Source organism: Podarcis filfolensis, assembly GCF_964270895.1.
Source record: "Podarcis filfolensis genome assembly, chromosome: 17".
Taxonomy (NCBI): domain Eukaryota; kingdom Metazoa; phylum Chordata; class Lepidosauria; order Squamata; family Lacertidae; genus Podarcis; species Podarcis filfolensis.
The window spans coordinates 18462197-18533619 of NC_139621.1; the positions used below are offsets into that span (position 1 = coordinate 18462197).

At 43.8% G+C, this 71423-nt stretch overlaps 2 protein-coding genes across 4 annotated transcripts; both read right to left on the bottom strand.

Annotated features, from left to right (window-relative positions):
- Window positions 1–6247: 6247 nt before the first annotated feature.
- SMC2 (structural maintenance of chromosomes 2) lies at window positions 6248–30097 on the bottom strand. Of its 3 annotated transcripts, none has more exons than XM_083592907.1 (25): window positions 29953–30097; window positions 27918–28130; window positions 26861–27010; window positions 26570–26692; window positions 25888–25926; window positions 25679–25789; window positions 25363–25407; window positions 23649–23882; window positions 21832–21981; window positions 21028–21261; window positions 19428–19587; window positions 18776–18893; window positions 17525–17663; window positions 16985–17104; window positions 15781–15985; window positions 15129–15264; window positions 14119–14243; window positions 13262–13455; window positions 12753–12896; window positions 12167–12361; window positions 11494–11694; window positions 10465–10581; window positions 10034–10194; window positions 7684–7831; window positions 6248–7126 (listed from the first exon to the last, which is right to left on the bottom strand). In XM_083592907.1, exons 2-25 carry the CDS (start codon window positions 28083–28085, stop codon window positions 6932–6934), a joined length of 3612 nt encoding a protein of 1203 aa, XP_083449033.1. In that variant the 5' UTR covers window positions 28086–28130; window positions 29953–30097; the 3' UTR covers window positions 6248–6931. The 3 variants fall into 3 exon arrangements, with proteins under 3 accessions (XP_083449033.1, XP_083449034.1, XP_083449035.1); XM_083592908.1 differs by having other exon boundaries at window positions 29715–29999; XM_083592909.1 differs by lacking the exons at window positions 26570–26692; window positions 26861–27010 and having other exon boundaries at window positions 28084–28130; window positions 29953–30055.
- Window positions 30098–49798: 19701 nt separating this feature from the next.
- Window positions 49799–50983, bottom strand: TUSC1 (tumor suppressor candidate 1). The gene has a single exon (XM_083594111.1). It carries the CDS (start codon window positions 50910–50912, stop codon window positions 50385–50387), a length of 528 nt encoding a protein of 175 aa, XP_083450237.1. The 5' UTR covers window positions 50913–50983; the 3' UTR covers window positions 49799–50384.
- Between the last annotated feature and the right edge of the window lie 20440 nt (window positions 50984–71423).

Consider the following 71423-nt stretch of genomic DNA (forward strand, 5'->3'; position numbering starts at 1 on the left):
ATGTCCCACAGAGGAATTTACGGTCTTCAAATAAAAACATCCTGAAGGTCCCAGGCCACAGAGAGGTTAGGCTGGCCTCAACTAGAGCCAGGGCTTTTTCGGCCGCGGCTCCAATCTGGTAGAACGCTCTATCACAAGAGACTAGGGCCCTGCGGGACTTGACATCTTTCCGCAGGGCCTGCAAGATGGAGCTGTTCTGCCAGGCCTTTGGTCGGGGTTCAATCTGACTCCCTCTCCCCCTTCATAAGAACTTACATGAAAGCGGCCTCCCAATTTTTCTCACAGGCCCATATAAGTTCAGCACAAACAGTTGGGCCTGGTGAGCATTTAAGGTCCCCAACCCTAATCTGCAGGTTGCCATCTGATTGGGTTTTATTCTGATCCTGATCTGATTTGAGGATGTATTTTAACTGATTGTCTATTTTTATGTTAATGTGTTATACATTTGATGTTAGCCGCTCTGAGCCCGGCTTCGGCTGGGGAGGGCGGGATATAAATAAAATGTATTATTATTATTATTATTATTATTATTATTATTACATACAGTGTCCTTTGGGGTATATGCCTGTGTTACCAGTCTAAGCCATGCACTACTCTGTAGAGTCTGGCTAGCTCTCTGTCCCCCAGAACATCAATGCCTTTCCTCCAAGATTTGGAGAGAGGAACATCTAAACCTCAAATCGCTGTGGGAAACTTAGAAAACTGGCAAACATACTGACTCAACACCACACAGACTTCCCTTCTGCCTCATACAAACCCAGTTGGAGGGGGAAGTGTCCAAACTATTTTTTAAAACATACACACACCCCTGGTGTTTTTAATAATGGTTTCATTTTTCTCTATGTGGGAGCTTTAAAATTTGAAAGCACTCAGTAATCCTTAGTCCCCGCTCATAAATTTATGAGATGGTCACAACCTCCTCAGCTTGTTTGCATTACAATATATTTTCTAATGAAAACCAACTTCCCATAAGAAGGGAAAACACAACCATATATATGATTCCAGTGGGAAAATCCTTTAAACCTGAACAGGAAGGAAACTGCCTGGGCTCCAAAGGCATTTCATACCATTCTAAGACAATTGCCTCTAAAGCCAATAAGCTTTCGTAGGGGTAATAAGCTGAAGAAAGGGTTATTTAAGGCATCCTGTAGATTTAGAAAGCAGGGATATTTACCTTTTGTATACTGCAAAGGAAATCTTAAAAACAACATTGTGGAAGAATTAACGAGTGAAGCAAGCTCTGCACTCGAACAGCGGGTTGGCTGCTTTCAGTCACTTTTTAAAGGCATGCATGGGTCAAGATCTCTTAGGTATAATTCATCTTTGTTAAGCACTATGGAGTATGGCTGCTTGCCCAAGAACATAAGGCCCTTGCTGGATCAGAGGAAGGTCTGAGTGGTCTAGCATTCTTTGCAAGATTCCTTCTTCTTTGGCAATCACTCGTAACCGAGTAAGATTTGTCTTCCATGAACACAGTTTTAACAGTGAGTCCATAAGTGACTGTGGAGGCCAATTCTGGAGCCACACGTCCTTCCACAGTGGGAACATTGGTTTCCGGGTGGAAGTGGATCCCGGTGAGGGTTTGCCAAGCATGCCTTCCTCTTAGCTCGTTTCTCCCTTTTTGTCCTGAATTTGAGCGTCTTCAAAGCCCATGACACCTTTAATAAAGGCTGTTCTCCAACTGGAGCGCTCGCAGACCAGTGTTTCCCAGTTGTCGGTGTTTATACAACATTTTTAAAGATTTGCCTTGAGTCTTTAAACCTCTTTTGTTGACCACCAGCATTATGCTTTCCATTTTAAGTTCAGAATGGAGTACAGTGGTATCTCGGGTTACAGACGTTTCAGGTTACAGACTCCGCTAACCCAGAAATAGTACCTTGGGTTAAGAACTTTGCTTCAGGATGAGAACAGAAATCACGCAGTGGCGGCGGGAGGCCCCATTAGCTAAAGTGTTACCTCTGGTTAAGAACAGTTTCAGGTTAAGAACGGACCTCCAGAACGAATTAAATTCTTAACCCGAGATACCACTCTAATTGCTTTGGAAGACAATAATCAGGCATCCGAGCAAGATTCCAGGGAGTTACTAACTAGCTGTTTGAAAATGGTCATTGATCTATTGCTCACTCACAATATACCTTCTGCCTGCCCTTTATTCTTCATTCCAAATCGGAAACATTGAATAATCTCAAGACTTCTTCACCCCAAGATCCAGCAGTCTAAGCCATCCTCTTCAAACATACTAAGCAACAAGTGCCAGCCACGAAACACATACACAAAAGATTAAAAAAGGCTGCCTCTGTGCTAAATACGGAAGCTCAAATATTTGTTTCTGAGAACAAAATTGAAGCTTGACTGCAACATCTCCTGCCTACTGTTGAAGTTTTCAGAGACAGGCCTTGACACGAGATCCAAAGCCCCTTTCCCAATTTCCCCCCTAATGTAGGGTTGCTATATTTCAAAAAGTGAAAATCTGGACACATAAGTTCTTGAGGTTTTTTTGAGGGATGGGGAGGGGGTTGTTGAGGTCCGCCCCCCCCGCTAAATCTTCCAGATGCTTTTACCAATTTTCATAAATTCCCTCATATAACAGGGCTTTCTTTTATTATCATGAGCAAATAAAGAGATTCTCCTGGAAAACACCCTTTGCTTTATTATGTTATTGTGAGTTTTGTTTTGGTGGTGGTTGTTTTCTCAGCTGACTCTTTCACAAAACGTCACGAGAATAATGTGGTTCAACCCCATTAGTCATTTCATAGTTATTACAGTAACACACAGCCACACTAACTTGAAGTGCAGAAAAACATTATTTCCATTTGCCCCATCCATATGAGCATACCAGAAGAGAACAGGCATTGGATAACACAGACTGGTATTCAAAGCTCGGCTGAGAGAAATTCCAGTACCCACTCTTCTGCAGAGGCAAAAAGAAATATTTTTCACTCAATGACAGAATGGTCACTTTTGTTCTGCATTCTGAATCAGGGCCCTGCCCCTCCACCACCACTGTTTCAAAACAATTAGGGCACCCATAGTTTGCTTTACAGAGAGCAGCACAAGATGGCGACAGCTGCAGTTCCCTGGACTGTGGACCTGCTTTGTGTCAAATGCCTAAAACAGCATATAAAGAATTCCAGAAAGCTGGAACCTTAACTGAGGGACGCAGGTGGCGCTGTCGGTTAAACCACTGAGCCTCTTGGGCTTGCTGATCAGAAGGTTGCCGGTTCGAATCCCCGCGACGGGGTGAGCTCCTGTTGCTCGGGCCCAGCTCCTGCCAACTTAGCAGTTTGAAAGCACGAAGTGCAAGTAGATAAATAGGTACTGCTCTGGCGGGAAGGTAAACGGCGTTTCCGTGCGCTGCTCTGGTTCGCCAGAAGCGGCTTAGTCATGCTGGCCACATGACCCGGAAGCTGTACGCCGGCTCCCTTGGACAATAAAGTGAGATGAGCGCTGCAACCCGAGTCGTCCGCAACTGGACCTAATGGTCAGGGGTCCCTTTACCTAGAACCTTAACTAGCCCTTGCCTTGTAATTCCTGTGAGTACAAAGAAAGGCAGTAGGCCCACTGATTCCTAAATGTAGGCGCATGCAGATGCAGCTGCCAAAATACCACCCTTCCCTTCCTCTTAAAGGATAACACTTGCACATTCATAGATCAGCTGTCTCCAATGCCTACTCTATTCTTTTAAAACTATGTTTGTATTGTGCTTCTGCACTCTGGCCCGGAGTGGCTGGGAGGGGAAGCAGCAAGCAGAGGGAAGGAGGAAAGCCGATGGATGGACCAAGAGAGGAGGAGGGGAGGCAGGGCAGAGCCAACCCCAATGGCAGAGGAAGTCACTGGCAGAGCGCTAAAGGCAACAAAAAGCAAACTTTTCGAGTTTCTGGTCCATGGTGTCTTGCTGCTTCAGGGCTGACAATGCACCTCCTTGCCAAAGACTGGGTTCACCTCTGAAAAAAAGAATCGGCCTTATACTGAGTGAAAACCATTGGTCCACCAAGGACAAGTATTGTCTCTGTACTGGCTGGCACTGCTCTTTGGAGTTTGAAGCCGGAGTCTTTTCTCAGTCCTAGCTGGAGACAGCAGGGGCTGGAGCTGGAACCATGTGCATGGAAGCTGTTGTTTCTCTCTGGACAGCCTGCGAGAGGAAGCCAATGGGAGGACTTGAGCAAGCACGCTGCCATCTCAATCATGTCTACTCCAGAATATGACCTACTGAGTTGAATAGGGCTTACTCCCAGCAGGACTGCAGCCTTTGGAAAATTGGGTTCAGAGGGCGTGCATGTTGCTTTTTTTATTTATTTTTATTCAAAATTATAACAACACGTATTATCCAAAAACATCATCCTTGTTTCCACCCCCATTTTTCCTCCCTCCCCCCCCCCCACCCCCTGACTTCCCTCAGTTCCAGTCCTTGGTTTCTCTAAGAATGCTGTTTTCTGCATGTTACAAAGTTGTAGAGATCCTCAAACTATTTAGCTGATTATCATCAATAAAAAGTTTGTGAATGTTTATTCAAAACCTGCCAAGGAGTCCAGTTTGCTTGTTGCGTCTTCAGATACTTTGTAAAGGGTTCCAATCATCCTTAAAGTCACAGTTATCCTTGTGCCGTAGCTTGTATGTCAGTTTTGCCAGTTCTGCATAGTCCATCAATTTTTCTTGCCATGATTCTTTAGTTGGGGTTTCTTCAGTCTTCCATCCTTGTGCTACCAGAACTCTCGCGGCCGTGTTGCTTTTAAACTAACACCCGTCACAAAACATATATCAGAAAAGCACACAATTGTTCTCAAAAATCTGGTAGCACCTCCTGCTATTTGTCAAAAATGCAAGTCTTTCTACAGCCTGTAGCGCATGGGTAGGGAACCCTCAGGTTCAGGGACTGCGTGTGGCCCTCCAGGTCTCTCTAACCGGCCCTCAGCACTCTCCCCAGGCCAGACCCTTCACTGGTCATGATTTCCACCAAAAATGTTTCCACCTGGCTGGGATGCAACCTTGAACTTTGATAGTGCCTTTTGAACAATGGCAACTTGTGCATTCATTGCCCTGTCCCCTTTTGCCTCTAGCTTTGCCCCCCGCCCCCCGTTGGAAATGTGGCCCCCTGCTCCTGCTGCAGCATAACCCCATGGCGTGGTTGCATTTCGATGCATTGGAAAGCAGCACAATGCCTGTGAAGATGCACATCATATTCCCCTTTACTGGTACATTTAAAAAGCACTATGGCACTGTACCAACCCACATTTTTAAGACGCTTCAAAGTGCCATCATGTTCCTGCACGCGAGTATAGAAAGGCCAGCCAAAAAGAAGTGCTCTTTTCAGCTACAGCCACTGCTATGTTAAGATCGCCCTCTGCTGCTCAGCCCAGGTCTATATTCACATTACAAAGTGATTTAAAAGATCCCGCCCCCTTCCTCTTGGCCAGCAGGAAGACAGAAAAGGACAAACTGAGTTTTGCCAAACAAAAACATCTAACAGTGCCACATAACCTGAGGATCATGTCAAAAAGAGTGGTTTAACAGACTATTTTAATTTCAAACTATGCCAAGATACCTAACCCAGAGTCATCCTCTCACCTTTATAGTTAGAAACTGAATTGTCAAGTTTGAAGGGACCTCAAGGGTCATCTAGCCCAATTCCCAAACGTACATACTGTACCGTCTTCTACGTATTTGAGGTGAGCTAAGGCTTTTCTGTGAAGGACTATGACCTGTGCAAGGAACACCTTCCTCGGAGGCAGACAATGATTCAAATGAAAGACTGTTAGGATTTGCACACATTACCCAACACTGAGCACCTCATTTTCTGGATGGATCATTTTATCAACTGCCTTCAGTTATATGCTAGCGAAATGCCCGTTTTGGTGCCAGGTCAGTGTGCTGTGGGAGAGCATGTTTCTACAGGGATCCCTGTGGGTGCAGTGCACCTCTGAGTGCCTGGTACACAGAGACGCATAATGCACGTTTGCAAAAAACATTAGTAAGGCCAGGCCAGAGAGAATAGAAAGGCAGTTCATCCTCCCTGTACAACTAGGATTAGAGAAGGAATCAGTTTTAAATGGATCTAACACCAGAATTTGGCAGCTCCAGCCCAACTGAACTTTACTGTCTTCCGATTGCCTGCTTATGTCTAAGACACCTGCCCATTATGGTAAATTTTTATTTAAAACAACCTTGTTAATCATATGCAAAATAATATGCTAAGTCTGTTTTACCAATTTCTGTGGTAAACTCAGAAGCAATGAGCAGAAAGAGACCATTGTGTTCCAAATGGTTTATTAAATCAAAGACGAACATTTCATTAACTATACAAAAAGAAAGTGGGATAGCAAGAGTTAAGCATTGTTTGACAGTAAGTGTTACAGACGATCTTTTATGTCATTCTTACCCTCCCTCTTTCCCACTCTTGGTCAAAGTTAAGCTCTGTTGTAGGGGTAGTCAACCTGGTGCCCTCCAGAGCTTATCGGACTCCCATCAGTTCCCAGTCTGCATGACTAATGGTCAGGAATTACAGGAGTCCTTTAACCTCTGAAGTGACCCATGTTGGCTCCCCCTGCTCTGTTGAATAATTTGATCATCAAACAGAGACAGGTAAGTTCAGTTTCAATGCACAGAGTTTACTGTATTGGAAATGCAAACAAATTACTTACTCAGTGCTTAAAAGGTATATATACTAGCCCTCAACAGGAGAATAGAAGTAATAAATATTTACAAATTTTTGAATTTAAATGAAAAATAATGATGCACCACTAGATTTTACTACCATTTAAAGCTGCCTCAAATTGATGAACTGCCATGATAGGAGTTCAGAAATATAAACATAAAACCGAGCCAAAGCCAGCAGTTTAGCAGCTGAAAAAAGTAGCTTGAATTCCAACAAAAAAATATGAAATATCATCACTACTAGGCACAAGACAGGTTTGTATAATATAATCATATAGTTTCAAACGGGAATAGATGTTGTCAGACAGCTGCCTCTGCTCTTTGACGCTTCGTTTTTGTCTTTTCCCCTCTTGGCTGTGCCGCTATTTGGAGCCTGAGTATACCGTGCCACAGTGGAAATGCCGTCCACAAACTTCGTCTTGTAGAGCACATTTGCATTGTTGAACATACCATCCTTCAGCGATACCACAATGAACTAGGAACCGAAAAAGCATATTGTTAAGCATACGTTTGAAACAGTTAACTTCCTTTTGTAATATGAAATGAAGTTATCGGTGGAATGCAACAGTGTCTAACTGCAGTCCTCTCATTAACAACAGCTAAAATCTGCCCAAGCGCTATTGTTCAGCCTGGACACTGAAGCCAAGCTCCGAGGACCTCCTGGCAGTTCCCTCACTGCGAGAAGTGAAGCTACAGGGAACCAGGCAGAGGGCCTTCTCGGTGGTGGCACCTGCCCTGTGGAACACCCCAGATTTCAAGGAGATAAATAACTATACAACTTTTAGAAGACATCTGAAGGCAGCCCTGTTTAGGGAAGTTTTTAAAGTTTGATGATTTATAGTGCTTTTCATATTCTGTGAGAATCTCCATTTATTCCTCTTACTTTTATAGAAAGAACGAGCAACTGGGACAGAGATGAACAAATGTACAGTACACCTGATAAGAGAGAGAACTGGAACCCTTCCAAGACCCAGAAGCATTTGTTCAGAAGATACTCTGTGAAAATTACACTCATTGTTACTAGCTTCTTACTTGGGAATGCCTGAAGTGGGTTCGAAGCATCTGTCCAATATTCTGGGTGTGTGACAGATCAAGGGCTGCATCTACCTCATCCAAGATGTAAATTGGAGCTGGCTTGAAGAGAAGCATGGCTAATATCAAAGATAAAGCCACAAGAGACCTGAAACGCAAAACAAAAATAGAGAACCAGACACACCCAGGTTTTATATGTGAATACCTGTATCCCTATTTTCAATAACGGACACTTTTTTTTAGGTTTCTGGAATAGAAGTACTTAATGAATACTTCACAATACTTCTGTCTTTGAGAGTAATGCAAAGTGACACAGCTAGGTCTTGAAAATTTTGAGTTAAACAACAACATTATGTAAACCTCAAGTGCATAAACAGTTTAGACGCACCAAAGATTTCAGTTTAAATCTTGCTACATTTGTTTGTCACTGTACTAAAAGAATCTCAAAACAACTTAGCAAGATAAAATACAAATGAATAACATCAAAAAGATTCAAAACCTTTTATGATACGTAATATCTAAAATACTCATTCAATAACACAATAAAGTCTTACCATCAGCCACAAAAAGGGTATACCTGACCGAGTGAAAATGACTTAGGTTGCTGTCAAAAAACTGAAATTGACAATACCTGGTATGCTTCATTAAGGAAAGCATTTCAGAGAAGGGGCCAAAACTGAAAGGGTCTGTTCCACGTGCCCATCCTGTGTACCTCCCTCAGGTGAAGCACACGGAGAAAGGGCCTCTGATGAAGACTGCAGGATTCGGGCAAGTTCATACGAGGAGAGGAAGCCCTTGAGGTGTTGGGGTTCTGAGCTACATAATGCTTTACTGGACAAAATCATTGCTTTGAATTGAACTCAGAAATTAATCGGTAGCCAGAGCAGTTGGACCAATTTTAATGAGTGCAGGTTATGCACTTACTGGTAAACAGCAAGTAAGCACTAGTATGCATCCCATCTTCCCCGTCTCTCCAAATTAGGGAAGGAGAGTCAGCAGCCCTTGGACCACCTCGCCACACCCACAAGGATTCCAAAGTGGACTTATTCCCAAGAAAGTGAATATTCCCAAGGAACCTAATAATCAGGTGAGCTCATTTTGGGCTAGTCAAATTTGTCAGTTTGCTCCCTCCTCTGGCCAGTATTTTTCTCCAAAACCAAGTTCACGCACCACTCTGCATTCCCCATACTGTAGACACCAGAATAAAGAGCCTCGGAAATTGCAGACCACAGTATAGCTGAGGCCTGTACTTTCCCCACTGTTATACCTCTATAGACATTTCCACACATATAAAACTATTTATTAGCTTAATGGAGGCCGAGCCCACAGTTGCGTTTTTAAACCTTCTGACAGATTTCTCAGCAGCTATTTTAGTTTAGCTACCCAACTCCTATTGTTCTTTTATTATTTCCTATTGTTATGTGCTGATGTGGTTGCTCGAGAGCAAACAGGCAAGACTCCAACCTGTCTTTTCCAGGCTTTATTATCTGTACAAAACTATTTACAATGCAGAGCGTTGCAAGTCCATGTCTGCTCAGTTGCTAGCAGAATCTGGGAGTGGGCGGTCCTTTTACCTTCCCCAGCATAAGTCGTGTGACCCCCACCCTTCTCTTCCCCTCTCTGCGCGCAAACCTACTTCACAGAGTGGGCGTTGGCAAAGGGGGACTTGCCTCCCCTCCGCTTTGCTCAGGCTCGGTGTTGAGGCTCTCCCTACATCTTCTGATCTCTGCGTCCCTTCCCCACTGGAGGCGGGGCTTCCCTCCTCGCCAGAGGAAGAACTGCTTTGCAAGATCTTCAGAGGCTCCCTGTAACACAACTGCCCTTCCACCTCTTGCCCCTGAGCTGATGGCAGTTCCCTGACACCTATTACAGTCATACCTCAGGTTACAGATGCTTCAGGTTGCACGTTTTCGGGTTACGGACGCGCCGAAACCTGGAAGTACCAGAACGGGTTACTTCCGGGTTTTGGCGCTTGCGCATGCACAAGAACACTAAATCGCGCTTCGCATATGTGCAGAAGCACCGAATCGCAACCTGCGCATGCACAGACGTGGTGCTGCGGGCTGCAGAAGCTGTGGGTTGCGACCGTGCCTCCCACACGGATCATGTTCGCAACCTGAGCATCCACTGCATTAAGAACATCTCACCATTTTTTCACTGAACTCATGAAACTTAACAAGGTCAGTATCCAGACTATTACATAGAACAATGTATCATAAAAAAACAATGGATATCCCTGCGGTATAGGACAAGGATGGGAAAGGGACAGAAGGCAATTTAATGGTTGTCTTTGATTTTGTGCTACATTTGCGTTTATAAATATATATAAATATATATATATCACACTAACCTTTGGCCCCCACTTAATTCAGTTAAATTTTCCTTCCAGGTGTTCCCCAAAGCAACTTTGAACTCGAGACCATCTAGAACAGTTTGACCTTCAGGAGGAGACAGCATAGCATTGGACCCAGGCAGAAGCATTGAGAAAATTGAGCCAAAGTCTTTGTTTACCTGGGAAATTGAATGCAACCACCATATTTTTAGAAGTTCTTTTGAGTTAAGACGAGACCTGAATCATGACTACCATTTCTAGCACACAGCAATTCCATAGACAACAAAGGTCTTTTTTTGCCACTCATTTTGCTTGATGGGACTTTTGTGCATCTCAAGTAATAGTTAAATGGACAATGGATTTTGGTTAATCCATTAAAAAAAGACCCATGAAATTAAGTTTATTCTTGAGCCCATGTACAGAAGAGTTATCAAACTAAAGAGACCTACCTTCTGCCAGGCAACATTTAAAGCTTCATTTTTCTTTTGGTCAAGCTCCACAATTGTCGCAAGAATTTTGGACTTGTCATTCTCAACAATTCTTTTCTTCTTCATCAAGTCATTGTACTAGAAACAGACAAGATTGAAAATCATGTGACTTGGCATGGGGCAGATTAGGTTATAGAATTTCCAGTTTTCTTTGATTTTTAGTGTGTGTTTGAACAATTTCACAAAAGCAAGGTAAAGAAGGTGCTTGTAGGGTCGGGGACTTTAGTGCTTTGTGGATTTGTCAGTATTTATTTGGTGGTGTGGAAGTATGAACCAATGCTGCAGAAGCTTGATACTACACTGATAGTTTGGAACAAAAAGCAGAATCCTTCTAATATATACCAGTTACAGCCTCTTTTGCCTTTTTTGCTGCCATTGGCTGTCTGCTCTGATGTCACAGAAGATCTCTCTTTGCAGCAGTGTCACAGCCCCTCTTGCCATTGGCTGCATTTTTCCATATCATATGGGCTGGCCATTCTGGCACCAGGCACCTGAATGCTTTAGGCAGCTGGGTAAAAACCTGCTAATAAATTATAGCTCATTAACAGGAAGCCTGAATGACTAAGAATGTTATGGAGGTCTTTTGCTTGAAGTACACAGAAAAACACTGGGCAGTATCCAACGAAAGAATTCCATCAGCACAAGGATTTCTGCTTGCTCAATGGAAAACTCCACTCTCTGCCCTTGACTCTCTCCTCCGCTACATACCCTCTAAATTTACTCTAGGGGCTCTCTCAACTCTCTGGAGCAGATCTGGGGAGAGCGTGAGGCAGGAGCTGGACAAATGAAAATCATCATGCTGACAGGACATGTTAAGTTAGATATTGCCCGCTTTCTGCATAGTCAGGCATCTAAAGCCATCCAGTTTGTTGTTCACTATCTAAACACGCTGCTTCCACATTAGGGTAGGGTAATGCAGGATATGGTACGGCTGTGTGCACAGTAACTGGGAGGTGGCAGGGGGAAAGAGTGGAGTGGAAGCGACTTAACTCTTTCTTCTGCCTCTGTAAGCATGTTCATAGCTCTCATGTTGACGTTCCTGCCCAACTTCTCTTTCTTTTCCTGCAATTTCTGAAGTCTCTGGCCAGCTTCTTTTGGATTGTTAGTTTTGAAATCGTAAGCTGTGTTTGGTTGGCCAAAAAGGTTTTTCTCTGAAGCTATCCATTCATAGTCTTTCAGCATTTTGGCAACCTGTAAAAAACAAAAAAACAGTTTAGAACTTTTACAGAGTAATATTCATCTACCCCCCCCCCAAAAAAAGGTTTCTATAACTCTTAGCAAAGCAATTCCAAACTGTGTGATGTGGGAAGCCTCAAAAACTTCAAGTAGAAAACTTATTGGGTTCAGCGTTGATATTGTGTTTCATCTTTCGTACGAAAGTTTATCTTGCAATGAGAGGAGGAAATCTGTTAGGGAAGCTTCTGTTTGGGATATTAATCTTGCATTTGCTAGTAGGATCACAATGTCACAAATAAATAAAGGAAGCCAAACAATGGTAATGGGAGATGAACAAGCAATGCACTCCTTTGGCTTACTCAGCAGTTATTACATCCCTTAGAATTAATCTCTGCCCACAATATGCATATTTTAAATTCAAACACAGTTAAAAGTATCAGAAGTAGGGATCTTACTCACTGGTGAGGAAGTAGATATGTTAACATACCTTTGCAGAAGCATCAGAAGCCTCCTCCTTGTGTTTGCTGACATTGTGTTCCAGCTCCTTGATCTTAAGCTGCGCCTTGTTATTTTGTTCTTTATATTTCACAACCTCTGTAGATTTGGCTTTGATTTCTTTATCCTGGGCCATCACCACTGCTTTCTGCTTAGCCAGTTCTTCTTGAGCGTTCTTTACGGATTCCTGAACAGCAAAGGAGACAATTATCTCCCCACACTGATTACAATTAAATGTGGACTGGAAATATTTAAAGTAGTAAGTTTTAACGTATTAAAACTCAAAACAAAAAAGCATTCAAGATTTAAAGGATCTTGAATGTGGATCATCAACTGGCACCTTACAGGCAAAGCTAGTCTCCCTTGCTGGGCAAGTCCCCCACCCTCAAGATGTGATTCAAGAGACAAAACGGAATGCCAACAGAGGGACTTGGCAAGCACAAAAATGGGACTTGCCAGCATAGTATTTTAGGATACTCTGGAGTATTGACTCATCAGCCCCTCTTTTCTTAAAGCTTGAGAGTTCAAGAAGACATGTCAGGTTGCCTCTTTCATTAAATCAGAATGACAAGACTTACCTTGTTTTTTGCTACCTCGGCTGAAATGACCTCAATCTGCTCTTGGAACAATTTTATAGCTTCATTCACCGCCTCAATCTGTTGCGTATAAGAGTTTTGTTCCCGTTTTAGCTCTTCAAGTTCCAATGCTAGAGCTTCAGCTTCCTGAACAAAGCAAGCAAACAAAACAACAACACCCATTATGGCTGCAGTTCTTTGGGAGCAAGCCCCACTGAACGTAGTGGGGTTTGCTCCTGCCAAAGCATTCATATTATCTGTGCTACACGGATAGAACTTGCTTGGTATTAAACTAATGAAATTATGCACACTAGACTCTCAAGGTGGGTTGGGCAAATGTTTTCCAAGGTTCTCTTGACGGTAGAAAGCTTTCCCACATCCAACTGTCTTCTAAGGACCACCTAAGTGCCTCCCCCACAATGTTATTTAGTTTGGGAACAATCACAAGTTTCAGTTAATTTCAAGACTATTTAAATGTTTGGGCACCATTACACTGTTGTTAAAAGTTTTACCTGCTCCTTTTCTTTCATCTTTTTGCTGGAAGCATCAGCTTTTTTTTTGGCTCCATCAAGCTTCTGCTGGGCATTTTTCAACTCTTTCTCCCTTTCTGCTTCAGCATTTTTCATTTTGTTCTCCAGCACTTTGAGCTTTTCCTCTGCTTTTTTCTGAACCTCTTTTGTTTTCTTTAAAGTCTCCTCACTTTCCTCTGAAAAGGAAGAGGCTGCTGATCACAAACTTCTGGGCAGAAAGATTCTACAGTAATTCTGCTCGAAGCAAAAAATCCCCCCTCCCCCAAGGAAACTTCGAGAGAAAATGAAATGTTCCTTTTGTAAAAGCATGACGTATTTTCAAAGTTAAAAATGCTGTCATCTTTAAAGTAATATGACAGCCTTGTAATGCCTACTGATAAAGACAAAGGCTCAGCCAGTGGTGTAGTATGGTTTTCTGGTGCCCGGGGCAGGTATGTGCACACACCATGGGGGGGGGCATGGAGGGTGAACGGAGCCCATCACGCCAGCCAAGCTCTCGCCGAAGCAATACCAGTCCTGTGCCACCTTGTGAGGCTGGGATCTGATCTGAATGATTTGCCTGGCTACCACAGATGTCAAGCACCAGTGACTCAATGTAGAATGCACTTTGCAGAAAGCTACTGGAGATTAAAGAGGCTAATTCTCCTTTGGAGAAAGATAAACATTAACCACTGGCAAGAAATACAAAAAGTTACCAAATTACCACATTGACTTAATTTACCTTTTAAAACGATTATTATTTTTAAAAAGTCATTTCCCTTGCTAAGCAACCGGCTTGCAGACTCTAACCCAAAGTACATACAGCCAGTTAAAATACACTATCACTGTTTTCTTCTCACCAATTGTATTTTTCAATGTATTCAATTCTTCCTGCTGTTTGTAATAGGAACTTTGCTGCAACTTGGTTTGCAATAGTTCTGCTTCTTCAGATTTGATCTCCCATTGCTGCTTCAGCTGACGATACCTTAAAAAAATTAAACATTTTACAAACAACAACCAGTGCTTCACCCAAGTATTTTATATTTATATAAAACCTTTATATAAAAGGTAAAGGTACCCCTGACCGTTAGGTCCAGTCGCGGACGACTCTGGGGTTGCGCGCTCATCTCACTCTATAGGCCAAGGGAGCCAGCGTTTGCCCGCAGACAGCTTCTGGGTCATGTGGCCAGCATGACTACGCCACTTCTGGCGAACCAGAGCATTGCACGGAAACGCCGTTTACCTCCTTGCAATACCTATTTATCTACTTGCACTTTAACGTGCTTTTGAACTGCTAGGCTGGCAGGAGCAGGGACCGAGCAATGGGAGCTCACCCTGTTGCGGGGATTCGAACCGCCAACCTTCTGATCAGCAAGCCCTAGGCTCTGTGGTTTAGACCACAGAGCCACCTGCGTCCCCAAGTATTTTATATACAAGTATCTTTAAAAGCAATTGAACTGGATAGTATCAATACTTTCTAATGGTTTTTTATTTAACTGCATTTGCATCTTGTCTTTTCCTCCAAGGAACTCAAGGTAGTGTACACATTCCTGTCCCTCTCATTTTATCATATAACAAGCATAACAATTTTTTTGTGATAATTGTAATATTTCTGTAGTACAGATGTCACACAAAATTAGTCAACTGTGCTCTTGAATTGATACGGAAGTAGCATTACTACAAGCCAGCTTGTACCAACTATCTGTAGAAGTTTAAGCTTCTATACATCGTTTTTTATTCACAGATTTTTATCTAGGGAAAAAGACCCAATTCTTCCCGTGAAATACAGCATTATAAAACATTCATACTGCTTTAAGTGAGGCAAACTTCTTCAGGTTTCTATACAAAAGTAAGTACTGACAATACATACTTTTCAGCAGTCCCTTGCAGACTTTCTAATTCCTTTCCTATTGACTGCAATTCAGCCTCCTTTGCTTTCAATTCCTGTTGCACATCTTTTACTTCTTGAAGCTTGGACAAAACCGAAGCAGATTGTGGTCGTGCGCCTGGTTCATGAAAGAAGAAAGACGTAAACAGCTGCTTGAATGAAGACCAATGAATACATAAGCTACACAAGCACAATCCAGTCGCTCCACCGCTGTCTATGATGAATTCAATTGGATGAAAAGGGTTGCCTTTGGAATAATGTCAGGTGACACAAATGCTCTGTCTGCAGGGTGAAATTTGTGATGCTGCATCAAGTGATCCACATGTATTGTTAAAAATATTATTTATTACCTGCTCTTCACGCTCAAGTCCCAGGGCAGGTTACAACGATTAAAGCACAATATTAAAAACCATTTAAAACAATTTACAGTCACAGAAAATATACACCTCAAGTTTCAAAAGCCAGGGTAAACAGTGTGTACAACAAACACATCTGTCCATTATAACAGAGGGATAAAACTAGAAATGCAGTCTTTAGCAAGCAAATAAATGAATCCAAATTCAGTATAGCCAAACAAAAAGAAAACAAAAAATCAGTTATAGCTGTGTAATATGAAATAAAAGGCAGCAATTACCTCCACTCAGAGTGCCTTGAGGATCAAAGGTATCTCCATCAAGGGTGACCGTTTTTGTCATTATCCTTTTGTCAAAGGTAACTCTCTTGGCATTGTCCATGTTATCGCAAACCAGCGTGCCTCCAAAAACGTATTCCATTGCCTTTTGAATTTCAGATTCATATCCCACCAGACTAAGGGCCAGATGGACACTGTCTTCACCAACCTAACGTCCAAAAGAAAAAAGAATTAACACGGCAGAGAAAAAGAGAACAAATAGCACTAGAAACAGTGAGACTCAACGACTTGCTCTCCCCTATTCATTCAATCCAGAAGTGGGTCACCGGGGGGAAGAATCATTTTGCTAGCTTCCTGGGTAGGTCATTGATGCTTATGAGGAGGGAGGGAAACAAGGCAGCAGGGAGATTGGTGCCATGGAGAAGCAGCAGCAGAAGCAGCCTGAACTCTTACTGATGCATTTACACTGTGCAGAGCTGCCCACCCCCTCACCTCTCCTGGGAAGCCAGTCTAGAAGCTCACGCCCCCCAGCTGTTTCTGTCTGAATGACTGTATAACAGATATATTGGTTGAATTGTGACGGTTGCCCCATGATTTCTCACCAACCCACTGCTCAGAGACCACCTACGACAGGGGTGTCCAAACCTTTTTCAAAGAGGGCCAGATTGATGAAGTGAACATTTTTTTTTTTTTAAGGATTTTACCCCAAGAAATAAACTGCCACAGGGGCCAGATTAAACCAGCCAGCAGGCCGGATTAGGCTCCCAAATCCCAAAACAGATTTCGGACGTGCCTGACCTAAGAAGTCCAGAAGTCCGCAAAATCATCTATCCCAAATTCACAGCCTATAAAAGAAGCATTTGGTATAAACAGTGGTACCTCGGTTTTCAAATGTAATCTGTTCCAGAAAACTGTTCTGAGTTCCAAAACATTAGAAAACCGAAAACTCAATACGGAAGTCGCGTGGCATGTTCAACTTCCGAGGCGTGTTCAAAATCCGAAGCATTTACTTCTGGGTTTATGGCATTCAGAAACCAAAATGTTCATTAATGGAGATGTACAAAAACTGAGGTACCATTGTATACAGAACATAGAAGTGTAAATCATATCATAAGAAAACTAATGAGCATGTAGTGTGTGTTCTGAAGTGAAATAATTCACCAGTAGCATACTGGAAAAAAGTCTGTAAAATTATTTAAGAACATACCAAGGTTTTAGCCGCTCTGATAGCTTCTTTCTCAACAAACCTCGCTGAAATTTTGTTGAGTGGAATAATGGTATAGCGACGCTTCAGTTCGCCCTTTTCTAGCAATTTTTTCCCAGTAAGCTAACAGAAGAAAACAAAAACAAAAAAATCACACTTACATACTAACCCATTTAACTCATAGCTGGTGCTGAGTTAATAACAGATTGCAGCAGTAATAAATTACAACTTCTGAAAGGTAGAAAAGCTTTATAGGTTTAATTTCTAACTCACACCTAGCTTATGTTTCAAACTGTATGAAGCTCACGTTAGACAAGCTTTAGTTGTGATTCTGAGTCTTAAGATATGAATAAGGCCATAAAATTTGTGAATGAGACAGACCCAATTTCAAACAGGTGCCTCATGCACCTGTTGAGTGCTAGTACTGGCAGCACTTTGCCGTCTAGTGTATACCTGCTGCCACATCTAGGGTCTTTTGTGTAGAAAACCCCTTTCAAAAGCCTGGATATTTTCTTTTAATTTATCCTACTGAGAAAAACATACCTCGGTGTCCACCACAACGTTGTAGAGTCGACCCCCAGCAACTACTTCTAGTGCTGTTGCTGTAGAGATATCTTTCACCGTAATCAGAGATGCAACAAGGCCTTTCACTTGATCTCGGTTCCAGTTCTTTTCTGGATCTCTTAAAATGAACAACAACCATCAGTCGTAATTTGGCGGCTGCTAATCAGTCAATTCAAATGTATTGCTTGAGAACAACATAAAGCTGGGGGGGGGGGGGAATGGATGACTAGCTATCGATGCTCTGACAACAGAGATAATTATGCAATGATTTACGATAGACAGGATGAATCCTGGCATCACACTCTGCCTTTGAAGATAGGGAGATTAATTGGCATGAACCTCACTTTCCTCTGAAAGCAGTTGTTCGTCACATGGAGACAAAGAATTCTTATTGGATGTGGAGGAACATCTCAGAGACTCTGCATAATAGTCCTTAAGACATCAGGTCAGCAAAACCTACCGTCTTTTAATTCTTTTTGAAATTGGAATTCATTACACCCGAGGTGATCTAATTGCCTATTAACAATCAGCCAATTTTAATATTTTGAATAACCCTAATATACATAATGGGCAGATGGAGCATTGGAAGTCCTTTCCACTTCTTTCGTTTATCTCTTTTTTATGATCTTTTAATGATCTTTAGCTTTTGTCTATTTTTGTTTGCTTGAGTTTGTTTAGGTTATATTTTGTTCTTTGATGTCCTCTGTGTTGGGTTGAGGAGGAAGGTGATGAATGACTGATGAAGAACCCTGTGGGAGAGGCAGGGAAGGGAAGAACTCCCAGGGTGGGAGGCTAGAAGAAGAAATGGAAGCTCCCAGGTGAGAGCTGGGAAGATCCACCCCCCTTTTGTGGGTGGTAAGGATTAAGACTGACCACTGATAGAGGGCTCTTTATTTTATTTTTTTCCCCTTTTCCCTCCTACCTTCTCTGCCCCCCCGTCTCTTCTTTTTTGTTTCTTCTCTTCTCTACCTTTATTTAGATTAGTTAATTTTTATTGTATGTTGAAAGCTTTTATTAAAAATTGAGATTAAAAAAAGAACAAAGGGAAAAGGGGGGAAGACATAATGCAACAAATGTACTAGTAAAAGAAGTATATAAATAATGTTTTTGACTAATTAATAGCTTCCAGACTGAAGCACTGCAATTCTATCTAAAATCAGAATATTTTTTCTCAGTTTCTATGTTTGAAAATAGGACATTTTAATGGAAAAGATGAGTCTGTAGTTTTACCTGTACTCAAAGCGTAGGTTGGGGAACTTGCTCATTAACCTTTCATAGGACTCTCTCAAGCGGTTAACCATGCGGGACAACTCCCTTTGTTTTTCCAAGAGGGTTTCTTCTTTTTTCTCTAGAACTATCAAGAAATTAAAAAAAGAAGAACCCAGTTTACATAACTTCAAAATGAAGCTGTTTAGGAGGAAATGCACAGCCCATATCTAACTAAAATAATACAACACCCAAAATGTGCGAAACTGGTAGGAGCATTGATTTAGGTGCCACAAATTACTAGGGGGGATTTTAAACATAGGCACAAGACGTAGGTGGCCCATGCCCCATTTGACTGCATTTTAAACTCATGGCACATGTTAGCATGTGCTAACGCATATGCATGACCATTAGCATGCCTGCACACTTCTATGTCTGGCTCACATCTTGTCCAACTTTGGCTGTTCACCAAAAGTCTGCTGGATAGCAGTTTCTTAAATACACACCTGTGCATTACAAGCAAAAGCCTTGTTGAATTTCACAAGCAATTCTGTGCTACCTCCTTTCTCAGTAGTATCCAGACATTAACTTCTAGATTCACACCTCCATAAATTGTTTCCTCATTCCTTCTACTCCCAACCGTTTTCGCCATTCAATCACCTAGTCCTAAGCTAACCTTCATAGTTGAGTTTCTTCATTTCATTTTCTAGTTTCTCTTTCTGCCTTTTGACAGCTTCAAAGGTGTCTTGATCTTTCTTGTAGCCAGCATCCATTTTCTTCACTTCAGCTTGTTTGGTCTTTAGCTCTTGTTGAGCATGTTTCAGCTTCATCTGAGCCTGCAAGGAAAATTCAAAAGTCTAGGAACCTTGCTTATACGGAAGCATTCTCTTGCCTTGCCATGAACATGAAGTTATTAGTCAGGCTTTTTACACTAGAATCACTAAATATAGGCTGCAAACGTACACAAGCTTTATTCAGAAGTGTCAGTGAAGCTTACGGCCAAGACATATGCATGATTGGGCTGGAGTGTTTAGGATTTTGTTGTTGTTACTATTGTATCTTTATTTCATATCTTATGATTTATGTATGCAGAAATTGTTTGATTTGACTGGGTACATATTTTTCAATGTTTTATTTATTTATGACTACTTTTGTTATGCTTGTAATCAAGTGGTTTTTTTTTTTAAATGTTTAGCATGGTTTTAACTTTGGAAAGGCAGCATGCAGATAAAGTGATTGATTATAATCTGTTTAAAAAAGGAGTTGTTCCATTACATTGCTTTAACAAAAAATGTGATGGCAGGCCCAGAGTGAAGAATAGGGATGAGACAATATATTTTGCCTGATAAGGAGACTTTCTCCATAGTAGGATATGAAATATTTGTAACATTTAACATCACTATCATATAACAGCATATGCAGAAGTTTGATAATCATTTCTGCCCCCTATGTTCACACGCTTCTACTTCTTTTCAGGAGCTGTTTAGTTTGCACTGTTTTCCAAAAGGGAGAAAGGTATTTTCATCTCTCTCAATTTTGTTAAGTTTTCAACATATCATACAATCTATCTATCTATTTAGGCCTCTGTCACCATTTTATTTTATCCTAGCTCTTACCTAGGAGAACATCACCCTTTCTTAGCCTCCCACCCTGTCTCTTAAATAGGCCCCTTTATCTTCTGTCCATCACCTTCCAATACACATCCTCATTTATCCCTAATATAAATCTTCCAATATTTAACCATACATATGAGTAATATTGATAAACAGCTATCAAGAATTGAAAAATGTTAAAAGGCAGTAAGATAAAAGAAAAAGACGTACTTTTGCTTCTCTATCTGCTATACATCTATATCTACTCAAATTATTTAGCATCTGCACTCCAGAATAGTATTTTCCAAAATGAGTTGGATTAGAAAAGTGCTCGAAGTAGGAATTGGCTTTTAAGAAAAAGTCACCTCTGTCACTAGCAGAGGTGAATGCAGGATGCTTGTTTATTGTTGCTTTTGCCTTCATAGGAAGTCACTGCCCTCCTAAGTTGCAATCCTACAGACGTTCATAACACAATATATTTGTCATTTTAAAGGCTAAGGCAGGTTTCCTCAATCTTGGCCCTCCAGATGTTTGGAGACTACAATTCCCATCATCCCTGACCACTGGTCCTGCTAGCCAGGGATCATGGGAGTTGTAGGCCAAAAACATCTGGAGGGCTGAGGTTGAGGAAGCCTGGGCTAAGGATTCCCACCCTCTCCAAAAGATGCAAAGAAAGATTCTTACTCGTTTTGCTTCTGTTTCTGCTTTACTCATATCATTTTTGCAAGCCATTATCTGTCCAGCAAAAGTAGCATCTTCCCCATCTTCATTGCTGGACAGACCAGCAGATACAGCATTGAAGTGCTGCTGTGCTGCAGTCAAAGCCTCCATCTCTTTATTATTTGCCTCCTGTAGAGCACTCAGTGCATCCGTAATCTTATTTACCTCTTTTTCCTTCGAGACTAAAGCTTTAGAGTCCTACAAGAAAATGTAAAATTGTATAAAAATTGTAAGCACACAGAAGCCCACAAAAATTAGATGCAATTGACCAGAAAAGTTCCATCAAACTTTTTTTTTTAAAGGCACTTACCCTACCAAATCTACATCAGTCACATTTAATTTTACATGGCCTGGATCCAACTGCACAATTCATCCACAAATTTTGGTAGGGAACCAAGCCAGAATTTGTGATTGACAAGACCCTGACCCCCATCTTCAAAGTACCCGCGCATAAGTCCTACTGGTTTCAATGGGGCATTGTAATTGTTCACAGGGCAACAGCCTTTTAAGGAAACAAATACAACTGAACATGTGCAGGATTGCACTGTTCGATTCCCAACCTAGTGCCCTGCCTCTGTGGGACACAATACCTGCAATCATGAAGCAGTCCCAGCTCCCTTTTGTTACCTTTACAAATGTCAAGGTATATTTCTCTGACACAAGTACTTGTAGAAGTACATAATGCATATTACCAAAATGTACGAGAGTAAACATTAAGGGGAAAGAGAAGACAAGAGTGTATAATTTAACAAAGTGTTCTTTGCTTACCTCTTCCATGCATTTAACCAGCCCTTTACGCTTTTCTTCTTCACTTTGCAAGTTTTGCTTTTTGATGTCAAGCGTGCTTTGCACTTTAGTATCTGTTCTCTGAACTTCTGCAAGAGCTTCTTCTAGTGAATGGAGAACACCACTAAATTCCTGCAAATATTTTAAAGTATCAATTCGTTAACTTACGTGTTTTGTGTATTTGCAAGTGTGCTGAGAAGAGGCAAAACGGTTCTTTGTTAAGGATCTCTGAAGCAAATGCAGACCACCAGTGGAGAAAGGCTGAATTTTATGAAGCAAAGTGGCTTCACACGCACACAAGGGTACAGAATCCCTCCAACGATTAAACAATTCCTCCTTTGCACAATAGACAAGCCTTAACATAGAATAATAACCAAACAACCAATAACGCCTTGCTTTTTACCAGGCAAAATACCAGATGACAGAATCCCCACTTCCTGCTATAGGGAGCCCCAGCGGTAGTAGAGTAGGTAAATAAATATGGGGAAAGCAAAATGTCACTTAGAGAAGGATCTGAACTATTTTCCTTGAAGCTTGAATTTGTTTTATTCTGAATTGTTTTACTTGATGTTTTAATGTGTTGTAAACCGCTTTGAAAATTTTTTCTTTAAACTATGTGGTATAAAAATGAAATGAAAAGAAGAAGAAGAAGAAGAAAAGAGGTTACCTAGACATTCCCCTGTGGTATAAGGTACCATTTGGTGATTAGCTTATATATCTGAGTTTCTAACACTGGATCTCGGTCCAGACAGTGATACAGGACCTGCAACAGTGTAGGTCTGCTTCAAAGCTCCCCTTCCTTGCTCAAGCTCTATGGTTTTTTCTGCTCCATGCAGGAGACACTTAATGACTCAGCTACCTGTACCTGACATGATTATAGTACTACCTTCACCTGGGAATCCCATGATCCAGGCCAGCAATCAACCCACAGCTGGGCCATCTCCAAGAATAGGAGTGTTTCTGCAAGCACTTAAGTCAGCATTAAATGAAGGGTTAATTGCACAAGGCCACCTACACCTCCTCTCCTTGATTACAATTCTTCCACATTTCCACTGCAATCTCTTTTTAGAAAGTTCATCTGGTATGGATAGTAGATATACTGTCAGAAAGTAGAAAGGAATGGGAAAGTAATAGGCTGTGTTTGGGGGTAATCAGCAACTTTTATTCTCAGAGGGCCATTAAATTCCCACCCCCATAAGAGATGCATTTTTAAAAAATGTATTATTTGATACTAACAGCTTTGCTTGGTGAATATCTCTGTACCAACTGTGCTACAAACAAGTGCATACTTTGCTGTATACAAATGGTTCCATTTATAGCCAAACAGTGTTCACAGCATCATGCTTTAGGACAGGATTCGCTGAAGAAATTGTCAGCTTCAACTTCCAAAATTATGTTCTATGTCTCCTGTAAGCACCAAGACTATAAAAAGGTTTCTTATCTTGATACCCTCTTGCCTCAAATTCAACCATCCAATTTCTTTAATCCCCTCTTGCCTCAAATTCAACCATCCAATTTCTTTAACCCCAGTTATCTAAGATACCTTCAGTGGAAAGGCCATCAGGGAACTCATACCAAAAACTCTACTTCTGATGTACAACATCTGAGTTATTCAGTTAACCAAATAGTGCATGTTTCTTATCAAGTGTTACGCCTTTAAATGTAATTTCCAAGTGATATGGAAATGGTCAATATAATGTACTTCACATGTTGGAATTCTCTGTTTAATCCAGACACAAAAAACTTTTTAAAAATGTGCTTAATACAAGAAATAACGGCAGCAGTTTAATTGGTCTTACTTTATCCCTTTTCTTTTCCATTTCGGCTATTTCTGCGCCAAGTTCCTTCACTTTCTTCTCATTCTCAACCATCTCTTCCTGGACTTTTACAATGTTCCCTTCCATTTCCTTTAGCACATCACCAGCACGTGCCTTGGTTTCTTCAGCCAACACAAACTGATATGCAACGTACAGATGACTCAGGTGTTCAATCTCTCTCATGACCTTTTGGTATTCCAAGTAGGAGGATCGTTCCTGGAAAGGACAAGCAGAAATATAACCTATAACCAGAAATAATAGCTATGATAGCTATAGCTGTGCCATATTAAGATCAAACCTGTGACCTTGGCGTTATCAACACCATGCTTTAACCAACTGAACTACATTACAGTGTGGGCACCAAACATAATCTGAAGTCATCTGTGTATTTTCACATAGCTATAGACCTCAAGAGGAGACCTGCCTCCATTGAGTTTAAAACCTTGCATGTTCAGGTGAACACCTTAACACATCTGTAGTGAAAGTCTCATGCAAATTAACTAGTCAGTCTTCTCAGCAGGTTAATACAGCATAACTTCACATCAAGCTTTGAATGAAAAAAAGAAGCTTCAAGCTGCAATCCTAAATACAGCTAAGAGAAAGCCTCAGTGGGATTTACTTAGAATCATAGAATCATAGAGTTGGAAGAGACCACAAGGGCCATCGAGTCCAACCCCCTGCCAAGCAGGAAACACCATCAGAGCACTCCTGACATATGGTTGTCAAGCCTCTGCTTAAAGACCTCCAAAGATGGAGACTCCACCACACTCCTTGGCAGCAAATTCCACTGTCGAACAGCTCTTACTGTCAGGAAGTTCTTCCTAATGTTTAGGTGGAATCTTCTTTCTTGTAGTTTGGATCCATTGCTCCGTGTCCGCTTCTCTGGAGCAGCAGAAAACAACCTTTCTCCCTCCTCTATGTGACATCCTTTTATATATTTGAACATGGCTATCATATCACCCCTTAACCTCTTCTTCTCCAGGCTAAACATGCCCAGCTCCCTTAGCCGTTCCTCATAAGGCATCGTTTCCAGGCCTTTGACCATTTTGGTTGCCCTCCTCTGGACACGTTCCAGTTTATCAGTGTCCTTCTTGAACTGTGGTGCCCAGAACTGGACACAGTACTCCAGGTGAGGTCTGACCTGAGCAGAATACAGTGGCACTATTACTTCCCTTGATCTAGATGCTATACTCCTATTGATGCAGCCCAGAATTGCATTGGCTTTTTTAGCTGCCGCGTCACACTGTTGGCTCATGTCAAGTTTGTGGTCAAGACTAAGGACGTGGGTGGCGCTGTGGTGTAAACCACTGAGCCTCTGGGCTTGCCAATCGGAAGGTTGGCGGTTCGAATCCCCGCGACAGGGTGAGCTCCTGTTGTTTGGTCTCAGCTCCTGCCAACCTAGCAGTTCGAAAGCGTGTCAAACTGCAAGTAAATAAATAGGTACCGTTCCGGCGGGAAGGTAAACAGCATTTCTGTGCACTGCTCTGGTTTTGCCAGAAGTGGCTTAGTAATGCTGGCCACATGACCCAGAAAAACTGTCTGTGTACGAACTCCAGCTCCCTCAATCAGTAAAGGGAGATGAGCGCCGCAACCCCAGAGTCGTTCGTGACTGGACTTAACTGTCAGGGGTCCTTTACCTCTAAACATGCCTTGGTTTGCAATGTAAAACACTTTTTTCATTTTAAACGGGAAATACCTCTTTCAGTTTCTGCAAGGTGGGTGTGATTTCTTCCTCCAAAATCTGTGAACAAAGTACAGAATGAAAAATTTTGAATTTTCCAAATGCTCCCACCATACTTTCAGTGGATGGGGCATCTGCAATGGACTTTGAAAAATTAAATTAAAAAGAGTAAATAAAACCAAATTGGTCATTAAGGAAAGAGACAGACAGGACCAGAGTCAAAGCTCATTTCATTCCTCTTAATCTACGCCTTGAGGAACTTTAGCAGCCATCCATATCTGAAAAGCAAACTTCCCAAAATAAATAAAAATCTATTATAAAAATCTAGTACCGTGCAAATTTCTTTAAGTTTTGCCTCTTTTTTCTCAATGGTTTTCTGGGCAGCTATTTTCTTGCATTCATACATCCTAGTGCCAGCTGCTTCTTCAATCATAGCCAAAATCTAGAACAAAAAACTGTTATTGCAATCTCAGGCTAAATAAAGAATCAATTCCAAAATGAATGAAGGAAACACTAATGAAAAAGCTCCAGCATTCTTACCTCTGGAGGCTTCATATTCAGAACTTTGGTAATCCGTCCCTAATACAGAATGAAAATCAATCAGTAACATCTCATGTAATTTTAAGATATCATTTTTATTACTTATTAGCATCAAGATACATAGCAGACTTTTAATGTTTGTGTCAAAGAGCCACTGACCTAAAAATAGCAAACACTGGGCAGATTTCAGGGAAGTGGAGGTGGAATGCATGAAGTTACAGGCAAGAATAGTATTCTGAACCAAGCAGGGTCATCATCAGTCCTTACAAGAATTAAGAACTGGAAAGATTGAGAGTCCCTGGCAGAGGACATATCAATTCATTAACTGGTTGATTCCATAACTATTTTGCATTATTTTAGTTCTACCTTTAATGTATCAGCTGTTTTTTGTGCTAACTGGGGCCTTTACTGTTTCTATTGTATATTGCCTTGAGACAACTGTGTAAAAGGTGATTAATCACAATAATAATAATAATAATAATAAAACATGCAGCCCAGAGAGGACTTCCTCAGAATCTGCAAGATCCCATTCCATTTTTTTAAAACAGCTGGAGATCTGCTGGATCCTAATCATGCTCATCCCAACAGATCTAGCTTTAGGACTGCACCCTAGTTGCTGCCTGCTAAAAAAACCAACACAATAAGAAGAAAAGTGATTATATTTATGACAATATATGCTTACCTGCATAATAAGAAAGTGAGGATTATTGACATTCAGTCCAACAGAGCAGAAGAGATCTTGTACTCGAGCATTACTTGCATTCACACCATTGATTAGATATTTATTTCTGCCTCCAATCACCACCTTGAGAAGAAACAAGGGTTCATTATGTACCAAAGCATAATTTTCCTTCTAGTCTGATGTTACAGTATTCAAGCATCTAGACAGCTTGGCATGTGCAGCTACATATGCCAAAAACAAATAAACAAAGGAATTCAGAATATACCTTTACAGAGCCTAACCATTGCTCACCTGCCTTGTTACTGTAATCTCATCATGAATCTCAAACCCGAATGGACTCTGCTTCTTGTCAAAATTATCAAAAGTGATTGATACTGTAGCCTTGGTAATCCCAGCTTGGCCATTTTTGTAAACCAGATCTTGCAAGTTAGAAGCTCGCACCTGAAAAACATTAAAAGGGCAATAATTTTCAATTGATAACAAGAGTGCATGCTTAGGCTATAGGGTTGTGTCTAAAACACTTAGTTGGAAGTTAACTGTTTTGGCCATCATTCACAATGTTTATACAAGATTGAGGAGAGAAACACACTTTTTTTTTAAAAAAAGCAATCTTATGATGAAATTTGTGGGAAGTTTTATATATAGCTCAAAAAAAGTCTATAAAATGGTTTAGCATTGCATGTTGGGTAATTCCAATGAGTATTTGTCCTAACTCCCACAGTGAATTGGAATACAAAAAATTTCATGTGACTGGAAATTATGTCTATTGGTGCTGTAGTTTTACCGAATCCAGCCAACATTTGTAGTTTTAAGTGAGTGATCCACAAACAACCCGAACTGCCACAAATGCAAATTAGAACTGAGTTTTAGGTTCTATCTCAAACAGTTCATAGGCAAACATACAGGACAAGTTTCAGTAAGTGCTGCTGCCATAATGGACTTATACCCCAGCTAGTCATAATTATAATCAGTACAAAATTCTGTGTTTAGTTATACATGGAGTAAAGACAGGTTAAGGACCAAATACCCTGCCTGTTTTCGTTTTCCTTCAGATTGCACTGTCAGTGGGCAGGGTTGTAGTTTAGTGACAGAGCATCTACTTTGCATGTAGAAGGTCCAAGAGATGAATCCCCAGAGTGGGCTGGAAGAGATTCTCTGCCTGAAATTCTGCACTCAGTGTATGCAGTCATCACCATTCCACCACAGTAAAATAGGCAATTATTTGTTTAGTTTTCCTCTAATCAGAAGAATGTGTAATATTCTAGCATTTGTTACAAACACTTTAAGCTCACCAAAGAACAAGGAATGGAAATATTGATGCCAGTAGATGTCTAAGGCATATACTCACCTGTGATAGATTGGTAATGCCCAATAAGAAACAGATGGAGTCCAGGATGTTTGATTTGCCACTTCCATTTAAGCCAGTAATAGCATTGAACAATGGGTCAAAGTCATTCACTTCTGTCCGTTGAGCGTAAGACTTAAACCCCTCGAGCACAATTGATTTTATGTACATCTTGATTGCTCTCCCTGGAGATTCCAAGCAAACCTACCGTTTAACCTGTGAAAGAAAGCATTTGATTCATAATTGTATTTTGAGTCATAATTCTGTGAATTACAAACATGCATATTTCATGGATCCTACCCAGATAGTTAGAAATCTGAAGTAACAATGAATTCTAATCGGCTTTAGTATTTTAACTTTCTGTATATTTCCAATTTTTCCTTAATTTATTGTTTTTACCTTTTTTTAAACCACTTGAAGGTTTTTCACAATCAAGCAGTGTATAATTTTTATGAAATAAATAAACTAAGAATCTATTGGGCACAACATAGCAAGTGACAAGCATGAGATGGCAAGCACTGCAATCACACTGGGACTTAATTTTACAGTAATGTTGCACAGGAGAAATCAACACACACTGCAACTACGGTAATTTGAGATTTATGCAGCAAGGTCAGTTTCCCTGCCTTTCAAAAAGCATTTTTACGTTGCTATGTACTAGAGAGCGGGGTAGGGACATCCTCAGAGGATGCTCATCATCCAATAGGTTTCTTTGCAGCTGAGCCACCTCAGGGATTATTGTTTTGCTGTTTTGATTTACTTATTTTTATCCTGTATTTTATTCTGTGAACTGCCCTGAGATCTTATGAAGGGTGGTATATAAATCTAATAAATACGACAATAACATTTAATGAAGCTGTCACCTGTGCAGAGGCTGCACCGCAGGTTCCAAGTCAGACCGAAGCTGGTTTGAGGTGAAATGCCTCAAACAGCTGCCTATCACAGGAAACTGTGGGCCTATGGATCGTTGCCATGTGTACTCAAGCCCCAAGTGCCGCAATTCAAGAGAAATTATTTTTCTGCACCGAGGTGTCGCAGATCTGCTGGTGCTTTGCCGCATTTCATGGGTGTTTGGGTTCTCAGGCAGACGTTCTCATCCCATAGAATCAGAGAGTTGGAAGGCACCCCGATGATCATCTAGTCAAACCCCCTCCAGTGCAGGAATATGCAGCTGTCCCATCCAAGGACGGAACCTGCAACCTTGGTGTTGTCAGAGCAATGCTCCAACCGAGCTACCCACCAACGGAGCGATGCTACACGCTCTTTCTCTATATGCTTAGGATTGCAGCTTCAATCCAACCCACAGAGGTGGCACTCATAAATGAGAGCCAACCAGCCATGCCACCGTAGCCAGGATTTGGGGGGGGCAGCATGGGCGTAGCCAGGATTTATTATTTGGAAGGACAACATTGATGTAGCCAGAAGTTATTATTGGGGGTGGGGGGCAGCCCTGAGACTTCCAGGTATAGGGTGGTATATAAATCCAATAACAACAAGAATAATGTAGCCAGGAGTTATTATGGGGGGAGGGAGCAGCATGGGCATAGCCAGAATTTATTGGGGGGCAGCATGGATGTAGCCAGGATTTATTTTGGGGGGCAGCATGGGCGTAGCCAGGACTTTTATTGGGTTTGTATTGATTTTGATTGGTTTGGGGGCCCTGCGCTACACCCGTGGTGGGGGAGGGGACACAGAACCGAGTTATCTGGGACAGAATTGGCCAGTTAGTTTTTTATTTGTGTATTAAATTAAAGACAGGGCTGGTCGCAGCAGGACAAATCCCCGCATCCGTTCCCTTACTTGGTTTACCCCGCAACCCTGTCACACGCCGGAGCGCCCTTCACAGACGCGCGTCACGAGGGTCGCCCGACACGGATGTCCCTCCGCAGTTCACACGACACAGGCGCACACGCGCGCGCAAACATGAGGCGGCCGTTTTCAAGTTGCACTTACTATTATTATTATTATTGCACATTCGGCGTGAGGTAATCTCTCTGTATTCCGGCTCCTCGGAAAGCAGAGGAGCCGCGAGTCTTACCTGAGGCGACGGCGGTTTCTTCCTCCCCTCGCTTGAATTTCGGCGCGAGCGCGGGGGTCCTTCCCCCTTCCGCCTCGCGAGACGTTCTTAGACAAAGCTGTCCAACTCGATGCCTGCTTTGTTTTGGTTTGTTTTTCCCCACCCCGGGAGACAGCGGCGCAGGCGCTGTGAGCACAGCCCCACCCTCGCCGCTCGTGATTGGATGGAGGCGCCCGGGCGTTGGATATAAAAAGGCGCGGAAGCCCCGCCGACGCTCATTTCTTGCTGCGGGGAGAAAGGGTGGAGGTTGGGTGCTGGTGGTGTTTGAATAGCTTCTGCTAGGAAACCAGAGCTGTAGGGTCTGGTTCTAGATTATAATGCTTTAGCAAATTAAATAAGGAGGGTCATCTAGTCCTTGCATTGCAGGAATATTCAGCTGCCCCATATGGGGATTATTGAACCTGCGACCGTGGGGATATCAGCGCTATACTCTCCGGTTCTGAGCTAATGCAGGGATTTTTTTCTCCCTTTATTCTTGCTTGATCAACTTGTTTCAGCAAGGAGTAAACTAGAGGCTTGCTGGGTTGTTGTTGTTTTTTTTTGCAGGCTCTCTATAAGTAGTTGCTCCTGCCTCTCCAGTATTGAGTTTTTTCCTCCCCCTTCTGCACTTGCTGTTCTGAATTTTTAAAGAAATACTTAATGAGGGAATAGGGGACTGGAACTTGGGAGTCATTGCTTCAATACCTTAAAAATACTTCATCTGGAGAAGGAAGGGCGGGGTCGGGTTGTGGTGGCGTTTGAAGATCTTCAGCTTCTGAAGTGAAAATAAGAGCTTCATGGTCTTGGGATGTTACATAAAATTAAAAGTACAGCAATAACCATATAGGAATGCAGGGTTTCCCCCCACCCTTTCCTATTCCGTTTGAAGCCAAGCCAAATCAGATTAGTTTTCAGCAAGGAGAGTAAAAGAGAGGTTTGCTTTTTTTTTTTTGGCAGACTCTGGAAAGTGTAGGAGCTTCTACCTCCAGTATTCAGGTTTCCCCCCTATTTTTCTGCGCTGACAATCCTGAAGGAGACGTATGTTTTAAGAAATATGTAATGAGAATAGGGAAATATAACTTGGGAGTTGTTGGTTTGATACCTTAAAAACTGTCTTGGGAATTAAAGCAACTGTTTTTTTTTCTATCTTTTCAACATTTGTTCTATTCACTACTCAAGATTGTGTTTGTTTTTTAAACAAACTGCAGATAACAATAGCAGCTTGTTTTCTGTGGGACCCCCTTCTGAAGCAACATCAGTTTTACCACCAGGAGTAGGATGATAGGTTTTCTGAAATTATATAGCTACTAGAGAACTAAAACTGGCTTGATGTGAATTGCATGCCTTGGGCCTAAAACCTATAAAATCAAAGGTATATAGCTGTAAAGGAAAAATGAGTGGGAGGGAGAAGGATAAAAGCAAGTTCTGGTCTGGTGCCAGTTGCTGGTTTCAGCTGTATGGGAAAACCTGCAGGAAAAGTTGGGAAGGTATATAACAATCTATATAGCTGGTTGGGACATGCTTTAAGTAACCCATGAATACCCCATGCAAGAATTGGGTAGCTTTAGCTGTAGGGAACTTAATTCTTTGCAGCAAAGCAGCCTTGAAGCCTTAAAAAGACCTAGCTGAAAAGCGAAAAAAAGATTGGAAGGGGCGGGGGTGAGCTTTTCAAATTGTAGTTTAATGTTGGCTGTTGTGTGGTCATGCAGCTGCAGGAAATAATGCAACCTTAACAGCCTTGTAAATAGATGAAAATACCTTTTTCTAAGAGGCAAGAGGGCTCCAGTCAAACATTCTAGGCCAGATTATACACAAAGTTAAAAAGCAGGATAATACTACTTAGCGCATTCATGGCTTTTTGTGCTTGGTAGTGAAAAGCTGCTGTAAACCTGATCTAGCTCCCTCCCTTTTGAATCCCACCCAACTTTTTGTTAGCTGGGGATGAAAGCAGTCAGAACAGAAAAGACAAAACTCAACAAACTTAAGTTGAAATATTTCTGGCTACAGTTAAGTATTTCTTTAATCTTAGCCCTTAGAAGCATGCTTATATCCAAGCCAATGCAGCTTTTAAACCAGAATCTGAAGCAGCTTCACCAAGGTTTTGAAGTACTCCGGTTTTGTTTTGTGGTGAGGGGGGACCAGCCTCCCAAAAGTAGAGATTGACAATAATACATTAAAACTCTTTACTGTACTGAAAAAAAAAATTACTTTCTCTTACCACCATCTTAAGTTGGAAGCTACAAGACTGGGGAGAAAGTAATGTTTTGTTATTTTTAAAAAACATGAATTGTTACAACTATCCTGGGAAAATTCAATATACTTGTTACCTAGCTGTTGGGACAAACAAGCTGATTGCATGGGTGGGGTCTGTGATGCAATTTATCACAACCCCACCTGCATTTTGGTTCCACCAGCAAATGAAAAAGGATGAAGGTTTTTCCTAGCTTCGAAGAAAACTTTAAAGCAGTTCTTTTTTACAGAGATGCTACATAAAGCACCTGTGCTAAAAATTTAAAATGCCATGTCGGGTACCCTTGTTCAGATCTTACGACTTGTAGCTTCTCGTGTCAGTTTTATGTTCCTATACATAAAGTGCCATGCACACTGATGATGCTCTACAGTTTTAAATCTCTGGCATCAAATTGCATGCTGCAGTATTTACTGTTAACCCTTGCAAGGAAGCTTAATGACCTCGCTTGTATATATATTTTAAAAGGTTTGTTCGTCTCCAAAGTGTAACCCACCCACACTTGAGTGTTCTTAAGGTCAGTAGCAATGGGAGACTGAAATGAAGTGTTAGGAGCAAATTAGATGAGCTAATAGTCAGCTGGAATGGAAGCTTCAGGTAACATAGTTACTGTTGCTCAGGTGAGCAGGTGGAATAGCTGTTCCCATTTTTCTCGGTTGCAGCCTAGTTGCAAAGCCTGTTGATGGGGCAGCTGTGTAGCATCACTTGCCGGTGGCCTGAGGCAGACCAAAGTTGAGCTTTTTTGAAAATAAAGTGTTTGGGGAGTTGCCCATGGCCCCATCTGCCCATTCCCTCTCCCTTCCCTGCTTAGCTACACTTCTGTGATTGGGTGACCGGGGAAGGTTGCCTTGTGAGCGTTCACCTTGCGATAAGTGTGGCAATATACCGAAGTTACTGCTCTAGAACAAGTGTAGGTATGGCTTGTCCCCTGTATGGCATGTCTCATGTTGGAGAAAGACAAAACTCTGGATGATGCCAATCACCAAAGACTTCTGAAGCTCCCTTTGTGGGTGGATAGCAATGTTTTTAGGCTTAAGCTCAGGAGTTTCTAGCACTGGTATCGTTTGTCTCCTGTATGGCATGTCAAATGTTGGAAGAAATTGCATTCTTCTCCAATAGCTGGCCTTTATAGCAGGGTTGCAAACTACTTTTTGTAACACTTCTACACTTGAGGAACAAAGGACATGCTTGAGCATTATTTTACAGTACAACAAAGACACAGAACTTTACTTCCGAAAGCTACTTGGCAGGGCCTTCTTGAGCATATCCAGTGCAAAGCTCCTTCTGGTGCCCCCCCTTTCCCAGAGTTTTAGGGAGGGTGGCAGGGCGGCGGCTGGAGGACAGCTGGCTCTTATGGTGGGGAAGAGGTGGAGGCTGGACGCGGTGCCTCGTGGCTCAGCTGGATGCTATGTGCCGTGGTGGCCACAGTAGATGGAGGCACTGGAGGAGGTGGGTGAGGGCTGTGAGCTGATGCCAGGAGGTGCCGCATCTAGCCCTCTGCCTCTTACCTGGCACCACTAACCTCTGGGCAAGGTGTCCTGCTTCTAGGGAGAAATGTGCTCTTTCCACAAGCTCCTTAAAGTGAAGAGGAAGGAGTGGCAGGCGATGAATGCAACTCTCCTCCTTGTGGGTCTGTATCTGCTGCCCTCCTTCCAAACGGCTGCCCTGGCCCTTACGGGGCTGAGCCCCAGCCCCGGTCCTTTCCTATGATGCTTCCCGTGCAGGAACTGTAGTTGCAATTCAAGAAATCCTGCCTGGTGTCTCAATGGCAGGTCCCCCAAGTTCTTCCTTTTTGCACTGTAGAAAAAGGTAACTTGTTAGCTACTGTTACCAACTGTTCCAAAATGATACTCTACTTCCCAACCAATCTGAAATGCTCTTTGGACTCTTGCTGCATGTACATTCATATTCCATAGGGTGGAACCCCCTTCAGAGATGCTCCATTTGTCCTTTGAGACTAATACTCCCTTCCATGTATTACCATTCTTTGTAAGACCTGCCTTCTCAAATGTGTATTACGTAGTTCATTCTTCAAAATTGGCATGGCTTTTTGAGGATTGGAGATCATGCAGATTGTGTCCTCTGCATATAGATTCAATAAATGCTATTCACCCCTTTCCGTAGTGACCCCTGATACATGGGTTACGATGCAATGCCGCGGCTGGTGGCTCCAGGGAAACTGAAGGGGACTTTTGAGATGGGACAACACTGCTTTCGTGTCCCTTCCCTTTTGAAGCAAGCGATGAGTCCGTGTCGTTCATACACATGCTGGCTTTGTTGAAGTCATAGTAGCAAAACCATATATATGACTTGACACTGCTTTGGGAATTAAACCAAAGTTCAGAAGTTAACATTCAAAAGATGGACTTGGATAAACTTATAGATGAATTAAAACATTTTAATGTTTTTATTTTGAAATCTTAAGATATATTTTTGTTTTCTGTTACGTTGCTTTGATTTTGTTCAACCGCTTTGAGATTTTTCCTAAAAATATAAACTGGCATAGAAATAAAAGGGGAAAATTCGTCACATGCATTTTCCAAGCATGGGCTTACAGTCTCTCCATCTAGCTCCTAAACGACTATTTTCCTTACTTTCCAGAGCTCAGCCTTCTGCAGCTGTGAGGCCATGCCGTGAAGTTTGACATTTTAGTCATGTCTGCTATTGGGCTAGAGTATTGTTTTCAAGGGGGTTGGGAGAGGTTAGCCTGGGGGGCTAAGGACAGAGATAGAAGTTCTTCTGTTCTGTTTCCTTCATGAGCTGGTGACAGAAGCAGCAGATCACTCATGCCCCTCTCATTCTTGAGTGCTCCTTGCTTCCCTTGACAGCAAAGGATTAGGCAGGTTGTCCTTGTCTTGTTGCTTGGAGTTACTGTCTTGTTTTGAGATCCACCCAGCCTGTATGCTCCGCTCTTTAGTAGGGTTGTGGAGCAGGGAGGCTGAGCCCAGTGGAGCACAAATGGTGTGGAGAAAGCATGGGCTGTTCCTTGGAAGAACAGCCATCGTTTATGCCTCCTCAGTTCTGGCCCAGCAAGGATGATGTTTCCTTTGCTGTAATCCCCCCCTCTCCCCCCCCAGTAGTGCACTATGCAGGAAAGGTGTGTAGGTGAGAGGATGAACTGCTCCTTTGTAACCCTTTGCTGATGCTGCACCAGCCCCCCAGAGAGAAAGGGGGGGCGTGCAAGCAGGCATTATACGAATGTAATTCTGCACACATTCTTGGAAGCTTGGCACATCAGTGGGGGAGCATCTCCCAAGAATGAAAACACACTTATGAGGTTGTAAAGTGTTCCAATGGCCAAGGACAAACAAAACCTTTTTAGGCTGAATTGTGCCATTTTAGACCGTTGTTAAAAACAAACATTTTTTGTTCAGTTTACAGATTCAGCATGTGCAAGAGCACGCGTTGTTGCTGTATCTTTGGTTTTGCATTTTAGGATTTATATGGAAATTATTTCCATTTGGTTGTGTACTTTTTGATGTGTTTTTATCGTTTGATCTTTGTATTTGTAATTGTGTAAGCCATCTGTTGTACACCGCCTTGAGCATGGTCCCAACTATGGCAAGGCTGCATACAAATAAAACGTTAGATGATTCTGGATTCCAGCACTAGCCAATTTAGCAATGTTCACAGTGGATTCTCAAAGGCATTTTTTTACATCAAATGAAGTCTCTACTTAACTAGATAACTCCCATGTGACCATTAGCCAATCGCATGAGAATTACTACAGAACTCTAGAATTTGGTTACCAAACAACCAAATTTAAATACATAACAGGCCTGATGTTAGCAATATAAAGCTTTAAATGTCTTGTTTAGTCATGTCCGACTCTTTGTGACCCCATGGACCAGAGCACGCCAGGCACTCCTGTCTTCCACTGCCTCCTGCAGTTTGGTCAAACTCGCGTTGGTAGCTTCAAGAACATTGTCCGACCATCTCGTCTTCTGTCGTCCCATTTTTCTTGTCCCCTGAATCTTCCCAACATCAGGGTCTTTTCCAGGGAGTCTCCTCATGAGGTGGCCAAAGACTTTCAGCCTCAGCTTCAGGATCTGTCCTAGTGAGCACTCGGAATGGAGGAAATGGATCTTTTTGCAGTCCATGGGACTCAGAGTCTCCTCCAGCATCACACCAAATTTCTTAGCCTATCTGATATTGTGCCAAGCCCCAAAATAAAGATGTACAATGCCTTTGACTATTTAGAATGGAAATGTCTAGGTACCTGAGTGCCTAGTTGGGGAGTCTTTTGGTAGTCGTCATTAATGGAGCAATTTGTAGATTGGGTCCACTAATATTTCTTCCTGGAATAAATCTGGTTTGTTCTGAATTAACAATTGTGTATCTTGAACGTTGATGTAATTATGTTTCACTGGGCCATACTATTGTTGAGCATCACCCCAAACTCTTTCCCCTATAAAGCCACATGCAGATTTAACCCATATTTAGCAATTGTATGTGGTTTGGTCTGTTAAAATTGAATCTTGACAAGTGGCTGCCTTGATAGAGAGGAGTGTTGGTGTGTGTATATAAAGTAGCCTTCTGGACAATGGCAACTGGTGCATTCATTGCCTTGTCCTCTTTGGCCTCTAGCTTTGCCCCCCACTGGAAATGGGGCCCTCTGCTCCTGCTGCAGCATAACCCCATGGCGTGGTCAGCTTCAGGATCTGTCCTTTCAGTGAGCACTCAGTTTATTAACTTCAGAATGGCTTGGTTTGTTCTTGCAGTCCAGGACTCTCAAGAGTCCTCCAGCACCGTAATTCAATAGCACCAAATTTTTCGGCGATCAGCCTTTATGGTCCAGCTCTCACTTCTGTACATCACTACTGGTAAAACCATAGTTTAACTATACGGACCTTTGTCAGCAAGGTGATGTCTCTACTTTTTAAGATGCTGTCTAGGTTGGTCATTGCTTTTCTCCCAAGAAGCAGGCCTCTTAGATTTGGGACAGCTGTCAACAACTGCAGTGACCATGGAACCCAAGAAAGTCCCCAGTTTTTTTGTAAATAGCTTGCAGCAGATCTTGTGGTCCTCACCAGACCCCAAATGTCAAAGGTGGTTCTGTTAGACTACGAACCACCTGAAAGGGTTTCCTGGGGCTGTTTTCCAAAATAAGATCACTGCTATTCTGCAGTATTGCCAAGGCTTTTTTAGAACGGAACTTCCTCAAGAACTGAGGTGGTGTCCCTTGATTATGGGGCATGTTGGAATTGAAGTCGGCACAGATCAAACCCAGGCTGAGGGGCCGTTCTCTCCAGTCCATGTGAACAGAGACTCAACATTCGCTATCCACATACTCATTGGATATGTACCGGAACCACTGTAAATGATGTAACTCCCGCCCCCCGGTTTTCCTCCCAGGCACATCCCATAAAAATACTTTACAAAACAAGTTAAAAACAGTTGGGGATTTACAAAAAGACTAGTAAAACTTGACGATAAGGCAAAAGAATCAACAAACAGCAATACCTCTGAAAGTTAATATTTGTGAAAAACGATTAAATCAATTTTTAAACAGTTTTGGGCCATTTGGGCAGCTTCCGCTTCCAAGCCTGCAGTTAAAGCCCAGTGTGTTTCCTACCCAGTAGAAGAGGCCTGGCAGTCCTTGGAGGCAGCTGTAGTCTGCCAGGGCCCTGCCCTAGGCCTGGTGGAGAGAGAGAGGCAGGGGGCAGGTCCCACAAGACCCACAGCAGGTGGTGTTTTGTCCTGGGCAACCAGTGATCATGGATCAGGGAGATCTCGCTCCAAGCCGACCTGAAGGGCTGGCTGGTAGGATGACCGCAATTCCCCCAGTTGGAGCAGGGGGCTCCCCTACCGTACTGCCCCCTGTTCCGAACTACTGCAATTGAGGCCCCCTCGCTTTCGCTGGCTCCTCCTTCTGGGCACATTTCTCAGAATCCCCCCAAGAGTCCTGATTCATGCCCTCATCCCACCCCTGAGGCATCAACTCCCAAAGGGATGATGAGCGCCTCTGTGGCCCCTTTGCTGGCAGCCCCTCCCCCAGGGCGGCCTGGCTTTATTTATATTGATGTAAAGAGTTTCTTGGTTTACAAAAGTATGTACAATATCTCTTTCTGACAAGTAACATTTTTTGCAGATCAGTGTCCTTTCTTGAGACACTAGGAAGAAAAGGGGGAAAGAGATGGAGGGGGGGGGAAAGGTGAGTGGGGGTGGGGTGGCGATGTTTCTATTTTACTTAATATATGTGGGGTTTGGTGTCAACGTTGCTTGTCCAAGTTCTCTACTGTTACCAGGCAGGCTTTATACAGTCCCCCAGCAGCTGGTGTTCACCTGAGATGGGGCAGTGGGTATTCCCACTATTCCCTGCCTGCCCTCAACCTGGTCCCTTGCACTACCTTCACTGCTTGCCATCTAATCCACCCACTCTTGGGTCTTAACCACGCTTGATCCTAGCCTCCTTTATCCAGCCATCCATGCTATCCTGTGTCTGGGCTCTTTGTCCACAAAACCCAATCTTTACTCTAAAAGTCTAGTTGAGTCCCCCCCCCCCCCCCCGGATTGCCATTTGCTCTGATGCAGCTTGAAAGAGCGGGTTTAATAACTGCTTTTTCATGCAGATCTGGGAAAGATTCCCTCCTGGGCAGAACTGCATTGGCCAGCCCATAGAGCCCATTGCCCATCCTGGCCTGGCTGGCTTTTAGGAGCCAGGATGGGCAAGAATCAAGGAGATAGGTGGTTGTTTCACCCAAGAAAGCCTCTTCACACCCTCACAGGTAATGGGTGGAAGTTGATCCCATACAACTTGACTAGATGGAACACCGGCATTCTTCGGCCCGGCTACCACGGTGCTGGAGCCTTCCCTCTTTCCGAATCTTGTCAGCAAAAAAACTTTGTGAAGTCATTGCAGGAGGTCTTGTGGTCAGCTTCAGGATCTGTCCTTCCAGTGAGCACTCAGGGCTGATTTCCTTCAGAATGGATAGGTTTGATCTTCTTGCAGTCCATGGGACTCTCAAGAGTCTCCTCCAGCACCATAATTCAAAAGCACCAATTCTTCGGCAATCAGCCTTCTTTATGGTCCAGCTCTCACTTCTTACATCACTACTGGGAAAACCATAGCTTTAACTATACAGACCTTTGTCGGCAAGGTGATGTCTCTACTTTTTAAGATGCTGTCTAGGTTGGTCATTGCTTTTCTCCCAAGAAGCAGGCCTCTTAATTTTGGGACAGCTGTCACCACCTGCAGTGATCATGGAACCCAAGAAAGCCCAGGTTTTTCGTAAATTGCTTGCAGCAGATCTCGTGGTCCTCACCAGACCCCCAATGTCAAAGGTGGTTCTGTTAGACTATGAACCACCTGAGAGAGTCTCCTGGGGCTGTTTTCCAAAATACGATCACTGCTATTTCTGCAGTTTTGCAAAGGCTTTTCAGTATGAAACTTCCTCAAGAACTGAGGTGTTGTCCCTTGTTTCTTTTTTTGGTTTTTTTGTGTGTGTGCTTCAAACCTTTTTGTAATGCAAAAAAGAACTGACACAATAAAGGCCTGATTCCATTGTGGGTTCTTGTAAAAAGGGGGTGGGGTGCAAGAGGGTCTCAGTTCACAACAAATGCTCTGTGCAGCCTTTGTGATCCAGCAGCTGCCGCCAGGCAGACCAGAGTGCTGGTGGGCAAGGAAACCACAGGAAAGGAACAGAAACTGGAAACAAAATATACCACGTCACATACAAAGGGGAAGAGGAGACAAAAGGAAAATGCGGAAATGCTACATTTTTCTTCCATCTCTTCCCTGTATATCAGGGGTGTCAAGCTCAAATTCATCGGGGGCCGCATCAGCAGTTTGGTCACCCTCAAAGGGCTCGCGCAATTTCTTCAGCCACAAGATGGCTTGCTTTCACTGCTGCATCATTTTTTGCTGTCATTTTTGCAAAAAATATTCCGTTGAGAATGCAGGCTACCTTTTAATTCTTGGACCTTTTGTTGCTTTTCCTGGTGGCTAAGGTTAGCAAATTTGGCTCCCATGTTTGGTCTCAAAGTGCCGGCGTAAATTGTATTCCTTCATCACTGCCACTGCCTCATAGCAAATAAGACAATACCGGCTTGTCTCCATTAATCACAAACATGTATTCACTTTCCTATCCCTCCTGAAATTGCCTTCCCTCTGCATCAACTTTCCTTGGACATTTTTGGGTTATTTGATTGCAGTTTATGGTCCCTATACCACTGTAAAGTGACACGGAAGTGGTCAGTATATCCAAAGTTTACCGCTCAGACTTCTAAGCAGAATAATAAGCAGACCCCGCCTCCCCCCCACATACATCATATGTACTTACAGTACAGGAGAGAAGGGTTCAGGCGGCCGTTGGATCTGTCGCATCACAGGATGTCATGCGCTCAATATAAAAACAAGTGGGAGGTTTCCTGTGTAGAACGGCCGGCGCCGCTAGAGGGCAGACGTTCTCTGGCTTGTAGGCTGCCGCGCATGCGCTGAAGAGGCGGCTTTCTTGTGTCAAAAAAAAGTGAGAATAAAAGGTGAAGGCTGGCGGCTACACGGGCCATATGACGAGGTCTGGTGGGCCAGATTCGGCCCGCGGGCCTTGTGTTTCACACCCGTGCTGTATATATTTTTCCTGGTTGTAACATTGCCAGTATAACCCAGTAAAAAAGGTTTTCGGGATGAAAAAAGAAGGGTGCCTCAATCAACAGTAATGAAGCCTTGAATCAGATTGTGAGAGGAAAAGAGGAAGCTGGTCCTCTTGCTCTTGCAGCTGAAATACTCCAGGGGCGCTTCTTGTGCACAGCAGAATCTTTAGCGCATGCCTCCTCCTGACGCCTGTCTCTGCGCCGCTCACTTACACTGTGTCGGCAGGAGGACGTCTCCCAGGCTGGGCATCCCTTCATCAGCCAAGATGCCCATCTGGCACTGCCCTGCAATGACTCAGAGCAGCAGGCCCAAGTTGCCTCCCTAGCAAGGTGGGAATGGAGAGATGGGTTTCACCCGGCGATCGGTCCCAGTCTTCCTCCCATTCAGAACCAACCAGAACGAAGTCGGTTGTTGACATATTCAGGATGGACAGCAGGAAGGGCTCCTTCTCCAAGGCTAGACGTCGCTCCCACTAGACGCAGTGTCAGCAAGCCACCTGGGTGCTTGAAAGGTGGACTGGACAAAAGGCAGGGAGCAGGAGGAGGCCCTCTGTGGCCACAGGGCATGCTGGCTGTGGGCTCCCCGTGGAAGGAGAGCCACCTGGACTCTTAAGAGCAGCCGCAGGGAGGGTCTCCCATCCCAGGGACGTCCTGCATAAAGGCCCTTGGGTAGCCACAGGGGGAAGGTGTTGCCCCTTGTTATGGGGCATGTCGGAATTGAAAAGTCAAGACAGATCAACCCCAGGCTGAGGGGACGTTCTCCAGTCCATGTGAACAGAGACTCAAAATTTGCTATCCACATACTCACTGGATATGTACCCGAACCACTGTAATTGATGCAAACCCCCCCCCCCCCGGTTTTCCTCCCAGGCGCATCCCACAAAAATGCCTTACAAAACAGGTTTAAAACAGTTGGGGAATTAAAAAAAGACTAGTAAAACTTGACGACAAGGCAAAAAAATAAACAAAGAGCAATACCTCTGAAAGTTAATATTTGTTGCAAAGAATTAAATCAATTCTTAAACAGTATTGGGCCATTTGGGCAGCTTCAGCTTTCAAGGCTGCAGTTAACTTCCAGGGTGTCCTACCCAGTAGCCTGGGTGGCCAAGGACAGAGATAGAAGTAACATACCAAAGAGTGGAGAGGGGCAGCATTTGACCCCTGGGCCTGAAGCTCACCATCCCTCCTCCTTGTTCTTCATCATCTTGTTCTTCCTGTTTCCTTCATGAGCTGGTGACAGAAGCAGCAGATCACTCCTGCCCCTCTCACTCTTGAGTGCTCCTTGCTTCCCTTGACAGCAAAGGATTAGGTGAGTTGTCCTTGGCTTGTTGCTTGCAGTTGCTGTCTTGTTCTGAGTTCGCCTGCCTGTTAAACTGAAGACTGACGAGTAAGTCTTTTCCTTACACCATCCCATGCTTTTGAGGCTGTTGCCGGCAGGTGCCCTGCTGATCACGACTTTCTTGCATCAGCAGAGGCTCCCAAGGGATGCTTTGTGCCTCGGTGGACGCAGCAGATGGAGGCTCCGGGTGTGGTGGAGGCGGGTGAGGGTTGTGAGCTGATGCCGGGAGGTGCCGCATCCAGCCACCGCCTCTTACCTGGCACCACTAGCCTCTGGGCAAGATGCTCCTGCTTCTTGGGACAAATGTGCTCTTCCCACAAACTCCTTAAGGTGAGGAGGAGGCGGCAGGAGTGGCAGGTGATGAATGCCACTCTCTTCCTTGTGGGTCTGTATCTGCTGTCCCCCTTCCAGTCGGTTGCCCTAGCCCTCAAGGGGCTGAGCCCCAGCCCTGGTCCTTTCCTATGAAGCTTCCCATGCAGGAACTGTAGTTGCAATTCAAGAAATCCTGCCCGGTGCCTCAATGGCAGGTCCCCAAAGTTCTTCCTTTTGCACTGTAGAAAAAGGTAACTTGTTAGCTACTGTTACCAACTGTTCCAAAATGATACTCTACTTCCCAACCAATCTGAAATGCTCTTTGGACTCTTGCTGCATGTACATTCATATTCCATAGGGTGGAACCCCCTTCAGAGATGCTCCATTTGTCCTTTGAGACTAATACTCCCTTCCATGTATTACCATTCTTTGTAAGACCTGCCTTCTCAAATGTGTATTACGTAGTTGATTCTTCAAAATTGGCATGGCTTTTTGAGGATTGGAGATCATGCAGATTGTGTCCTCTGCATATGGATTCAATAAATGCTATTCACCCCTTTCTCTAGTGACCCCTGATACACGGGTTACGAGGCAATGCCACGGCTGGTGGCTGCAGGGAAACTGAAGGGGACTTTGAGATGGGACAACTCGGGTTTCGTGTCCCTTCCCTTTTGAAGTAAGGGATGAGACGATGTCGTTTGTACATGTGCTGGCTTTGTTGAAGCCATAGCAGCAAAACCATATATACGACTTGACACAGCTTTGGGAATTAGACCAAGGTTCAGAATGTAACATTCAAAAGATTGACTTGGATAAACTTCTAGATGAATTAAAATATTTTAATCTAATGTTTTTATTTTGAAATCTTTTAAGATAATATTTTAGTTGTCTGTTACATTGCTTTGACTTTCTTCAAACGCTTTGAGATTGTTGAAAAAATATAAACCGGCATAGAAATAATAATAAAAAAATTAGTCACATGCATTTTCCAAGCATGGGCTTTCAGTCTCTCCATCTAGCTTCTAAATGACTGTATTTTCCTTACTTTTCAGAGCTCGGACTCCTGCAGCTGTGAGGCCATGCGATGAAGTTTGACATTTTAGTCATGTCTGCTATTGGGCTAGAGTATTGTTTACAAGGGGGTTGGGAGAGGTTGATTTGCAGCAGATCTCGTGGTCCTCACCAGACCCCCAATGTCAAGGGTGGTTCTGTTAGACTACGAACCACCTGAAAGGGTTTCCTAGTGCTGTTTTCCAAAATATGATCACTGCTATTTCTGCAGTGTTGCCAAGGCTTTTCAGGATGGAACCCTGGGCCTGAAGTTCACCATCCCTTGTTCTTGTTCTTAATCTTGTTGTTCTTCCTGTTCGCTTCTGACCTGGTGACAGAAGCAGCAGATCACTCCTGCCCCTCTCATTCTTGAGTGCTCCTTGCTTCCCTTGACAGCAAAGGATTAGGTGAGTTGTCCTTGGCTTGTTGCTTGCAGTTACTGTCTTGTTTTGAGATTCACTAGCCTGTACGCTCTGCTCTTTAGTAGGGTTGTGGAGCAGGGAGGCTGAGCCCAGTGGGAGCACAAATGGTGTGGAGAAAGCATGGGCTGTTCCTTGGAAGAAGAACAGCCATCGTTTATGCCTGCTCAGTTCTGGCCCAGCAAGGATGGGGTTTCCTTTGCTGTAATCCCTCTCTTCCCCACCCCCAGTAGTGCCCTATTCAGGAAAGGTGTGTAGGTGAGAGGATTAAATGCTGTTTCGTAACCCCTTGCTGATGCTGCACCAGCCCCCCAGAGAGAAGCAGGCATTACACGAATGTAATTCTGAACACACATTCTGGAAAGCTTGACACATCAGTGGGGGAGCATCTCCCAAGAATGAAAACACGCTTATGAGGTTGTAAAGTGTTCAAATGGCCAAGGACAAAGAAAACCTTTTTAGGCTGAATTGTGCCATTTTAGACCATTGTTAAAAACAAACACTTTTTGTTCACTTTACAGATTCAGCACGCGCAAGAGCACGTGTTGTTGCTGTATCTTTGGTTTTGCATTTTAGGATTTATATGGAAATTGTTTCCATTTGGTTGTGTACTTTCTGATGTGTTTTTATCGTTTGATCTTTGTGTTTGTAATTGTGTAAGCCATCCGTTGTACACCGCCTTGAGCATGGTCCCAACTATGGCAAGGCTGCATACAAATAAAATGTTGATGATTCTGGATTCCAGCACTGTCCAATTTAGCAATGTTCACAGTGGATTCTAAAAGGCATTGCTTTACATCAAATGAAGTCTCTACTTAACTAGATAACCCCCATGTGACCATTAGCCAATCGCATGAGAATTACTACAGAACTCTCTAGAATTTGCTTACCAAACAACCAAATTTAAATACATAACAGGCCTAATGTGAGCAATATAAAGCTTTAAATGTCTTGTTGTTTAGTCATGTCCGACTCTTTGTGACCTCAAGGACCAGAGCACGCCAGGCACTCCTGTCTTCCACTGCCTCCCACAGTTTGGTCAAACTCTCGTTGGTAGCTTCAAGAACGCTGTCCAACCATCTCATCCTCTGTCGTCCCATTTTCCTGGTTCGCGTAATTTTTCCCAACATCAGGACCCCAAATGTCAAAGGTGGTTCTGTTAGACTATGAACCACCTGAAAGGGTTTCCTGGTGCTGTTTTCCAAAATACGATCACTGCTCTTTCTGCAGTTTTGCCAAGGCTTTTCAGAACAGAACATCCTCAAGAACTGAGGTGGTGTCCCTTGTTATGGGGCATGTTGGAATTGAAAAGTCAGCACAGATCAAACCCAGGCTGAGGGGCCGTTCTCTCCAGTCATGTGAACAGAGACTCAAAATTCCCTGTCCACATACTCATTGGATATGTACCTGAACCACTGTAATTGATGCACCTCCCCCCCCCCGTTTTCCTCCCAGGCACATCCCGCAAAAATACCTTACAAAACAGGTTAAAAATAGTTGGGGATTTACAAAAAGACTAGTAAAACTTGACAACAAGGCAAAGGAAAAAATAACCAGCAATACCTCTGAAAGTTAATATTTGTCAAAAACGATTAAATCAATTTTCAAACAGTTTTGGGCCATTTGGGCAGCTTCCGCTTCCAAGCCTGCAGTTAAAGCCCAGTGTGTTTCCTACCCAGTAGAAGAGGCCTGGCAGTCCTTGGAGGCAGCTGTAGTCTGCCAGGGCCCTGCCCTAGGCCTGGTGGAGAGAGAGAGGCAGGGGGCAGGTCCCACAAGACCCACAGCAGGTGGTGTTTTGTCCTGGGCAACCAGTGATCATGGATCAGGGAGATCTTGCTCCAAGCCGACCTGAAAGGCTGGCTGGTAGGATGACCGCAATTCCCCCAGTTGGAGCAGGGGGCTCCCCTACCATACTGCCCCCTGTTCCGAACTACTGCAATTGAGGCCCCCCTCGCTTTCGCTGGCTCCTCCTTCCGGGCACATTTCTCAGGACCCCCCCCCCAAGAGTCCTGGCTTACTCCCTCAGCCCACCCCTGAGGTATCAACTCCCAAAGGGGATGATGAGCACATCTGTGGCCCCTTTGCTGGCAGCCCCTCCCCCAGGGCAGCCTGGCTTCATTTATTTTAATGTATTTTTATTAAAGTTTTCTTGGTTTACAAAAGTATGCAATGTCCCTTTCAAGTAACATTTTTTGCAAATCAGTTTCATTTCTTGAGACATTAGGAAGGAAAGGGGGAAAGGTGGAGGGGGGAAGGTGAGGGGGGTGGGGTGGCGATGTTTCTATTTTACATAATATATGTGGGGTTTTGTGTCAGCGTTGCTTCTGCAAGTTCTCTGCGATTAGCAAGCGGGCTTTATACAGTTTCCTCCAGCAGCTGGTGTTCACCTAAGCTGGGGCAGTGGGTATTCCCACTATGCTCTGCCTGCCCCCAAGCTCCTGGTCCCCGCCTTACCTTTACTGTTTGCCATTAATACACCCTCTCTTGGGTCTTATCCATACTTGATCCTGGCCTCCCTTATCCAGCCACCCATGCTTTCCTGTGTCTGGGCGCTTTGCCCACAAAACCCGTTCCTGCAAAGCTGGCAGCTATTATAGGAACAATTACAAACGTACAACGGAGAGCAATCCAGTGCATCGCAAATTTTATTTTTGTAAGAGCCTTTCAAAGATTCATTAACCCCAGAGGCAATGTGTTTTAGGGCCAGCAATTCAGCAAATATTCCAGCCTTCCAAAGACGGCTGCTAAACTGAAGACTGACGAGTAAGTCTTTTCCTTACGCCACCCCATGCTTTTGAGGCTGTTTTAGGAGCCAGGATGGGCAAGAAATAAGGAGACACGTAGTTGGTTTCACCCATCCAAGAAAGCCTCTTCACACCCTGAAATGCAACAGGTGGAAGTTGATCCCATCCAACTTCACTAAACGGAACACTGGCATTCTCCCTGCTCCGCCATCACGGTGCTGGAGCCTTCCCTCTTTCTGAATTTTACCTGCAAAAATTTTTGTGAAGTCATTGCAGGAGGTCTCGTGGTCCTCAACAGACCCCCGATGGCAAAGGTGGTTCTGTTAGACTACGAACCACCTGAAAGAGTCTCCTGGTGCTGTTTTCCAAAGAGGCAATCTTATCTGCGATCCGCCTTCTTTATGGTCCAGCTGTCACTTCCATACATCATTACTGATGTATAGTTTAACTATACGCTGCTTTTTAAGATGCTGTCTAGGTTTGTCATTGCTTTTCTCCCAAGAAGCAGGCGTCTTTTAATTTTGGGACTGCTGTCACCCCCTGCAGTGATCATTGAACCCAAGTATGTCCCCAGTTCTTTAATAAAATTGCTTGCAGCAGATCTCGTGGTCGTCACCAGACCACCAATGTCAAAGGTGGTTCTGTTAGACTACGAACCACCTGAAAGAGTTTCCTGGGGCTGTTTTCCAAAATACGACCACGGCTATTTCTGCAGTATTGCCAAGGCTTTTCAGAACAGAACATCCTCAAGAACTGAGGTGGTGTCCCTTGTTATAGGGCATGTTGGAATTGAAAAGTCATCACAGATCAAACCCAGGCTGAGGGGCCATTCTCCTCTCCAACCCATGTGAACAGGGACTCAAAATTCCCTATCCACATACTCATTGGATATATACGTGAACCACTGTAATTGCTGCAACTCCCCCCCCCTTCCCGGTTTTCTTCCCAGGCACATCTCGCAAAAATACCTTACAAAACAAGTTAAGAAAAGTTGGGGATTTACAAAAAGACTAGTAAAACTTGACATCAAGCTAAAAGAAGAAACAAACAGCAATACCTCTGAAAGTTAATATTTGTTGCAAACAAATCAAATTTTAATCAGTTTTGGACCATTTGGGCAGCGTCCGCTTCCAAGGCTGCAGTTAAAGCCCAGTGTGTTTCCTACCCAGTAGAAGAGGCCTGGCAGTCCTTGGAGGCAGCTGTAGTCTGCCAGGTCCCTGCTGTAGGCCTGGTGGAGAGAGAGAGGCAGGGGGCAGGTCCCACAAGACCCACAGCGGGTGGTGTTTTGTCCTGGGCAACCAGTGATCATGGATCAGGGAGATCTTGCTCCAAGCCGACCTGAAAGGCTGGCTGGTAGGATGACTGCAATTCCCCCAGGCTGGAACGCGGGCTCACCTACCGTACTGCCCCTTCTCTGAACTACTGCAGTTGAGGCCCCCTTGCTCTCGCCAGGTTCTCCTTCCGGGCACATTTTTTAGACCCCCCCCCAAGAGGCCTGGCCCATGCCCTCGTCCCACCCCGAGGTATCCAACTCCCAAAGGAGATGATGGCCCCTTTAGTGCCAGCCCCTCCGCCAGGGCAGGCAGGCTGGATTTATAAAGTCCCCCCCACCGCAGCTGGTGTTCACCTAAGTTGGGGCAGTGGGTATTCCCACTATTGCCTGCCTGCCTGCCTAAGGCCCTAGTCCCTATGTTATCCACATGCTCATTGGATATGTACCTGAACCGCTGTAACCACAGAGCCCTGGCTCTGGCTTCACCCCACCCCGATGTGGGGTGACCCCCTTGATGTCTCTCCTTTGGTGGCAATCCAGCTTTCTAGAGCTGCCCCAGGCAGCTGATGTACGCCTAGCTGTGGCACTAACTGTTGCCAGTGCTTCCTGCCTGCCCAGAGTCCTGGTTATTGAGTTGTCCTTGTCTTGTTGCTTGGAGTTACTGTCTTGTTTTGAGATTCACCAGCCTGTACGCTCCGCTCTTTAGTAGGGTTGTGGAGCAGGAAGGCTGAGCCCAGTGGGAGCACAAATGGTGTGGAGAAAGCATGGGCTGCTCCTTCAAAAAAGAACAGCCATCGTTTATGCCTCCTCAGTTCTGGCCCAGCAAGGATGGTGTTTCCTTTGCTGTAATCCCCTCTCCCCCCACCCCCAGTAATGCCCTATTCAGGAAAGGTGTGTAGGTGAGAGGATGAAATGCTCCTTCGTAACCCCTTGCTGATGCTGCACCAGCCCCCCAGAGAGAAAGGTGAGCGTGCAAGCAGGCATTACACAAATGTAATTCTTAACACACATTCCTTTTTAGGCTGAATTGTGCCATTTTAGACCATTGTTAAAAACAAACATTTTTTGTTCAGTTTACAGATTCAGCACGTGCAAAGAGACCTAAAGAACGTTGCATTATGGAGTAATCTCCATAACTGTGTTAAATCAGCCATGGTTGGTTGAGGCCTATTCAAGGAGCACAGATACATTGGACAAAGGGCCCTACCTTACAAAAAAAAAAAAAAGCTAACCATAGACTTGGAATGTATGTGAATATATATGAGCTGTATGTGGCTGTGGCTCACTGAATATACCTCAAACAGGGTTCTACAATATCAGCCCTTCAGGACTTCCGACCTCAAAATACAGCTGTGCCAACTTCTTCACTTCAAAACTCGGGTGGGCTTTCTCTGCTGCAGGAACTTGGACACAACATTATTGATTGATTGAATTTATATACCGCCCTATATCTGGAGGTCTTGGGGCTGTTCACATAAAAAGACCACAGTATATAAAATAAAAATAAAGCAATAATACCCCCCCATAAGAGCCACATTTTAAAAGGGTATAGAATCTGCAAGACAAATCATATTTTTTTTTACACCAAAAAAAACCAAACAAAACACACAACAGAAACTGGACCAGCGTTGTTGGCTTAGCTGTGCACTCCTAAACATACCCAATGGGTTTAATAACACTTACTCCCAGGCAAGTATGTATATAGGCACTGCAGCCCAGGTATGTATCCTGCAAACTAGCCTCTCCTTCGCAGGCAACCCTCATCCCCAAGAATCAAACCCGATCCTGGAGTTTGGACTGCAAAGCTGGCAGCCATTACAGGAACAATTACAAACGTACAACGGAGAGCAATCCAGTGCATCGCAAATTTTATTTTTGTAAGAGCCTTTCAAAGATTCGTTAATCCAGAGGCAATTTGTTTTAAGGCCAGCAATTCAGCAAATATTCCAGCCTTCCAAAGACGGCTGCTAAACTGAAGACTGACGAGTAAGTCTTTTCCTTACGCCATCCCATGCTTTTGAGGCTGCTGCCGGCAGGTGCTCTGCTGATCACGGCTTCCTTGCATCAGCAGAGGCTCCCAAGGGATGCACTTTTGGGACAAGGCAGGTGGCAAAGACATCCTCCTGCTAGCAGGTAAACAAGGGGCGGGGGGTGTAGGTTCTGGAAACCAGGCAACCAGAACCTTTTGTTTTGCCTGAGAGGGGGAAAGGTACAAATGGGGGAGGATGCTTCCCTCCGTGATGGGTGGGGTGTGCAGAGAGCCTGATTTCCCTCACCAGGTGCCAAAAAAAGGAAAGCGTTTCAAGTTCTGAGGCAGTCTTCCTCCAGGAGGTGCCAGATTCAGGCATCAGTTTCTGATGGGAGAGGCGGAGGATGAGCGAAGAAGGGAGTCTTGTCAGATCCAACTCTCCTTTTGTTACGCTGCTGGGAGATTTTATCAGGCTATGTCGGGCGCATCCCCTCTGTCTCCATCTCCGACTCGTGCCCTCTTTGCACCACTCTGCATCAGCTCCTCTCCTTCCCGGGAGGAAATGGTGATTGCTGCAGGCTCCCCATCTTCCCCGCTGCCATCTCCTCCTCCTCCTCCCCTCGCCTCTCCAGGCTTGACTTCCTGTTCTTGGAAGGGCTGCAGCTTCAGAGCCTGGCGGAAGAGGCTGCGGTTCTCCCTGCGCAGGCGCCGGTTCTCCAGCCTGAGGCGCGCGTTCTCTTCCCGCAGCCGCACACTCTGGCGCTCACGCTCCTCCCCAAGCCTCAGCGCCTCGGCGTGGCTGGCGGCCAGGTCGGCGTACCTCTCTGCCAGCTGCTGCGGAGAGCCGCCCGCCCGGCCTCGCCAGCCGACGCAGCAGCACTCCCCTTCCTTGCCTTGGCCCCTCCGAGCAGAGATGCTGCTGCGGCAGCCAGCACCCCGAGCCCCGCAGAAGCAGCAGCCCCTCCAGTGGCGGCTGGTGCTGCGCATGCGTCTCATCCGTGGTCCTCGGCACCTCTCTGCGCCTCGAGAGGAAAAGGGGGGAAAGCAGCTCTGTCCGGCTCTATGTAACGGAGGAGGGAGGAGCTTGCTGGAGCACATGGGCAGGGCTTGGAGCCTCAGACGCCTGTTCCTACCCCCTCCTTGCAGCTTCTGCTGCTGCTGAGGGCCTCAGATGCACACTGAGGAGTCGTAGAATTCACAGAGTTGCCACATGTCCTGTATAATGCAGCGTTGCGTGTCGAGGTCCCCAAGCCACCCCTAATAAATTCACACTTCCCACCGTAATTTTGTTTAAGGTTTTTGGCATAATTTTGGCCACAATTTTATTAAAATACAAAACGTGAGTGGTTGCTTAGGCATTGGTTGCGTCAGTCCCCGCCCAGGGACAGAACTGACATCTGCAAGCCTGCAAAGTCAGTAAGGGAAAGCATTTTATGGGGAGTAAATGGAGCTGGGTGGATACCAGACCCTCACCTCTCCCCAAATGCTCCCAGGGGCTCTTGCGTGGCCCTAGCCCCTTGACAGGGGTTCGGACAAAAGCATGGCGAGCCCCTGGATTCCTTTAACGGAATACCCTTGCAGCAGCAGCATTTGGAGGGGCAGGCACAGCCAATCCATACCCCTCCACCAACCAATTTTCTAAAACTAATGCCTAACCGCAGCCTTACAAGTTGTGACAATAAGCTACGCAGTAGGCAAAAACCAAATGGCACCAGCCAATGAGCCAAATGGACAAAATTCCTATCGGGCCCCTGCCTCAAAAGCAGACAACTCCATGACAGGCATAGGAATGTCAAATGCAAAAAACGCCCTGAAATTAGGGAGGGAGGGCGGGTGATGCGATGCGCTCAGCGAAAAGAGGATGCTCAATGCTTTGCGCTGGGAATATATAAACCAAGGCTGTCAAATCAAAGTTGGCAACAGCCAACTCCCCAGCAATCAGCCCAATCACAACGATGGTCATCCAAACTAACTCACCCAGCAACCAGGGGTTGTCTGGTTAACCCCACCGCAACCCGTGCTCTCCATGAAGGAGAACATGCTTTGTCACATCTTTTGCCTCAAGAGCTGCTTTGGTTCATGGTGCCATTGCGAGCCTGCTCTGCCTCTAACAGGATGATTCTCTCACAGTTCTCTTCCCCTGCCACCAGGAACAGCAATATAAGCAACCGTGGCTTCAGCATAGCCTCTGCAGACAATCCTCTACATCAGGCATTAGCAAACTCTGCCCTCCAGATGTTTGGGGACTACAACTCCCATCATCCCTAGCTAATACAACCAGTGAAAAGCCTTCAGGTCCATCCTTACATCTTGTTGATAATAATATATTATTTGTACCCCGCCCATCTGCCTGGGTCTCCCCAGCCACTCTGGGCGGCTTCCAACAGAGATTAAAAATACATTACAGTGTCACACATTAAAAATTTCCCTGAACAGGGCTGCCTTCAGATGTCTTCTGAATGTCAGCTAGTTTATCTCTTTGACATCTGATGGGAGGGTGTTCCACAGGGTGGGCGCCACCACCGAGAAGGCCCTCTGCCTGGTTCCCTGTAACTTGGCTTCTCGCAGTGAGGGAACTGCCAGAAGGCCCTTGGCGCTGGACCTCAGTGTCTGGGCAGAATGATGGGGGTGGAGACGCTCCTTCAGGTATACTTGTTGATCTGTTGTGAGCCCATGCCACTTCTTGGTGATGTCAAATGTAGAGCAGGCAATAGGCAAACTTGGCCCTCCAGATGTTTTGAGACTACAAGTCCCTCTCCATGCATGAGCAGGTGGAGTTCCTGGTAGACTTTTCTGTGAGTGCAACTTGGCTGCCCTGGACGAGAAGCGTGCAAGTGGTGACCAGGTTGGGCTTTGCAGAACTTGCCCAAGATGTTTCTCATAGCGTAGACAAGAAGGTGCTGTTAGAATCTCAGTAGGTTGGTAAGTTTAAAAGCAGAGAAGTAAAAAAGGAAAAATTACTTCCCTGGGTGGAATCAACGCTAATTACAGACCTGTTATCTGCAGAGCTCCGAAGCCTGCTTGCTAAGCCATCGCCATCTTGGAGCCTCCTTTCCCTCGACCAGCTTGTGTCCCGGTGACTTGCCAGCAGAACAGGCTCCACCTCAGACCTGCCACCGACATCTGGCAACCCTCCAAATCCCAGAGCTTGATGGGACCAATACAATATGAAGTTAAGGGAGAGAGCTCAACTGGTAGAGCATGAGACTTAAATCTCAGGGCTGTGGGTTCGAGACTCCTACATTGCAGGGGTGGGCTGGATGACCCTTCTGTTGGGGCTGCTGTTTTCGTTTTTGCTAAATACAGGACAGGGTGGAGCAGTGTGGTTGGGGGGAGTTTAGTTTTTTTTATCTGGTGCTCAAGGCACTCCCATTACAATCCCTCGCAGAATGGTCTCTCAAATTTGATTCTGTCTGCTTGGCTACCCAGAGCTTTTTTAAAAAGTGACCTTTCGCATTCCCTTTCAAACACATGCATTTGCAGAGGATCCCTAACTTGGCAGGGAGATGGGGGGGGGAGAACCTACATTCCAGCGGGGTGGGCTTGGATGGTCCTTCGAGGTCTCTTCCAACTCTATAGTTCTATGAAATGCAGGACAAAATCAATATAGGATGAAGCATTTTGCATTGAAATAATGGGACAATGCTGCATTTGTGTGTGTGCGCACACACATTTCCAAAGCCCACCCCTCCCAAAATTAAAGGGCAGCCAGTCCCCCACCCCCCATTCCAGGCAAACTGACAAATTTTTGGAGAGGCAAGGCTAAGGCTGGACTCTCCCTCCTCCAGTTCCTTTTTTTTTAATTTTAGAAAATCTTTATAAATTTTCACATAGACAAATATACATGAGTCACATAACATATAAAACAGAAAACAATACAAATTAATAGAAACACTGAAATAAGAAAATATAAACAAACATAAATACAATATATTACGCTTACAGGACAGATTAAAATATATAACTTCCGGTTAGCCGATCTAACCAGAAGAGTCCGCGACCAGAAGGAGGAGGAACACCATGAAGAATGGAAGAAATTTAATGATTATTTAGCTAAATTTGTTAAGCTAAAATAACTGGAAATAGTGTCCAGATACTTAATGGGCTTAGGATTGTATTTACGTTAACTGATAAAATAATATGTCTAATACAAGAAGAAGATTTAAAGATGTTAATGTTTAATTTAAAGGGTATTAAAATTGGGATTTAGAAAACCGTTATAAGGATATGCAATGAAATTCAACTAAGGGGAAATGAGGAAGTCGTTTTACAAAGTAAATAACTTATTTTCAATAAGGTTATGATTTATGTTATGTTTTGTTTGTTTTATGTTTTTGTTTGTCATTGATAGTGTAAAAACTACTAAAATTTTTGCTAAAACAAAATAAAATATAACTTCCAATAATTCTCATTATACTACATATATTATCTGTATTCCTTGCACAGATTCATATTATTTTGTTTTGTGTGTATATATATATATATAATCAACTTATATTTTATTTCTGCAAGTATCTTATTGTTCGTATAGTACGTTTTTAAGTCTAATTTAAATATTTTCCATTCCCTATATACCTTCTGGTTTGACACTCTAATATTTTCAGTCAATTTTGCGAGTTGCAGGTATTCTATCATAAGAGTTTGCCACTCTGTAATCGTTGGTAAGATTACATTCTTCCAATTTCTTGCCACTATTGTTCTGGTTGCCGTAATTGCGTACATAAACAATAGTCTTAAGATATTTTTTATTTCTATTGGTAATATCTTTCAGTTCCAACCCAACCCCCAGACAGGATCTTCAGCGATATAAGCCAGTAAGAACCTAACCCGATGCAGGTTTACTTAGAAGTAAGCATAGGAGATTGTGGATGCAGTTAACTGCTTATAGCCGTGGGATAAACACTCCTGAGTCTTCCACAAATTTTGTGTTTTAATTTAAATTGAACAAAAAAAACCCTATATTGACTGGAATTTAGTTTTCTCTTTAGCTATACTGATTTTAATCCCACCCCCCACCTGCGTTAACAATTTATGGAAGCAGCACATACCAGATTAAATTGTATTCCATTCTTTTTTTTTATATAAATACTTATTCGAGTTTTCAATTTTATACAGACAAAAAAGAAAAAGATAAAAAATATTAAAAACAAATCAATTTCAATATCAATTTTCAATAACATGTTTCTTTGACTTCCTCATACCTCCCCTTCTTGTTTTCTAGTTCAAATTGATTATCCAGCAAATCCTAATCTCTTAACATTCCTTTTAACTAACACCTTGTTTTCCAGTCAACTTTTTATTTTATTTTATAACTTAAACAATATTTATCCCAGTTCTTTTTATCATAACAGCTAGAGACCACATAAATTCAATCCAGCATCTTTCAAAGTTCATTAGTTTTGCAATATTTCTGTAAATAGTCCTTAAATTTCTTTCAATCTTATTCTGCCGACTCATCTCCCTGGTCGCGGATTCTGCCGGTCATTTCTGCCAGTCCCATACAGTCAATCAACTTCATCTGCCATTCTTCCAGAGTGGGTAGATCTTGCGTCTTCCAGTGCTTTGCTATAAGTATTCTTGCTGCCGTTGTACTTATAGCAAATTGTATTCCATTCTTAAGCATTTGAACAGTTTAGAACCTGACAAGAAGCATATTTTCTTTTCCAAGGATGTGTGGTTAAGAGTGATACTTGTGTAGTGTGATCCTAAAAAATTGAAAATAAACACTATTGGTGGGGGGGAGATGCTAACTAAAGTAGTGTTTCGCAAACTTGGGTCTCCGGTTGTTTTTGGACTACAACTCCCATCATCCCTTGCTAGGAAGTGGTCAGGGATGATGGGAATTGTACTCTGAAAACAGCTGGAGACCCAAGTTTGAGAAACACTGAACTAGAGATTTGGGAAAGTGTGCCAGCTCCTTCTCCAGTACTGACGGGGTTTTTTTTTCTGTACTTGCTGGAAGCAGTTCTTGAAGGACTGAATATATACTTTAGAAATACTGTATTCTAACATAAGAGAATGGGGAACTTTGAACTGGGGGGGGGTGTCCCTTAAATATATTTCCCTTGAAAATAGACATAGGGTTTGCTATGACTCCTATTCTCTCTGCATACAACGTTGTGTGCACTACAACATTGTGTGTATAAACTCATTCAAAATATTGTCATATTTATGCAAAGTCTACGTCTGTAAGCAGTCTGTTCATAAGTTGCAAGTGTTACGTTATCAATCCATTTATTAAAGGGGGTTATACCTTTATTCTTCCAGTTCATCAGTGTCAGTCTCTTGGCTACTGCTGGGGCACATAGAATCTATTTTTGTTGTCCTTTTGCTAGCTTCCATACAGTAGGTATTACAGTCTGGAAGAATGTTCTCCGCTGAAAAATTTGGCTTTCCGGACGGTCATAATTATGGTCTTGGTGGTAGTTGCTTGTTTCAGCCATAAGGTAAACATTCTGAAAGGTTGGTTTGATGGCACCAAAATAATTTTGATGCATATATGGGGGGGGGGGGGACGACCTAAAAATGAATTGTCCTATTCCTCCTCCACTCCCAGAATGTGCTGCAATGATGATGGATGTTGCGTTTGGCCTCATGGCTATGGAGTTTACAAGGTGCAGCTGATCTACAGTTTTATAGGCTCTCCTGTGCGTTTTCAATAATTGCAAGAAAAAATAAGGAGGGAGGGGGATGAAAGGAGGAATAATAATAATATTTACACCCTGTCCATGTGATTGGTTTTCCCCAGCCACTCTGGGCAGCTTCCAGTATATATAAAAATGTAATTAAACATTGAAAAACTTTCCTATAAAGGTTGTATAGTTACCTTGTCTCCTTGACTTGCGGGGGGGGGGGGGTGTGGGTCGCAAAGCTCCATACCCTGCAACACATTAGACGGGTGATGGCAAACCTTTGAGAGACCGAGTGCCCAAACTATAACTCAAAACCCACATTAATCGCGAAGTGCCAACACTGCAATTAAAGCTGAATATCTCATTTTTTCTGTGTGTTTCACGTTTCTTCTTTATGACTGCCGTTTTAATAAATAATCCTACATAAAAGTTATAATTTGGTGAAGAATGTAATGCAATATTTCCATTGATATATAATTTTATGGTATAACTCAGTGCTTTTTTTCTAAAAAAATGTTTAGGGGTACTCTAATTTTTACTCAGGAAAAATCGCCACCAGGTGAAAATAAATATAGTTCAAATCCAGAAAAATAAATACAGTGAATTTCTTCTCCCATTAAATTCACAAAAGTTTTTTTTTTTTTTTGCAAATTAATTTTTTATTGATTTTCAGTAAACATACATACATTCATAAATTACACATATATAGGTTACATATTTAACTTAGGCTCTATCATGCCTCTGAGTTCCCTCCATTTCTTTGGTAAGTATCAAATAAAGTTCTAATGTCGCGTACTTTATATATCATATTATCAACTACATGCTGTAAGAGTTATTCCAACCCTACCAGTGTCTTCAAAGATTTACAATTGTTTCTTATATACATCAAATATTTACTCCAATTTCTTGAAACTTCTGCTCGTCCTGATCTCTTAATTTTCCTGATAGTCTGGCCAGTTCTGCATAGTCCATGATTTTAACCTGCCAGTCCATTATATGCGGTATTATGTCTGTTTTCCAATTCTGAGCTAACATTTCTGGCTGCTGTCATGGCATATAGAAAGAGGTTTTTATCTTTTTTTTTCAATTTCCTTTCCAATCAATCCCAGTAGAAAAGCTTCAGGTCTTTTTGGGAAAGTATATTTAAAGATTTTTTTTAAGTTCATTATAGATTAATTTCCAAATGCCCTTCACTTTACTACAGGTCCACCACATGTGGTAGAGGTCACCCTCCACCTCTCCACACTTCCAACATTTCTTATTTTTTGTTGTATACATCCTTGCTAGCTTTACCAGCGTTAGATGCCATCTGTAGATCATTTTCCACAAATTCTCCTTTAAGGCAGTGCAAGCCGTAAATTTCATGTTTACATTCCATAGTTCTTGCCACGCATCAAAATCAATATTATGGCCAAAATCAATAGCCCATTTAACCATGGCTTCCTTTATCTCTTCGTCTTTCGTATACCAATCCAATAATAAATCGTATGTTTTTGATAGTACTTTATTTTTACCTTCTAGAATATTGATGTTGAATTTAGATTTCTTATCCTCAAATCCCTTTTTCCTTTTATCTTCTTTTAGTAAATCATTAACTTGGTGATACTGTAACCACCCTGTAAATAAATTTTCTACCTCATACGGCTTGAGTTTTATACCTTGATCTGTCTTTTTGGTTAGTTCTTCATAAGTAGCTTTTTTCCCTTCCATGTTGACTTTTTTGATGGTTAAAACTTCTATTGGTGAAATCCATCAAGGGGTTTTCTTTTCCAATAGGTCTTTGTTTCTTTCCCAAACTTGAAATATTGATCCTCTAATTATATGGTTTAGAAAACCCCTGTGGACTTTCACCTTCTCATACCATAGGTACGAGTGCCACCCGTACCTATTATCAAAACCTTCTAAGTCTAAGAGATCTGTGTTTTCTAATTTTATCCAGTCTTTCACCCATGTTAAACAAGCCGCTTCGTAGTATAGACTCAGTTCTGGCAGGGAAAAGTCTCCTCTTTCTTTTTTATCCACCAAGACTTTCATTTTTATTCTCGGTTTTTTTCCCTGCCAGACGAATCTTGCTAATGTTTTTTTGCCATTCTTTAAGTTGTTTTAGCCCTTTAATTACTGGAATAGTTTGGAATAGAAATAACATTCTGGGCAAAACATTCATTTTAATCACGGATATTCTCCCCAAGAATGACAGCTTTAATCTATCCCATATTTCTAAGTCCTTTTTAATACCCCTCCATGTTGCCTCATAATTGTCTTTGTATAAGTTTATATTTTTTGCTGCAATCCATACTCCTAAGTATTTAACTTTCTTAACTACTGTAATTCCAGATCTTTGTTGTAGTTCCTCTATCTCTCCCTTGGTCATATTCTTTGTCAACATTTTAGTCTTACTCTTGTCAAGTTTGAGGCCCACCAAATTCTTCTAGTCTCTGTAAGGCTTCTTGTAGACTCTTCTTTGGCTCTTCTAGTGTTAACACTAGATCGTCCGCAAATGCTTTAATTTTGTACTCTTTGCTTCCTACCTTGATCCCTTTAACTTCTGATGCTTCTCTTAGCCTCTTATTAAAAACCTCTAATACTGTTATGAATAACGGGAGACAGGGGGCATCCCTGTCTAGTCCCTTTAGCGATATCAAAAGGTTCCGATACATTGCTATTTATTATAAGTTTGGCTTTTTGATCTTGGTATATGGCTTCAATTACTTTTCCAAACCCTTCTCCCACTCCCATTGCTTTTAGATTTTCTTTCATAAATTTCCAGGAGATGTTATTGAATGCTTTTTCGGCATCAATAAATATCAATGCCGCTTGCTTGTCTATCCTTTTCTCTAAATATTCAATAATGTCTATGACACTTCTTGCATTATCTTTCAATTGTCTTCCCGGAAGAAAGCTTGCTTGATCTTCGTGAATTTTCCCATTTAAAAGTCTTTTTAATCTTTCCACCAATTCATCAGCAAATATTTTGTAGTCGTTATTTAATAAAGAGATGGGTCTGTAGTTTTTAACTTCTAAGCCATCTGCATCTTTTTTTGGGGGATCAGGGTAATGTAGGCTTCCTTCCACGTGGCTGGGATTTTTCCTTCTTTTAAGATGTTATTCATGACCTCGCATAACACTGGAACTATTTGATCACATAGTATTTTATAATATTTAGATGAAATGCCATCTGGCCCTGGAGCCTTTCCCATTTTCATTTTTTTTTATTTTCCAAATTTCTTGTTCTGTAATTGTCTGGTTTAATTGTTCTCTTTCATCTTCCGTAATCTGTTGCAGTTGATATTTTTCCAAGTATTCTTCTATTCTATTATCTGTCTCTTTCTCTTTTTTATATAATTCTTTATAGTATTTCTGGAACATCTTTCTTATCTCTTTGGGGTCTTCCGCTATCTTTTCTCGATCCCTTATTCTACCTATTATAGAAAAAAAAATGCACAAAAGTTTTAGAGGTATGCGCCCCCCACAGAAAGCACCAGTATTACTCCAAAACAAAGTGGTGTTATGAGCCATCAAATCTCGGAAATACGTTTTTTTCAGAAGGTTCCACAATTTTGGCCTCTAGTGTACACTGGAGGGCTGTACTAAGAGCCACCATCTCCCAATTTTTAATATGAGATAATAATCATTGTCTTTGTGCGCACACTCAAATAAATATAAATCCAGCCAGATGGGCAGGGTGTAAACAGTATAATTTTAATTATTATTATTATTACATTTTGCTGTTTCTTTGGCTGCTGTTTAATCGCAGCCCCCACAGAATGAATTTCTCTCTTGGCTTCCATGGGAAAGCCCAGCGAACATGTAGATCCAGCAGCCATCTTTATATGCTTGCTGACCTGGGAGTTAAGCCCTGCTGAACTCAAGGCAGCTTACTCCAGAGTAGGAAAAGCAGACTGGCGGGAGTGTTGCGCAGCGAAGTTAAAAACACAGTCTTCAAAGTAATTGAATAAAACTTCACTGCAGCAAAACATAACTTCTTTACAAACACATAATAAACAGAAGAAGATTAGACTAGGCTAGAGATCACACACAGACCATTGCATTTATTCTTCCAGGCTGTGCTGTGTTGTGTCTTCCTGCAATAGATACAATACTTGCACAAAGAATGAGTCGTCCACAGGATGAGTCATGGCGAGTCAGTATGCTAAATGATTCTGCAGCTTTTCAGCATTTTACAACATTTCTAGACTCCTTTACTGCTTCTGCTCTCAAATACTTTTATCACATGGCAGGGAGGCCCTGGCGCATCAGAAGTCAGTGCCTGCTCGACCCCTCGCTGGGTTGCCAGACCCTGGTGCCGCAGACTTTGGACGGCGCAAGCCCTCCTCTCCTACTCACCCCCACCCCTGGCATGGAAGCTACGGCCCTGCCAGGGTGATGGTACACGTGCCCACAGAGAGGGCTCTTAAGTGCCCTCTCTGGCATGTGTGCCATAGGTTCTGCACCAATACACTAGATACAGAGCAGGGAAGCAATAGCAGTGTTAAGCTGTGGGTGAACATATCGGATGACACAGCGATTCTTCAAACAGCTCTTGTTTATTCACAGGACAGAACAGAACTGAACTGAAGGGTTCAGCCAGCCTGCTTATACAGTGCAACCTCGGGTTAAGTACTTAATTCGTTCCGGAGGTCCATTCTTAACCTGAAACTGTTCTTAACCTGAAGCACCACTTTAGCTAATGGGGCCTCCTGCTGCTGCCGCGCCGCTGCAGCACAATTTCTGTTCTCATCCTGAAGCAAAGTTCGTAACCCGAGATACTATTTCTGTGTTAGCGGAGTCTGTAACCTGAAGCATATGTAACCCGTGGTACCACTGTATAGAGCTCCACTAGAACGCAACAGTAACCATTTTCTGTAACTATCCAGTCACTGAATGTCACTTTCAATCCCTTATTTGCACATGTGGACCTGAGTGAAAACTATCTACAGTATCCCCCTGCTGGCCCAGGGTGAGAACTTCAGTGCATAACAAGCAGAACTGTCAGTACGCCTTTGAGCTGATGCCAACGACTGGGCTCGACAACTGGTTCTGCCCCGACTGGGCTAGGCTACTGGAGCGCTTCCAGAGACCTTCCACTCCTGGAAAGCAGGTCTAAGTGCACTGGACCCACAACTGTCCATTGTGAGCACTAAACTCAGCAGAGTATAAACAACACGGAAGAAAACTGTGAAGCATAACTGCTTTTATTTTCTAATAGCTACTAAAAACTAAAGGGCTACTGGATTGCATGAGTGTTACAGCTCCCACTCAGCCATCTAATCTCTACATAGATAACACTCAGACTCCACACAGGGTAAGGCAGGAGCGGAAGAAGGGAAGAGCAGTTTCCGCCCCCTCTTTTCTGAAAACATCATATCAGGAGATTCTTGCAATGGGAGGGGGTGAAAATACCAACAAGAACGACTGCCCTGCCCCCAAGGGTTGGTTCCAGTGAGTCCAGCCGCATCCTCTAGGACCCTGTAGTCCAGCAGGAGTCTCTTTATAGCTGGAAGTGTCAGGGCCTGGGCATCGCCCCCTAGGCAAGCTGGTAAAAAGGCCTTGAAGGGAGCAGGCCCTGCAGTCGTCCTCCCCACAGCTGGTGGTCCTTCGGCTTCCCGGGAAGCCTCAAATGAGAACAGATTCAAGTAGTCGCCATGTTGGTCTGCTGTAGTAATTTTTTTAAAAAAAATATTGTTCCGAAAGAAACCATCTTAAAAGAATCAAGTCCCTTTTCATAACAAAGTCTTCAAAAGAATCCTTCTATTAAAAAAATTATTTATTTTGAAAAGTTGTCCAGTAGCACCTTAGAGATCAACTACGTTTCGGGACGCAGGTGGCGCTGTGGTCTAAACCAGAGAGCCTAGAATTTGCTGATCAGAAGGTCGGCGGTTCGAATCCCCGCGACGGGGTGAGCTCCCATTGCTCGGTCCCTGCTCCTGCTCACCTAGCAGTTCAAAAGCACACCAAAGTGCAAGTAGATAATTAGGTACCGCTCCGGTGGGAAGGTAAACGGCGTTTCCGTGCACTGCTCTGGTTCGCCAGAAGCGGTTTAGTCATTCTGGCCACATGACCCGGAAGCTGTACACCGGCTCCCTCGGCCAATAAAGCGAGATGAGCACCGCAACCCCAGAGTAGGTCACGACTGGACCTAATGGTCAAAGGTCCTCTATTTTAAGTTTGTTCTGGGTATAAGCTTTGGTGTGTATGCACACTTCTTCAGATACTCTGAAGTCACTAGACCCTTATATATAATGAGAGATTGGGGAGGGAATGGGTGATTGGCTAATAGGTAGGGTGAACCTGTGATAAGGGCTGCAATTGGTCTTTCAGGAAAAACCAAGGGATTTTTAAAGGATAGTATACAGAAGAGCAAAAATAGTTTTAGTATGTGTAATGAGACAAGAACCCACTATCTCTATTCAGACCAGGTCTCTCCATAGTTTTCAGTTTGGTAATAAGTTGTAATTCAGCAATTTCTCTTTCCAGTCTATTTCTGAAATTCTTTTGTAAAAAGACAGCCACTTTGAGATCTTGTATAGAATATCCTGGGAGATAGAAGTGTTCTCTGTATGTCCTATGGAAAAGCAGGACATTCCAGGAACAAATCTTGGGACAGCTTCTGTAAATCTGGAACTGTCCCTGGGAAATAGGGACACTTGGAGGGTCTGGATTAAATAATACTCATGGCACCATGCTAGGGTTCATTGTTTAGGGGCAATGGGGTAGGGTGTCAGTATGCCTTTCAACTGGTGTCAGCAACTGGGCTCAATAACTGGTTCTGCCCCAACTGGGCTAGGCGACTGGACTGGAGCACTTTCAGAGACCTTCCAATCATGGAATATAGGTCCCAGTGCACTGGACTCACAGCTGTGCATTGTGAGCACCAGACTCATGCAGAGTATAAATAACGCGGAAGCTAGCTGTGAAGCATAACTTTTTATTTCTAATAGCTACTGCAAACTTAAAGAACTACTGGCTTGCATGAGTGTTACAGCTCCCACTCAAGCCATGTAGTCACTACATAGATAAGACTCTCTCCACACATAGAGTCAGGCAGTCAGTCAGGAGCAGAAGAGTAGAAGAGCAGTTCTTCCCTCTCCTTTGCGTGTCGAGGTCCCCAAGCCACCCCCCAAATAACTCACAACACACACTTAATTTTTGTTTAAGGTTTTTGGCATAATTTTGGCCACAACTTTATTTAAATACAAAACCGTGAGTGGTTGTTTAGGCATCGGTTAAAACTATCTGTCCCCCCGCCTGGGGACAGAACTGACTTCCAGGCACCACCGAAAGCCAGTAAGGGAAAACAAGTTGGGGAGAAATGGAGCTGAATCACAGGCCCTCAACTCTCCCCCACAAGGTCCCCAAGGCTTGCCCACCCTAGTCCTATTCCAGGGATTTGGACAAAAAGATTGCAAGCTCCAGGATTCCTTTAACAGAATTCCCTTTCCGCAGCAACCATAGAGGGGCAGGCCCAGCCTATCCTAACCCCTCCTCCACCAATTTACAACCAATGCCTAACCGCCAATTGAGCCCTTTACGCTCACCGCCAACCACTCACAATCCCAACCCAACATTCAACTTTGCAGTTACTGCATCCAACCAAACATCATTCCCCAGTACCGAGAGATGTACTCCATCGTTGCGGTAAAGGGCCAGAGTCTTGAAGGTAATATCTGGGTGGGAAATAACCAACCCACCCAAATCCGCCACCTTCTTACACACTGCGGAATTAATGCGCTTCCTGGCCCTTTCAGCAGCCTCAGGTCGAGAAATGCCGTGCCAATTGCGCCTTTGCAGCAATTGTGACCAAAATATTTTAACTGTGGGTATTTAGGTCACCAATTCCCCCAAGTCTCTCTGAATCGTGGAGCGCAAAGTAAAGCAATCATAAGTTGCCACATCATTCTCCCCTAGCTGCAGCACAATTGCCACGGCGGGGGGGGGGGGCATCCGAAAGCATCCTCTGCTTAATTAGCGGGATGAATTCGCTCCACCGCTTTCCGTGCCTGGACATCCACGACACCTGCACATGCTGCGGGAGGCCAAGACCCGGTCCCCTTCCAGACTGCCTCGCTCTGATGCCAGCCCAGTAAACGATGCCGTGCCCCACAATCCAGATGCGGACTGGAGCTAGACCTACAGGATTGAGAACAAGCACACGTCAAATACAGGACTTCAACATCTCTCCCATACGTAACCCTTGAACGTATCAGATTTCCACAGACCCAGATCCTTAATCCTATCAGCCGACAATCCCCAATGGGCTGCCATTGTCGCCGCACCAATGCGAAAGGAATGGGGTGTGAAACCATAAGCTGGGACCCCACAAGCAGATATGACCTTACACATTACTTTCGAAAACTGATGTCGCGCCAAAGGGCAACCATTCTCGTGGATAAACAGTGGACCCTCCCCCAATGGTCTCACTGACAAAAATTTCCTTAGATCCTTAACAGGGCAAGGACCCGGCTCCCCAGTCGCGGGGAGTCGAACAACTGCCCCCCGACCTAACTGGTCAGTTTTCGAGTTATGCACCACAATTCTCAATTCCATGGGGGATAAGCATATATCCTGCAGCAGCAGACCCCTGGAACCACCATCCTGCCTGGCCTCCATGACCACCTCCCCCACCCATAATGCACCAAAAAAATGCAATTGAAAAGGCTGCCAAAAAGAGGCGGGCCTCATGCTTAAACCAACAAATGACCCTTAATTTGGCGCACATTTTGCTCAGCAAGTCAAAAGTAATAGGCCACCAAACTGCCTAGCAAGGGGGACCAAGTCGACCCCACCCTTCTAGAGCCTTGCGCACAACAAATTTGACACGAGGATCCTTGTTGAAGAAAGATTTACTAAAAAAGGAAGTAGCTGCGAAATGAATCCGGAGCATCCTAGCAGCTTGGCCCAGCTGAAACACGTGCGCCAAATATTGTAACACTTGGGAAGTGGAGGGGGGGGACGATATTCCGCCGCGACTGACTGGGTAAAATTTAAGAAGTCGGTCCAGGCTTTTTTATAAGACCTCAAAGTGGATATGAAATGGAGGCGGCTACTCCCTGCAATACTAATTGCTGCCAAGGTTCCAGAGATGCTCCGGGAAATATTCTGGATGCGTCCGAAACTCGAGCCAGGGACCTGAATCGCTCCATCTGAAAATGGGATAGAGCATCAGCAATCTCATTAGATATCCCAGGGATGAAACGTGCAGAAAATACAATATTAAATTTCAAACAATGCAAAACGAATGCCCGCAACAGGGCCGATACCCTAGGGGAGTGAGATGACTGCTTGGCCAGCACGTCCACCAGAGCCTGATTGTCGGACCAGAAACAAACTTGATGGTCCCTGAACTTGTCGATCCATAAATGCACAGCTACTGCAATGGGAAAAACTCAAGAAACGTTAGGTCCCGCGTGATCACTTGTCCCCGCCAAGCAGATGGCCGGCGCCTAGCGCACCACCTACCTTTACAATACAAACCAAAGCCCAGCAAACCCGCAGCATCAGAGTGCACTTGAAAGTCATCGTGGAGATTCAAGACGTCCTGCCACAAAGACATGCCATTGAATTCTTCCAAAAATTCCAACCAAATCTGGAGGTCCTCTCGAACCTGCGCTGACAGACGCACCCTGTGCTGCAGAGCCTGTAGACTGGCTGTAAGCCTGGCCAAACGTGAACAGAATGGACAGTCGGGGGCCACCACCCTGCATGCGAAATTCAAGTGACCCAGCAAGGACTGAAGTTGTCGCAAAGTAACTTTCTTCAAAGTAAGAAGTTCCTGAATGACACTCCGCAGGGTAAGTACCGTATTTTTCGCTCTATAAGACGCACCAGACCACAAGACGCACCTAATTTTTGGAGGAGGAAAACAAGAAAAAAAATGTTCTGAATCTAGGAAGCTAGAACAGCAAGAGGGATTGCTGCGCAGTGAAATCAGCAATCCCTCTTGCTGTTCTGGCTTCTGTGATAGCTGTGCAGCCTGCATTCACTCCATAAGACGCACACACTTTTTAGGAGGGAAAAAGTGAGTCTTATAGAGCAAAAAATACAGTATTTTATCGAATGGAAGGCTGGAGGTTTGTGACACAGTATCCAATTGGATACCCAAGTAGGTCAATGGGTAGATGGGCCCTTGGTCTTGTCAGCTGCCAAAGGTACCCCAAATTCTTACATAAGGGAAGCAAAGGCCCTCAGCAATACCACGCAATCGCCGGTATCATGTGCAGAGGCCAGTAAAAAGTCATCGAGATAATGTGACACACCTACTAGACCGGTTTTAACACGCAAAGCCCATTCCAAAAAGGTGCTGAAACACTCAAAAGCGGAATAAGCTATTGAGCAGCCCATAGGCATAGCCTTGTCAAAATAATTTTTTTCCTCAAATTGAAATCCAAGCAACCAATAATCCTCTGGATGAATTGGCAGCAAACGAAATGCAGATTCAGTATCACACTTGGCCAGCAAGGCCCCTGGACCAAACTTCCTAATCATCTTGATCGTCTGATCAAGAGAGGCATACTTCACGGAACTAAGCTCCGGGGGAATAACATCATTTACTGATGTGCCACGAGGATGAGATATTGTGAATCAGGCAATTCCCCCGTAGCTTTTTTAGGGATAATACCCAGGGGAGAGAAGTGTAAATTAGGGAAAGGGGGAGCTGAGAAAGGGCCAGCCATACGACGTAAGGCTACCTCCTTCTCTATCTTCTTGCGGGCCACCCCGAGGATGGGGTGTCAAGAGCTTTTAAAACTTCCCACCGTTACCCAAGATACAGTTAAAAAGCATCATCACTACATCATTGCTACATCACAGTTACATCAGTCGAGGGGTGGGTTATACAGGATTAACACATGGGCAAGGGAGGAAGGAAACATGCAGAGTTGGAACATGTATTGAAGAGCACAATTTAAGTACTGAGGTGGAGCGGTAATGTTGGTCTGATGGGAGCTGGATTTATAGTGGCCATTTGAGACCTTGCGTTCTGTTGGGGCCGGTGGTTCTGGGGTGGTGGGAGAGGAGGTGCTTGCAGGCCATAGGAAGGTAGTAGGTTGGCCCCCATATCCCTGGGTTGTGTGGGGACGGGACGGGAAAGGGGGAAAGCTATTGTTTCTCTCATGAGGAGGCTTGAATTCCTGTCCTCCATAGGCTTCTGTGTTGAGGTATGGGCAGAACCTTTTTATGTGCCCTTCTTCTTGGCAATTATCAAATCAATTTCCTTTATTCGACCGATAGTCAGAAATAAAACATTACACAATAATTATAAACTATAACATCATAGGGGTACATAAATAAGGTAGGATTAGGGTACTAGACCTCTCACAGATAACCCACATCAAAGCATTCAGTTATACGTTTCCGACACTTGAGTGCCAGGAAAAGGAATTTAGCCACTGACAAAGTTATTTTCCCTCAAGACTTATTTAGCAGATATGCTGTCTGCTTTCCTCTTTGTCGGGAACTGAGCTGGGGTAAGTATGGAGTTATAAGGTACTGTCTTAAATCGTTGTAGATGGGACAGCTCAGTAAGATGTGCTCTGTGGATTCTACCTCACCCAATGCACAGTGGCATAATCTCTGGTCATATGGGACTCCTCCATATCTTCCCTTCAGAACCGCCGAGTCAAGAACATTCAGCCTAGCCGCAGTAAATAGTCTGCGGTATTCCACGTAGTGGATATCCGCCAGGTAGCGAGCTGGAGCAGCCTGATACAACTGCTCCCCCAGAAACAACCCAGGTTTCACACGGGCTATGTCCTCCTGTCTGGCAATATCCCTTAATCTTTGAGCGATCACCGCCTTTGCGTGGCTATACGTCATGGACTCTATATAAAGGGAGGACAACCTGCACTTCTGCACTTCCTCTACTATCTCCCCTTCCCATGGAGATTTAAAGTTATCCCTCAGAATCAAGGGGGCCAAACCCACCGGTCTGAAACAGAGCTTGAGCCATAGCCATAACTTCGCTTTCAGGGCCACATACCTAAAGGCTTGACAACCGGTTTCCAATCTCATGATCGCGCCTGCCACAGAGGGGGGGATCCTGAGTATGGCCCTGAAGAATTGGGTTTGGATAGATTCCAATTTTTTCAAAGTCCCTACGTGAGCCCAAGGCAATGCCCACCAGCAGAAGAGGGAGGACTTTCATTTTAAAGAGTCGCAAGGCAACTTTGACAGTTTGTGCCTGTTTCTTGGAGTACAGGGTTCTAATCACCAAGGCTGCTTTGGATGCGTTCAAGGCTATGTATTCTCTGTGCGCCAAGAAGGACCTATTTGATCTTACAACCTGACCCAGGTATTTGAAGCAACTGACCTGCTCTAAAGGGATACCATTAATTGACCATAAATTAGGTTTCAGTCGAGCAGCAAAGACCATTATTTTGGTCTTGGCATAATTTAGTTGGAGATCGTGTTGGGTCTCATATTCATGAAGAGCTCGAAGCATCCTCCTTAATCCGATGGGGGAGGTAGCTAATAGGGCGGCATCGTCCGCATACAGCAGGACATTCAAGGCTCGTCCTGCCGGTTTTGGTGGATGGAAATCAGCATTTGCCATATGCACCACTAGCGAATTACAATCACAATCAAATCCATTTATTCTGAGGACCATGCCTGTGCACAAACATCAACACTACTGTCAGGGAACTGCCATCGGGAGAACTGGAGAGGAAGAGGCTCTCAGAGGCTGGCAGAGACTTGTCAGCTGATGAGGGAACCAGCAGGGGGAGAGAGGCAGTTCCAAGGGATAGTGAGTCGGAAGGAGGACTCAGAGACAATTCCAGCGAGAACAGCGAGGAGGTTTCAGGACCTCCTATAGGGACACCCACTCCTCGCCGGAAACTGTCACGCAGAGAGTCCAGAAGACGTGTTTCCGTTAAGGAGCTTTTATGCTGGAAGAAATTCCGTAAACGCCCACTGTCGGATTCTGCCAGCGACTGACGGAGTCATGTTTATGGCGCTCCGTTACAGACAGTGGTTTGTGGACTTAGCCAAACACTGAGGGATTAGGAACTTTACGCACAAGCAGCTCAACATCCCATCACAACTACAATAGTTAAAAATATTAAAATTCATTACATACTATGCCAACAAAACCTTCCCACAGAATAGAAAAGGAGGGAAAACGAGCAACGAGTTAAACAGACGATGAAGGGGTCTTTACATTGTCGTCCATAAATCTTTCCCTGGCTCTCATGGCCTTCATCACAAAAACCGCTACCACATGGGTAATGCGTGGGTTTGCATCAACTAACAAAAATTTTACTCTATCTTCAGGACTGGTTATAGAATTGGGTATAATTTGCAGCAATGCGTCTCTAAAGCCCGAGTAGATGGGGCAATAGAGGAGGTAATGTGTGAGATCCTCTTTAATTTTCATAAGGCAAGGACATAAACGGTGTTCTACTGGGGTTTTTGTGTATCTACCGGTCAAATAAGCAGTTGGCAATGTTTGGAACCGTGCCATAGTAAAAGCTCTCCGAAGGGTGGGATCAGTGATCTCCACCAAGTAGTTGGCACAGATTTTGACTGCTTTTACTCGAGGGAACCAGTAGGAAAACCCAGAGTTTTTTATCTTAGTGGAGTCCAAAAAGGCGTCTTTTTCAAAGATCCATTCCCGAACTTTATCAGGGCTCCACAATTTGAGAGTATTAAACTCAGGTAGGTTGTATCTAGATAAAATGTCTAGTAGATTTTTATGCCAAGTGGTATTATTTTGTAATGATACAAAGGCTTGTTTAGCCAATAAGGTGTTCGGGGCATCTATGAGGTTGGTGAAAAAATGCAGGAATCTTAAGTGGGCCCTGGCAGACACAGAGGGTAATCCTACTTCCACTCTTAGGAAAGCTGCCGGAGTGCTCTGAGGGAGGCCTAGAATTCTTCTGAGATAAAAATTTTGAAGATTTCAAGCCGTTCTAACAGCTTCTGATTCCATCCCCAGAGTTCTACTCCGTATAACATCTGGGGAATCACTTTTCCAACAAAAGTTTTTAGTGCCGGGGTCACCAGTTGCCCTCCCCTCGAATAAAAAAAGCTGAGCAGAGCACCAATTGTCCTACGTGCTAGAAGGGCTACAGTCTTGGAAGTGGGCAAGCCAGCTAGATGTAGCTTGGAAAGTGATACCAAGATATTTAAAGAGAAGACATTGCTCAATTTTGTGTTCATCTAAAGACCATCTGAATGTGTGGTGAGCTCTAGTAAATACCACAATTTTTGTTTTATCATAATTTATCTTTAGAGAGTTTTGGGAACAATAAGCTACGAGCCCCTCCAGCATGCTATGTAGGCCTCTTCGAGTGAGTGCCATGACCGCCATGTCATCAGCATATAGCAGTATATTCAGGTGTTTGCCTTCCAGGGACTAGCGAATTAATATAGAAATTAAATAAAGCAGGGGCAAGCAAACAGCCCTGTCTTACCCCCCTAGTGGTGGCAACCGGATTGGAGACTAGCCCCTTACTATCTAGCCTAATCCTCAGGAGGGTATTTGTATGCAAATTAATAATCAGCAGGAGAAGGCGGCGGTCGATAGATGTCGCTGCCAGTTTTGTCCATAGCTGGTTCCTGGGAATTAGATCAAAGGCCTGCTTAAAGTCTATAAAGGCGACGTGGAGGGCTTTTAGGCCATTGCCAGCGTACTTGGTGGCCAAGTGATTTAGGATTAAGATTTGGTCTGTTGTTGATCTTCCGGGGCGGAAACCCGCCTGTTCCTCTGCGATGATAGTGTTGCTTTCCATCCAGGTCGTTAATTTGTTAAGTAGAAATCTTGAATAGATCTTCCCGATAACATTTAGCAGGCTAATTGGTCTAAAATTGGCCGGGTCTGTGCGCGGCCCTTTCTTGTGAATTAACACAATCAGTGCAGAGTTCCAGCTTGGAGGAAATT

Coding starts and splice junctions, on each gene's coding strand:
- TUSC1 (XM_083594111.1), bottom strand. CDS start 50,912: ATGAGACGCATGCGCAGCACCAGCCGCCACTGGAGGGGCTGCTGCTTC.
- SMC2 (XM_083592907.1), bottom strand. CDS start 28,085: ATGTACATAAAATCAATTGTGCTCGAGGGGTTTAAGTCTTACGCTCAA. Junction 15,265..15,780: donor TCAAGGCACTCTGAGTGGAG/GTAATTGCTGCC, acceptor TTCATGAACCAG/GCGCACGACCACAATCTGCT. Junction 11,695..12,166: donor CTTCTGATGCTTCTGCAAAG/GTATGTTAACAT, acceptor TGTTTTTTACAG/GTTGCCAAAATGCTGAAAGA.